Source organism: Quercus robur, chromosome 4 (assembly GCF_932294415.1).
Source record: "Quercus robur chromosome 4, dhQueRobu3.1, whole genome shotgun sequence".
Lineage (NCBI taxonomy): Eukaryota > Viridiplantae > Streptophyta > Magnoliopsida > Fagales > Fagaceae > Quercus > Quercus robur.
This window is the reverse complement of record NC_065537.1, coordinates 44,812,475-44,884,563: the sequence shown is the minus strand read 5'-3', so window position 1 is coordinate 44,884,563 and position 72,089 is coordinate 44,812,475. Positions and strand designations below refer to the sequence as shown.

The window sequence follows — 72,089 nt, the reverse complement described above, 5'->3', positions numbered from 1 at the left end:
ATAGGGCTTTCGGTAATGCTGATTGGCAAGTAGCTTTTCCAAAGGGCCATTGTTTAACTCTTGCTAGGTTACATTCTAACCACCACCCAATCATGGTGTCCACGGATGGATGGGAGCCACATAGACCATTGAAACAATTTCTCTATCAACCAATGTGGCAAACCCATCCACTTTTCCATCAGGCAGTAGTAAATTGCTGGTCCAATCATGAAACACATGTTCAATACTCAGCCCACTTTACAGCTGACTTTTATAAAAAAATACTTCATCTTCAGGCCGGCTTAACGGACTGGGACACCCAGATTTTTGGTCAAATGGGCCAAAATAAGAGGCGTATTAGGGCCCGCTTGTTGGGGACCTAAAGGGCTTTAAATAGAAGCCCCAATCCTTTTTTACTGCACCTTGAGCAACACTTGATTAACCAATACAATAATATTTTATATCAAGAATTTTTGTTGTGGCAAATGAAATCTCGCGTTTTATGGCTTTCCTATGGGAATGCCATTACTCGCTTTTTCCATATTCAAGCAAGAATTAGATGGGCGAGGCAATATATTGCTACTTCAAAAAATTATGATGATGAATGGATACAAGGATCACAATTACATGAATTTGTTGTTAATCATTTTAAGTGCCTCTTCCAATATGGCCTTAATGGTGAAGAGGTTCCACCTCCGAATACTAGCTACTCATCCTCTGAATTTCCTCTTTAGGATTTTCATGATACTTTGAGTCGTTTTCCTGACGATTCGGAAATTTTGTCCACTCTTCGATCAATGCACCCATTAAAATCCCTGGGTCCGAATGGGTTTCATGCACAATCTTTTCAAAACAATTGGCAAGTTGTTGGGAGGCGGGGGGAGGTAATGAAATTTATTCAATCCATTTTCATTACATCTTGTATCCCAATGGATATAAATCGTGTGAAACTTGTCTTAATTCCCAAAGTGCCTAATCTTGAATCGGTTTCTCCCTAATCTTGAATCGGTTTCTCATTTTAGTCCTATCAGTGTGTGTAATACCCTTTATAAACTCTCACCAAAATCATAGTTAATAGACTTAAACCTTTCCTTCATGCTATGGTTCATCCAACACAATCTGGTTTTGTCCCAGGTTGTGCTGGTTTTGTCCCAGGTCGTAGGGCGACCGATAATTATATTATCACTCAAGAGCTTATTCATTACATTAATCAACGGAAAGGAAAAACAAATCTAATGACTGCCAAAATTGATTTAGATAAAACTTTCCACAAATTAGAGTGGTCATTTATTAAGTACACACTGCTTTTTTATCAATTTCCTACACCTATTATTGACTTGATAATGGTCTGCATATCATCTGCTTCAGTCTCTATAATTTGGAATGGTACTGTTAGTCAATCTTTTACGTGTTCTAGAGGCATCCGGCAAGGTTATCCTTTATCGCCTTGTATTTTTATTCTTTGTCTAAATCACCTCTCCTTATCATTAGACCTAGCTCTTCACACTAAACAATTGAAACCAATTCGGGTGGGTAGGAGATCCATTGGTTTCAATCATATTCTATTTGCTGATGACATCTTCCTTTGTACACGTGTAACTGTTAATGAATGCACTGTTCTTTTTAATATATTTTCCAAATTTTGTCAACTTTCGGGTCAAATGTGTAGTACATCCAAATCAAGCTTTTCTTCTCTAGCAAGTACGATCACATATAACATCCCAGGTTGAGATGCCTATTGTTTATATATATAATAAAAATGGGTAATATGCTAATGTTACGGAGGATTCCTCATTAGAAAATGACACAGACGTTGACCATCCTGTGAGAATTTCTTTCTTATCCTATTACATACACAACTTTTATTTACCCCCTTCACCACATTCCAATCGCCTCTAAATTGTTCAAGGAAAGATGAGCACCAGCAATTTGCCATCATCTAGTGGAACTACGGATGATATTAGTGGTTTCACCTATGGAATCATATTCTCTATTGGTACTTTCCTTCTGATTCTACTCATCACTTTCGCTTGCACCCAGATTTGTTTCCCACACAACCAGTCACCTCATCCAACCCCAAACACTTCTTTAAGAACCAGTGATCTGAATTCCATAACAATTCTTGAACAAGGTCTCGATGAAGCCACTCTCAACAGCTATCCAAAGCTCGTGTACTCACAAATAAAGGGTACCTCACCAGCTCCTTGTTGCTCCATATGCTTGGTGGATTATAAAGAAACTGATATGCTTCGATTGTTACCTCACTGTTCTCATCTCTTTCATCAGAATTGCATCGACCCCTGGATAAGGTTACATCCAACATGTCCAGTTTGTAGAAAAGCACCAGTTCTAGCCCCACATACAATTATTGCAGGGGTGGACCCTTTGGCAACAACGACAAGGATACAGGATAATTAGAAAATGAAATAAAGTTTTTGTAAATATTCTAAGCCACTGTATGGGAATTTATTGGATGTGTTAACTTTTTTTGGAATGTATTTTCTTGCCTCTTGTAAATGAATCTCTTCCATTTGAATACTAAAGTAGTTGTGCTGTTGAAAAGATTGGTAGGAAACAAAGTAATTCCACTTTCAATGGATAATCACAACGTATTAGATAAATGTCTATAGCTTGGCTTCTCTTGCCATTAAGATGCCTATCCATCCCAGCAGTTTTCCAATGATCTTCCTGTTTGTATTTCTGTACTTTTATCTTTATAAATGTTGACATCAGTATAAAAATAAATAAATAAATGTGTGCTGATAATGAACAGAAACAATATTGTCTTAATCAACAGGTGAATGGCAGGTGAGAAAATAAATTAAATACTGACCATAGATATCTATGTTCCGTTTTATAAGAATTCACTAATTCAGACAAACTAGTTCCACTTTCAAGGCCTCACAACTCGGGAAACCAATTTCAAGGTAACAAATTTATTTGATTTTAGTTTTTGATCTTAGATTCTTGAAAGGCATAAACACTTCAAGAAAGTCAATATAGACAAAAAAATTTCACAAATGTTGATGTGACAAATTGTTAGTGGTAGGTAAAAAATGACGTCAATGATGTACTCAGATGAGAATCAGTAAAAGCTTGCCATCTCAATTGTTTTGAAATTTTTTATGTATACAATATTGCTCATATATTGTTATAGATTGTAAAAAAAAAAAAGAAAAAAAGAAGAAGAATTGGTCAACAACGTTTCTTGGATATCACTATATTTTCTTATGAAACATTGCTTCCACAAACATTGTCGTCTTTCTCGTGAAGAGGTTAATGATATACTGAACAAGTTGTATTGGGCATTTAGGAAACATTCTTCAAATCATTTTAGTGGTCCCTGGAGGACTGGAAAACCAATAGTTCCAACTTCCATGCCTAAAATTTCCACACACAAATGTGCTTTAATTGAATGGGAAAAATGGGCATTTGTCCCTAATTTACAAGTTATGCAGTAAAATGTCACTGTTTTGAAACTATTTAACAAAATGCTCCTGTTTTTTATATTCGATTTTAACAAAATTGAGTTATATGTAAAACTTGATATCCTCAAAATCGATTCTATCCTCAAAAAAATTTAAGTGGCAAAATATGCATAGAACTCGACATTTTACTGTATAACTTGTAAAACAGAGGCATTTTGCTAAATAGTTTAAAAAACAGGGGCATTTTATTAAAAAACCAGGACATTTTGCTAAGTAGTTTCAAAACAAGGGAATTATGCCGCATAATTTGTAAATGATGGACAAATGCCTATTTTCCCCTCAATTGAATAATAAAAAGCCATAAGACAAGAACCATGATTAAAAGCAATTCTTCAAAACAATATAAAAGCATTATAGTCTTTCCATTTGAGAAGCCATTTCCATGTTGGAATGTGGAAGAGAAGACTTTATTCTATTCACTTCATCAAAATTTTTTCTGCAAAATGGCTTACAAGTCAAGCATGAGTTGCCCATCCATGAGAAGGTATTTGATATCAAATGATACCATATCAGTAGTATCAAAATCCAATAAGTATGAGACTTGTCAACAAAAAATAATTAGCTCACTAACAAATGAAAGACAAATATTTGATCGAGCTATATAAAGCTAAGGAGGAAGAATCAGTGGATGATGCCACTTTCACCAACACTTCTTTCTGGATACAAATCCATGGCCTTCCTCTCTAGCGTATGAACCAAGCAAACGTAGAAGCCATCGGGACCACGCTTGGTACACTTGAACAAGTTCATGTTTCCTCTACTGGTGAGTGTCGAGGTCGATATATTCGAGTATGAGTCAACATCGACATCTCTAAGCCTCTCTGTCGAGGACGTTTCGTGAATATTAAGGGACTAAGACCCATAATGGATCTCATTCCAGTACGAAAGATTGCCCATCTATTGCTACGAATGCGGCTTGTTGAATCACTATAAGCGAGACTGCTAGCTTTTGACTGACAACTCAGGTACTTCAAGTACAGACAACCAACAATATGGGCCTTGGCTACGTGCCACCATGACAAACATCTAGCAACCTCAACTTGTGACAAACAAAACCCCACCATCCACTATACCTCCTCGTACTCCCCACCCACCACCCTATCCACAACACACCCCACCCTGTCCACCGCCATAAAATGCCCCTCCCTGTCTACCGCCACAAAATGCCCCACCTTCCCCACCACCGATACAACCCACTTTCTCAATCAATACACCCATGCCACCTCCTCACAAGGCAACTCCAACGCTGGAAATGGAAACCCCACAATACTCGGTAACTCATAATGAGGCCTCGAATTCAACAAATATCCTTTCAAACTTGGATCTTTTCAACGCTCACATTTCAGCGATTGACCGAGAATTGAATACCCCACCTATACGGAATTCAAGCGACACATCCCCACACTCACTCCCATCAATTACACCAAATCAAACCATACCTGAACACATGCATAAGTCCCAAAACCATTCTTTTAACCACTCCAACATGACAGACCCCATGATAACTACAGAAAATTTACTCTCCTCCACTTCAACACCAATAAATAAGCCCAAGCAAAAAACTTGGAAAAGACTTGTCCCACTACCTAATACACTACCCTCACAACTTGTCTCGCCACCTAATGCACTACACTCACAAACCTATGACGTACATGCAAAAGACCTCAAACATAAAAACTTTGAAACAACAACTCTGGATATCAACTCTCTTGACAAGAAACTATGCTTAGATGTGGAGACAAAAGCTCTCAGAATACTTTTTGCAAAAAACTTAGGATCGACAGTGCTTGCTACGCAACATCGTCGGACACAATGAATATCCTCAATTGGAACTGTCGGGGGCTTAGGAACCCCCAGACAATTAATGCTCTTAAACGAGCATGGGACAAAGAAGCTCCCATCTGTGTCTTCCTCATGGAGACAAAACTCACCACCGATTAGTTGAATGCTAAGAAATAGGGTTAGGCTTATAATCAGGGTATTGCAATCTCCTTCGAAGGCTTAAGTGGCAGTCTTGCACTTCTTTGGAAACCTGATGGATAGGTATATGTCAAAAAATTTTCTCGTTGGTTTATTGATGCCCATGTTGTATATGAAACTACAGGATTGACATGGAGGCTCACTGGCTTTTATGGACAACCTGATACAAGCAAACGGGAAGAAACTTAGACCTTACTTGAATCCCTTGGCCGATCCAACACCCTCCCTTGGCTATGTGTAAGGGACTACAATGAAATAGTCAAATGCTCAGAAAAACTAGGTGGCGCTTTAAGGCCAGCCAGACAAATGGATCACTTCCGTACAATCATCCACCACTGCCGCTTCCTCGACCTTAGTTATATTGGGTCTCATTTAACCTAGTCAAGAAATCATCCTACAGAAGGTCGCACTCACATCAAGTTAGACTGAGCACTAGCTACTGCTGCTTGGTGTTCTCTCTTCCCTGGCACTACTGTTCATCACATTCCAATGTCCACTTCGAATCACTCTCTACTCTCTATCCACTTTCGTCTGCCCACCGCCAGACCATGTCCTCCGAGCCGGCTGTTCCGCTTTGAAGCAATGTGCCTACGTGACCCTCGCTGTTCTGAGGTTGTCCAAGAAGCATGGCAAGATGGCCTCTTCAAACTTGACGGTGCTCAAATCACAAACTGCCTTGACAGTTGCCGTGATAGATTGACAACTTGGAACAAGCTAGAATTCGGCCATGTGGGAAGACAGAATTCTAGACTTGAAAAGAAGATATAGTCTCTTGAGTTGGATGTTAGTTAGAATTCAACGAAGATTCCAGAAGTTCACTCCACTCTTAACTGCTGGTTGGACATTGAAAACACAATGTGGCACCAACGGTCAAGAACTCAATGGATCACTGATGGTGACTGTAACACCAACTTCTTTCACCAAAAAGCCTCAAACCGAAGGGACCTAAACTTTATTAAGGGCATATGTGATTCCAACAGGGTTTGGCAAGAAGACAACCAGGTTATGGAAGGCATTATCCTAGACTACTTCTCCAACATTTTCACTACAAATGGGCCCACTGATTTCTCAACTACTATTGATGTCGTCCAACCAATGGTCACTATTGAAATGATTAGCTCCTTAACCCAGGTTTTTCAAGCAGTTGCCGTGATAGATTGACAACTTGGAACAAGCTAGAATTCGGCCATGTGGGAAGACAGAATTCTAGACTTGAAAAGAAGATATAGTCTCTTGAGTTGGATGTTAGTTAGAATTCAACGAAGATTCCAGAAGTTCACTCCACTCTTAACTGCTAGTTGGACATTGAAAACACAATGTGGCACCAACGGTCAAGAACTCAATGGATCACTAATGGTGACTGTAACACCAACTTCTTTCACCAAAAAGCCTCAAACCGAAGGGACCTAAACTTTATTAAGGGCATATGTGATTCCAACAGGGTTTGGCAAGAAGACAACCAGGTTATGGAAGGCATTATCCTAGACTACTTCTCCAACATTTTCACTACAAATGGGCCCACTGATTTCTCAACTACTATTGATGTCGTCCAACCAATGGTCACTATTGAAATGATTAGCTCCTTAACCCAGGTTTTTCAAGCAGTTGCCGTGATAGATTGACAACTTGGAACAAGCTAGAATTCGGCCATGTGGGAAGACAGAATTCTAGACTTGAAAAGAAGATATAGTCTCTTGAGTTGGATGTTAGTTAGAATTCAACGAAGATTCCAGAAGTTCACTCCACTCTTAACTGCTAGTTGGACATTGAAAACACAATGTGGCACCAACGGTCAAGAACTCAATGGATCACTAATGGTGACTGTAACACCAACTTCTTTCACCAAAAAGCCTCAAACCGAAGGGACCTAAACTTTATTAAGGGCATATGTGATTCCAACAGGGTTTGGCAAGAAGACAACCAGGTTATGGAAGGCATTATCCTAGACTACTTCTCCAACATTTTCACTACAAATGGGCCCACTGATTTCTCAACTACTATTGATGTCGTCCAACCAATGGTCACTATTGAAATGATTAGCTCCTTAACCCAGGTTTTTCAAGCAGATGAGGTTCACAAAGCTTTGAAACACATGCATTCAAAGAAATCCCTAAGCCCCGATGGCATGCCCCCTCTTTTCTATCAGCATTTTTGGTCTTTATTTGGTGAGTATGTTACGACTGTTGTTCTAGACTTCTTAAATGTTGGCACCATCCCTCTTAACTTTAATGAGACACACATCACCCTCATCCTAAAGATAAAAAAATCCCACCAAGATAACTCAATACCAACCCATCAGTTTAAGCAACGTCATTTCTAGACTTGCCTCCAAAGTCCTTGCAAACCGACTAAAACGCTTCCTTCCTCAAATCATCGGGGAAAACCAAAGCACTTTTATGTCTAACCGTCTCATCATTGACAATGTCCTAGTTGCCGTTGAAACAATGCAACACCTAAACTAAAAGAGAAATGGTCGGGTTAGGGAAATGACCTTAAAGCTTGATTTGAGTAAGGCTTTTGATAGGGTAGAGTGGGGTTTCTTGGAAAATATTGTGCATAAAATGGGCTTCAATAGTAGATGGGTTAACCTTATGATGTAGTGTGTTACATCGGTTACCTACTCTATAAAGATTAACGGCAAACCACCCCTACTTGGGGATTGAGGCAAGGGGACCCTATATCCCCTTTCTTGTTTTTGTTTTGTATAGAGCGACTTTTAGCTCTACTTCGCAAAGCCACAAGCACTGGTGCTCTTCGAGGCATTGCTGCTTGCCCACAAGGACCATGTATCTCACACCTCTTCTTCGCCGATGATAATATCATCTTCTGCCAAGCAACCTTAGAAGAATGCAGCCACCTTGCACATATCTTGGAAACCTATGAACTTGCTTCAGGACATCAACTAAATATGGAGAAAACTTCTCTCTTTTTTAGTCGAAACACACCACATGCACTACAAGAAAACATCAAACCTATGTTTGGGGCAGAGGTAATCAAGTAACATGAGACTTATCTAGGCCTCCCATCTCTTGTTGGCAGCCCTACGATGAACACTTTCCATGCACTAAAGGAAAAGCTTGACAAGAAACTATCAAGTTGGAAGGAAAAAATGCTCTCTCAAGCGGGGAAGGAAATTCTTATTAAAGTAGTGGCACAGGCTATACCCTTTTACACCATTAGTGTCTTCAAACTCCTTGACACACTTTATGATGACTTAACTGGCATGGTTCGTTGGTTTTGGTAGGGACAATCAAATGGAAAGAACAAGATAGCATGGCTTAGTTGGAACAAAATATGCACTCCAAAACAAGATGGTGGACTTGGCTTTCTTGATCTACCAGCCTTTAACTTAGCACTTTTGGCAAAACAAGGCTGGCAATTGCAAACAAACAAGCACTACCTAGTGCATCACGTCCTCAAAGCATGCTATTTTCCAACCAGTGACTTCCTCCATGCTGAACTAGGACCAAAGCCATCGTATGCATGGTGTAGCATTATGGCAGCTCAAAATATTATCAAGGTAGGTTGTCGATGGTAGGTCGAAGATGCAGCATCCATCAACATTGGAAGGATAGGTGGGTACCTCAACCGTCCACCTTTATGATCACCTCTCCACCGTGCAGCATCCTACTTGAAAGCTCCATTGTCAGCACTCTTATAGATAACACTGTGGGTGAATGGAAACATAACTTGATGAATGCAGCCTTCCTCCCCCATGATGCCAATAAAATTCTAAGCATCCCCATCAACAAAAATCGGAACCGAGATCGACAGGTCTGGGCTTACACGCCTAAAGGAACCTTCACTGTGAATAGTGCCTACAAGCTCGCCCTTTCTCTGAATTTGCAAAGCACCACCGGGTCCCCTCCACTACTCGTGATCTAAGCCCGTTCTAGAAAAAGATTTGGAGTTTGCATGCTCCAAATAAAATCATGTCCTTTACTTGGCAAGCATGCCGTAATATCCTTCGTGGGAGAATCTCTGTCGTAGAAAGGTTCTTGATGAGCCCCTCTGTGAAGCTTGTGGGTTAGCAATGAAGACTAAGACCCACTTGTTCTGGGACTGCACAAAAGCTGTCGAACTATGGGCTATCTCGGGCATCCCTATTGACATGTGTGGAATCCGTTTCCATGATTTTGCGGATTGGCTTTGGTACCTCATCTACATGCAACACGTTGGAAATGATATTCTTGAACTCATTATCACCATCACTTGGTGCATGTGGTTTAATAGAAACAAAGTACGTGTAGAACAACCAAGAAAAACGAGTAATGAAATTTTCCATAAAGCTCGTGGCTTGCTTTGTGAATTCCAGCTTACGCATTATCGCCCACTGCAACATAGGGATGCCATGGACCCATGCTGGGTTCCACCATTTCCACCATGGTTCAAGGTCAATGTGGACGCTGTTCTCTTTGACTAGCTCAACTCTATAGGAGTAGGGGTCTTAATTTGGGACCACGAAGGATCAGTGGTTGCTGCCATGAGCAAACACTTTCCCTTACCACTAGGTCCATTAGAAGCAGAGGGGAAAGCAATGGATGAAGCTGTCACCTTTACATGGGATATTGGAGTCAGAGATGTTGTCTTTGAGATTGACTCACGGATAGTTTTCGACGCCTTTAGTAGAACGATCACTCCCCTAATAGCCAAAGCAAACCTTATTGATGGTATTCACCACAAGCTGCACTCCTTCAGGGCCATTTGTTTTCTCCACGTACTAAGACACAGCAACAAACCAGCTTATACTCTGGCAAGACATGCCAAAGGAATTAACAATTTTGTAAGTTGGATTAAGGAAAATCCATCCATTATTGAGTCCCTTGTGATTCAGGATTCTATGTATTTATCTTCATCTTAATAAAGTTATCATATTTCTCATCAAAGAAAAAAAAAAGAAAAAAGACATGTGTTAGTGGGTAATTATTTTTATACACGTCTCTTATTTATTGGATTTTGAAATGAATGACATGATATCATTAGATACAAAATATTTTTTCCATGATTACAATCCTTTGTCTTCACTCGACACTTATTATTATTATTATTTATTTTTTACATTGAAATAGATGTGAGGCTCTAAGGAAAATGACTTTATGTTGGACAAGGACAATAACCCTTACCCTTGATCAACAAGTTCCCTTTTTATAGAGTAGTTATGGGATCTTTTTTTTTTTTTTTTTTTTTAAGTTTTATATTATTTTTATTATTAGTTTTTTGATAATGGGATCCAATGTATTGGTGTTGGTATGATTTCACCCTATCTATAAATTATGCACTACCTCCTATCTAGCCTTTTGTTTTTTTGCTGAATTACCTCCTATCTAGCCTTTACAATTTATTAGGACCTTTAGTTATAGAATTATATATTGATTATGAACTTTAAGCAAATTTGAGGACAGTTTCCAATTCTAAATTTTATAGACAAATATAAAATCGTATGGGAAAAAGAAAAAAAAAATGAAAGAGCGCAAGAGAGGTGAACAAAAGAAATGACTATCAAAGGGAGAAAGAGCCAAAGGTCACTGACATTTCAATAAAACTATGAAAGCTTCTATTGCTTGAAAATTACAGATATGCTACAAAGTTGGTCACTGCCATTTCCAAAATAAAATTTATACTACCTCTCATTCTCAAGGCTAATTTGAACTAGTCAATTTGTAAGCCAACTTTGGGTTGGGAATCGATTAGATTCAAACATGATTAGGTGGATAGTTGAGGCTTGTGCAGTTTCCTGTTTCGACTCCTAAGCATGGTTTTATGTGCAATGCTAAACATGATTGAGTACTTGTGACAAGCTAATCAAACTAGGTTAATGTGGGTGATATGTTGTGCTTATTTTCAAGGAATGTGCCAGAAAGTAGACATCATTTGATTTCAAATCTTCCTCCACTAGAAGGATATGGAGGCTTGTGCTTAGATATTGTTTAGTGAATTGGCAGTTGATAAAGTGGGAGGATTTTATGCATTGAGGATCTGTAAACTCTGTGGACATTCATCTAAATCCAAGCCGTGGGGGCTGTTTGGTCAGCATCAATATACCAAATTTGGTTGCAGAATAAGGCACAATATAAGAGCAAGGGTGCAGAATAGAATTCTCTGTGGTTTGTGGAGAACTAATTTTTTGTGTATACTTTTATCAATAGAAGTATTTTAGTTTAGTTGCAGCCACAGGCTACTGATTTGTGATATGTTTGTAATTTGCTTTTCTGTGAAAATTTTCATAAGGTGATAATCCAATTGTGAAATTAAGCAATAAATTCATAAATGAAAATCTGTGTTCAACTTAAAGAGAGAGAGAGAGAGAGAGAGAGAGAGAGAGAGAGAAAAGAAAAAAAAAAGAAAAAGAAAAAAGGTAAAAAAATCATATTGCCTGTTGTGAAATTTTTAAGAAGTAAAAAATTCAAGACATCATGTTAAGCTTTTGGGTTAAACTCATGAACATGATATCACGAGTTTGGTGTGATTGACCTAAACTCCAAAAGCCAAGGTTGTTTTGCTCTGTTTCAATTGTGGCTTGGTTGGGCATAATTTTGTATGTTTCAGTTGGGTTCTATTTTCATTGGCCTTGACTGTGGGAAGGGTTTTAAGAGAACTTCCTTCAGATCAGGTTTAAATTCTACTCAGATCTCTCCATCTATTATTTTAATTTTCGGATTAGATGCTTTAAGCCTTTCACAATATATAATCAATAACAACAACAAAGCCTTCTAAAATTTTGGGGTTAACAATGAATCCTCATCAAACTAATTGGGGTTGACCACATGTATTCTTAGGGGATAGACAACTTGTATGTGTAAAGGTTCTATTCATAATAAGGTAACTAAGGTTTATGCTAACTATCAAGCTACTGCAACCCCCTTTTATCTAGGCTCGAGACCAGGAGTGAGTAAAATATGACATTAAGCAGTAAGAACTGACACAGGCAAGTATTAGATGCTTTACCAATAAAAGGTAAAAATAAAATAAAGAAAAATTATGAGTTGATGACATCACATTTAACGCATCAATGTCAACATGCAAGCACTAGTTGCCTATATAATTTAGAAGTTAATTAAAGATATAATATTGACCTCTGTTGCAATAAAGTGTGGCTTAAAGAAAACAGCGTTTGGAGACCTGATAAAGGCATGTTCACTTCCAAATCAGTATGGAAGAACAAGAACTAAAGAAAAGCTTGCCTTCAGTCCCATGGCATTTTTAATTTTGGGGGACACAAATATAACCAGCACATTCATTCATTCTAGGATAGCACTAAAATCAAGGTTGCAGACACTAAGATTTAAGAATGCATAAGAATATCATGAATTATTCCAAGTGCTGACTACTCCAGAATTCTAATCAGTAAACAACATCTATCATTTATGGCTGTAGTGTTGGTCTGATATTTTAGCTGTGTCCAAGTTCAGAGAACTCTTGGCTATTGGGACCAGGAATTGAGTTTGGTGGTACAAACTACAAACAAATCGAGGGAAAAAAATTGTCAATGAATGAAAACTGAAAAAGAGCTGTGTTGTTGTGACAATATATTGAAAATTGTCAATGAAGCACTTGAAAGCATAAAGGCTGCCCTTACAAGTAGTGAGATTGAGCACAAAGCAGAAACCAAGAAGAAAGTAGTTCCTCACAAAGCTGCTAGCCAAGATTGGGAGGACCCGACACTAGCAGATTGGCCAAAAAGTATGAATTATTTCACCCTTCTCTTATTCACTATGTGTGGGTACTTAATTTATATGATACTAAGGCTAGATCTGTTGATCTATAATGGGTGCAGGCTAATATTCATAATTTTCTAACCAATTTTTTTTCACAATTTTTTATAAAACTCAATTCCTTCAGTATACCAGGTCTTACTCATGTTATCCTTTTATAACATTTACTCTGATTCTCTTATGATGATACTATGATAGTAACTTGGGAATTTAATAGTAAATTTTTTTGTCTTGATGCTAAGCAAAAAAATGAAGTTACTATGTCTGATTTTTATTTTATATAAATTGATAGAGTTTATGTTTGATTGAACTTGGATCAGTTGAAGGTTTTTTCACTAATTCAGTTTGATGTGTATGTGCTATACTTAATTTTCTTTACTGAATTTAATGTGAAAAAAAATGTTTTCTTGCATGGTCTTAACATTGAGTTGACTTAATTTATATTCAATTTTTTTTCCATTTTAAATTATTCAATCAAGCTCACAAATAACAATTTAGACCCTGATATTAAATTCATTTACAAATGAACATGAATTTTCTACGACCGTCAACTATGAAGACTTATTAGGAAAAAGAAAAAGTTCAACTATTTAGTTAGAACTCATTTTTATCATTGATTGTGTAATACTCCATTTTTAGCATTACATAAATGGCATTGCATATCATGTGTCACGACAGCTATTTCTAAACATTTTGTATCAATTTTATATAAGTACCAACTTAGGAGTGTCTCAGTTACATATTTTGAATGGAAAAGTTGTCGGCGTCTCTACAACACAATTAATTCAGCTTGGAAGGATCTCTCTCTTCAACTAGAAGACAAGTTTGAAAGGTAGTGGCATGAAAGAAAAGGAGTGGCTCCACCAGCTGTTAGGAATAGGAACAGGAACAGTCTGACAATATGAAATGAGTACATACTATAAAGTTCAACTAAATTGGCTGATGAACTTGGATATAGTGTCAAAAAAGATTATTAGATCCTCTTTCTTTTTTTTCTTTTTTTTTCGGTGCTAGGACAATAAGTAAGCTATTTTATAATTCAAACTTGGTTAGAAAAGTAACTTAAGATCTTAAAAAAGCTATTGAAAATTCAAATTGTCATAATATTCCAAGTTTCATTGTGTTTCTTCAATGTTTTATTAGAATACAAAAGGATATCAATCAAAAACTAGCACTGAAATTTTGTCATAGTGTTTGGGTTTTTATTCCCATCAAATTACATTTCAAGGTTTGTTATGACTTGAGCCACATTTTTTAAGGAAGTCAAACACTTTAGTGTTTGTGTCCTTAGTATGTTTAATTCTTTAGTTGATTTATTTATTCTTTCCCTTGATGTGCTATATCATAATAAGTTGTTGGTTGTTGCATCTTCATCATGATCACAAAGTGAAGATAGAGATTAGCCTCATCAATAGATCATATAACTATTAATTTGTAATATATGTTTTTGCTATATAGTTTTATTTATACATATACTATATCCTCCTCCTCTCAAGTTCTCATATAATAATGAGCTGGATCCCTGTACATAGAGTCCACCCTTATGTGAAATGAGAGAGATATACTACAATGACAGTTAGATATGACCAGACCAAAATGGCTTCAATTGACCATTGATTGGATTGAATTATAACATGTGGAAAACCTTACAGGAAAAAGTAAACACCTGCAAAGTTCATAGCTGCCTGATAAAAGCATGGCTGATTGGAGTCCATGCATATAAGACCTGATTGGATTGACTTTTAACACCCATCAAGTAAAAATCTTGGTACTGTCTTTTAGTTTATGCAGTAGTTCATGGTTTTCACTTTTAGTTTTGGCTATAGAAAATATATTTTATACTATTGGTTTAAAGAAGTGGACAATTATCATTTTGTCATATGCATCAAAGTTTGATTTCTATTTTTTATTATGTAATTTAATGTTTAATATCAAGATTAATATTTCATATTTAGGATAAGAAACTATAAGACTGAAATCCTAATGTACAATCAAAGAGGAAGAGAAAAAAAATAATTTACATCTTTATACATAATAGCTTTCCTGTGTATCGCACGGGTTAGCGACTAATTATTATTATAACCAAAACCTCTGAAACTCTCACAATTTTCTACATCAACATAATACTTAAATAAAATTATTTTTGTTTAGTCCAAAATTAACAAGGAGTGAAGCTCTATCTCTCTAACAAATTCAACTCAAATTCAAACTCATCATTTTTATAAAATTATCATTTTATTTAAATAAAATTATTTTTGTTTAGTCCAAACTTAACAAGGAGTGAATCTCTATCCCTCTAAGAAGTCCAATTTAAAATCAAACTCATCATTTTTTGAAATAAAATTATTTTTGTTTAGTCCAAACTTAACAAGAAGTTAACAAGTCCAACTTAAACTAAAACTCATCATTTTTTTAAAACAAAATTATTTTTGTTTAATCCAAACTTAATAAGGAGTGAAACTCTATCTCTCTAACAAATCTAACTTAGGGTGTGTTTGGATACCACTTATTTTACTAAAACTGAAAACTTATTGCTGAATGTATGTAGATAAATGTAAAAGTTAGTTAAAATAGTACCGTGAGGCTCATGAATAGTACCAAAACGTACAGTGAAACCCATGAATAGTAGCAAAAATAAGCTAAATAGTAAAATAATTTTAATTTTCCATCTCAACCCAAACACACACTTAAAATCAAACTCAAACTCAAATGTTGATAATTTATCTTCAAATTTGCGAGTTTAATTATGAACACTATAAAAGCAATGCAAACCCCAAAATATATTTTTTTAAAGCCGAGTAGAGGTATGGGCTCTTTTTATGTTATTTTCTTCTCCTTTATTTTGTTATAAAGAAAAATATTTTATGATTTTTCATGTATTTTTTTAAAAGTAATTTTTGTACATGAACCACTAAACTCTCTTTAACTGTTTTTTACAAGATAAAAAAAATTGCAAAAATTGAAATTATTCTTTTGAGTGTAACTCATCTTTCTTTTATATTTCTCTATTGTAGTCATATATATTTTGTTTAGTTTCAATAATTTTTAAGTAATGGATCATCTGATTCTTTAATATTTTTTAATCTTTCAAAAGTTTTAATATTTGAATTTTTGAGTTATTTTTTGTAGTATCTAAAATTGTCTGACAATTTTTTTGTAAGTTATTGCATGTTTAAATAATGACTTCTTCAGCCCCTATTTTTCCTATAGAATCGGCTGTCTGGTCAGTGGTGGGGCTAGGAATTTATATTTAGGGGGGCCATGTATATATATATTTTTTTGTGTGTGTATGAAATGAAAAATAGTAATGTACAATACTTCATAACTGAATATGTATAAACCAAAGTATATTTAATTAAAATTAAACAATCATGAGATTTAAACCAAATTTTCACTTATTAAATAAAATGACTAAGATTTTAAAAAAATACTAATAGTCCAAAGATTGCTAAATAAAAGACAAACAATTATTTAAATGTCAATACATAAAAAAAAGAAATAATAAACAATAACTAAATACATACATGAGTATATATTGTTTATAATATATTGATTATTATAATAATAAATAATATATTACAAGAAATTTAAAAAAGAAAGCAATGAAAAGAAAAAAAAAAAAACTAAACAAAGAAAATACAAATATTTGGAGCACACAACACAAACACAAGCACAAGCACATAAGCTTCACAAAATCGAGTCACAAATTGAGGGGCCCGCAGCAATAGGTTACTGACAATGATAATAAGAAAGGGACAAAATTAGTCACTCTTTATTGTCTAAATTCAACACATGGTACGTTTACCAAAGAAAAATTGAACACATAATACATACATTACACTATTGCAATTCTAGAAAGTGCAAAACCTTTACTTTTAGGGTCCGTTTGGATGGAGGAGTGAAAAATTAGTGGGAGGATGGAAGAGTGAGAGGATATAAAATATTTAGTTTTCCCTTATGTGTGTTTGGTTGAAGGGATGGAAAAGTGGGAGGGTGGAAGACTCTTTTGTTTGGTTGAAAAGAAAAGTGAGAGGATAGAAAATGTAATTTATATAAATTGACTATTATACCCTTGTTACATAATAGGTAAGAAATAGATTTATTTGTACTCATTAAATAATATAAAATTTACCAACAATTATATTTTTCAATGAGAAGTGTTACGTTCACAACATTTTTTGCAATACTTTCACAACAAAATTTATGTGAAAAGTTGTTACTAGTTCTAATTTGAACCCATCATTGAAATTATTTTTTTACTCACCAATATTAACTAATAACAATCTGTTACTTAAAATTTATTATAAAAATATTGTGAAAATATTATGGTAACATTTTTCAAGAATTTTTTATTCTTTATATTATTTCTCCTTTCTCAACCTTGTAACTCATCCATACGTTTTTCTTCTTTTTTTTTTTTTTTCTTTTTTCTTTCTTGTTTTTCTCCTCCACATATTGTCCTTATCTCTATCCCCCCCTTCTTATATTTGCTTTGTCTCCCTCATTCAAGTTCGAGAACGTTGCAGGCTTCATTCTCTAGGCGCAACTCTCATTCTTTAGCTCTCTCTCTCTCTCTCTCTCTCTCTCTCTCTCTCTCTTTATTTTTATTTTTTATTTTTTTTAACTTGATTCTAGAGGGCATTTGTGTAAAAATGCCATAAGTCTACTTTTCTCCCCACAATTTTCCTCCTGATTTGGGAGGATGAGATTTGTGGGCTCAAGAGAGAAAATTTTCTCTCGGGTTTTCCATCCTTAGTGTTTTCATTCTTTTGCCAAACAATGAAAAATACTATTTTCCACCTATTTTTCCTCCCTATGTTTTCCATCCTCCCTAAAATCACCCCAACCAAACACAGTGTTAAACAAAGAGACAAAGGTTTTACTTTTAAAAAGAGGGATGAAAAGCAAAGATATATTAAAAAAAAAAAAAAAAGATAAAAAAAGAAAGATGAAGAGGGCAAAGACAGTGCAGTGGCAAGAAGGACTGAAGAAGGCTGAAGGTAAAGAGAAAGAACTGAAAGAAGAAAAAAAAGAAGAATGCAATGCCCAAGTCCTTAACGGAGACAGAGAGAGCGAGAGAGAGAGATAGAGAGTTACCTGTGTAAGTCTGTAAGAAAGAATTTTATTTTATTTTTATTTTTATTTTTTGCTGTTCTGCAAGACTGCCGCAACTATGTGGCCGTGTGGAAGAGAAAGTTTTAGACATTTCAATTTTTTTTTGCCATGTACAAGTAAGCCTTAAATGCATTGGGATGAAAATTAGAATTTTTTTTTCTTTTTTATTTGTTGAGGTAGTTATTAAAATACCCATGTTCATTTTAAAAATGCTAAATGTATAATTATTGTAATTTGTTGACATGTATTTATGGTTCGTATTTTATAAAAATGAAAATTGTATTTATTTTTAGAATTTATATAGGTATATTATTTGGGATGGGCCAAAATGACAAGATTATTTAAGAATTTTCAAATTATTTAAGATATTTTTTTAAAAAAATTTATAAAAGTGGCTCTGCCACTGGTCTAGTCTTGTTTCTGAGACAGCGATGAAAGTAACACTTTCCTCTATGCTTTGCACAATTCCTTATATACTAAATTAATACAGTAAAGTTGAACAACTTGCTATCGACTTCAATTATTTACTTTACTTTTATTCTTTCTCTCTCTCTTCCTTTATGGTCCCAAAATGTTTGTACACTGCAAAAAAGGCAAGACAAGTTTTGGGCGAACTTTTGTAAGTGTTCCTTTAATGAATCTTTCAAATTATTTAAGATATTTTTTAAAAATTTTTTATAAAAGTGGCTCCGCCACTGGTCTGGTCTTGTTTCTGAGACAGCGATGAAAGTAACACTTTCCTCTATGCTTTGCACAATTCCTTATATACTAAATTAATACAGTAAAGTTGAACAACTTGCTATCGACTTCAATTATTTACCTTACTTTTATTCTTTCTCTCTCTCTTCCTTTTAGACATGGCAAAACGGGTCAGACCCGTTTGACCCGACCCGTTTGACCTGCAACCCGTTTGACCCGTAACCCGATTGACCCGTTTAAAAATGACCCGTTTTGACCCGTGACCCGTTTTGACCCGCGACCCGATTGACCCGCGACCCGATTAACCCGACCCGAACCCGAACCCGAACCCGACCCGCACGTTTTGCCACGTTTACCAATGTTGAGTAGATTTAGATTGAGGTGTAATTTTTATAAAATATTTAGTTATTCTTTTTTACTTAATATGTTATGTACTCCATTATAGTTTGTTATTTTTTACTTGCCACCTTTATTTTCTCTTCCTACTTTAAATAGATTAAAGATTATACCAAGATTAGTTTCTAGAAAGCTGGAATAGGAGTTGCACCAAATTTGGGTATCAATTCAAGTGTTTAGTGGTAATTGGTAACAATATCACTAGTGAGAATCTAATCACAATTAAGGAACTCATAAACAATTGACAGATTGCATCTATTTCCAAAAAAAAAAAAAAAAAATTGTTTGAAAAATACGGGTCAACTCGACCCGACTCACGACCCGACTCAACCCGCGACCCGTTTGACCCGCAACCCGATTGACCCGTTTTAAAAATGACCCGTTTTGACCCGTGACCCGTTTAACCCGCAAACCCGATTGACCCGACCCGAACCCGACCCGACCCGCCCGTTTTGCCACGTCTACTTCCTTTATGGTCCCAAAATGTTTGTACACTGCAAAAAAGGCAAGACAAGTTTTGGGCGAGCTTTTGTAAGTGTTCCTTTAATGAATCTTCAGTTTGGTTAAGGAAAAAAGATTTAAGGATAATATTGAAAAGTGAAAATATAAAGATATGGTTAGATTTAATGAATTATTCTACTTTAATCTAACTTAAGTGTATATATATAGTATAAGTTTCGCTTATTAAATTTATGGTTAGATTCATGCATTATTAATGTCACATGAGAGAGTGTGACATTATTCTACTACTTGTTAGTATAGTAAATTTTTGTCAAGAGTCTTATAATTAAGGGAGTCAATTTCGTACCGGAATATATAAGCGTGAATTATTCTACTTTAATCTATTCTAAGTGTATATATAGTATAAGTTTCGCTTATTAAATTTATGGTTAGACCTATGCATATTAATGTCACATGAGAGAGTGTGACATTATTCTACTACTCGTCATTATAGTAAAATTTTGTCAAGAGTCTTATAATTAAGGGAGTCAATTTCGTACTAAAAACTGTATCGATATGGCCAGTGAAATGATATATTTTGATATCGATCAATGCCGGTATACTGTTTCGAAATTACCGTTAATTCTATAATAATAATAATAATAAAAGTATATCATATTAAAAAAAAAAGTTAATACCATTTAACTAATGTACAGAATATATAGTTTATAGTTTACAAAAAAAAATATATATATATATATATAGTTTATTATAATATATTTATTTTTTGATATCCAGTTTATTATAATATATATATATATATATATATACACTATTGTACTTGTTTTGTTTTGTTTTATTTTTTTTGAGTTAAAGATTAGTACTAATACACAGTTAAAGGGAATAAAAAATACACCATTTATAGGCCACGTGAGTGACATGACCATCCTGGATGGGTAAAAAGTGAACTTGAAGACTTGCCTTTTTCACTTCCCATAACTGACCACAAGATTCACAGCCGGATAAAATCATAAAACAAAGAAAAATAAAAGTGGGGGAGAAAGAACTTGCTAGAAGCAAAAGAAGGAGAAGAAGTTCATGAGGTAGCACAAGAGAAATGAGAAGAAGCAGCAGCTTGATTGATCTGCAACAACAGGTGAAATTTTTTTTTCAAAAGATTCATAAAAGCCTCAACTGCTTCTTCTTCTATTTTTATTCTTCTTTAAAGACCTTCAATTTCTTAGAAATCTACAATGGAGATTTTTATTAAAATTGACGTTACTTTTTCTTAAAATTTAAGCATTTTCAAGTGAGACTGCTCCAGTAACGTGGGAACACAGGATATTATAAACAGTGACGCATTAGAGCATCTACGTCAGTTGAATCAAATTTTCCATATATTTTGCACAAAAAAAAAAATTAACTTTTTCTATTTTGCAAATCCATTTTTACAAAATACTCACTTCAATTTCTTTATTCTACACGTTTATTTAATAAAATATTCATTCTTTTACATTTTTTATTATTTTCTCACTCATTGCCTCTCTCTCTCTCTCTCTCAGACCCAACCAGCGTCATCATCACTATCCCGATCGGTGAACAGACCCAACCATCATCATTATCATCACTCACCCTGATCGGCGAACAGACCCATTCAAGCCGAAACCCACTCAATCCGAACACCCAGCCACCATCATCACCCACCCCGATCGGCGAACAGACCCATTGAAGTTGTCGAGACCCAAAACCCCGTCGCCTTGTCACTTCAGGGCCATGGAGACGTGGGTTCTGACGAAGCCAGAAGCGCCGGTGATGAGGACGGTGAGGCCGGAGTCGGAGCGACGGTGAGCCGAGCGAGTGACGTGGCGCTCCCAGTCGGAGCCGCCATAGGAGCCGAGAGATCGGCGAGGGTTGGAGCCAGAAGGAGAAGGAGAAGAGAGAAGGAAAAAGAAGCAGAGACCAGAGAGAGAAAAAAAAAGACAAAAACGGAGAGCAACTAGAGACAAGAGAGAGAAAAAAATTAATAAAATAATAATAAATGTAAGTGTTACCGTAATCTTACGTGTGTGTATATGATAATGATGTATTTACCCACATTTTTACATGTGAAGGATTTTTTACATTTTTGCAAAACTTTTCATCCACTTATGTGTGGATACTCTTATAGTCAATTTATAGTCGTCTCCTGACTGGAAAAATGGGATTGGTTGTAGTACGTGAAAAGTGATTTAAGGCATGTTACACGTTTAAAGTTTTTACTCGTTGACTGACTGCATAGATTGACTTGATGGTGCTCCAATGATTTATACAGTGCAGTCCCATAATAATTAGCTAATATCATACTTGTTAGCTCTTACTCTTACGGTCTTCACTTATCTCTCGGCTTTTACATTCTGGGTTTTCAATTTCATTGAAAAGAATTCCAGATTTGAACTCGTACTTCTTAAAAGGTAAATAAAGTGCGTCCAAATCACAGGTCTGTCTATTCATGTTGGACATCTAATTTGGTGAAGGAAATGGATTCCAAGCGACTTAAATTTTCCAGGTTTGTTTGCTTAAGCCTGAATTTTAGCAGTCCCTTCTTCTGTTGCTTTTATTTCGTGTACACAATTTTGTCAGCATGTCTTTGTTGCTTTCTTTGAGTGTATGTGCGTGTCAGAAATACTATCATGCAATAGTTTTTTTTTAGTGGTTTTATTGGTATTTGAAAAGTCAGATTGTGTGAAACTATCATAAAATATCCTAATGGAGGAATCTAATTTGATACCATCATTGTAAGACATTCTAGTTTAGGAATTAAAAAAAAAAAAAAAAAAAAAAGAATTGGTAAATTGGTAGTGTTTCAAAAAGCTGAGTTACTGAATAATAGTCAGTCGTTCTCTGATATTCAGTTTTAGTGCAGAATTCCATAGTTAGGGACCATTCAGATGTGTCAGTTTATGGAAGAAACTTATTAGCAGACTAAATTGCAATCAGTTATTTGATATTGTGCTACTTACACTCTCTTTATGCTACTTTAATCTATATACAGGTTTAAGGATCAGAGTTCAGAACCATCTTGGAGTTCTGGGCGGAATTATGACTTTGAACAAGGACTATGTCTAAGAAACTTTAGAACAACAGTTGGCAGAGTTTTGGAGAGTCTTGGGGAAGGATTTGAGAGGGGTTCCGAGAGGATTAAAAGCTTCAAAAAACTGAAAAGCATTCCTTATGTAGGTGATCAGCCAAAAAAAGAGGCAGGTCCTCCTCCTAAGACAATTATTGATCCTCAGGGTCAATTTCTTCAAACTTGGAACAAAGTATTTGTGCTCTTATGTGTGATATCTGTGGCCTTGGACCCTTTGTTCTTTTACATCCCAATGATCAGTGAGGACAAGAACGGCGAATACAAATGCCTTGGTGCAGACAAAAGACTAGCTATAATTGCTTGTGTTCTTCGATCACTCTTTGATGCCTTTTATGTAATTCATATAATCTTTCAGTTCCGTACTGGATTTATTGCCCCTTCTTCTCAAGTCTTTGGAAGGGGTGAGACGATTACTGATCCGGTGGCTATAGCAAAAAGATACTTATCCACATACTTCCTCATTGACATTCTGTCAATTCTTCCATTGCCACAGGTATGCAGGACATTCAATCAATTTGAAGCATCACAAAATCTTATTTAGTGCATTTTGATGTAGCTTTTTACTGAAAGCTTATTGGTTGAAAAATAGTTAAAAGGATAGTTACATACTTGCACCTTAAAAAAGAAAAAGGTGAGGCTTGCAAATAAACTATAAAGCAACAGGAGAAAGCTCACCAATAAGACACAAGTCTTTGTGTGTTCATAACAACATTCAGTTCTGTAGTCATAGGTTTAATAGTAATTGAATTGCTTCCCTAATTGTAACTTAGCAATTAGTGTATTAGTTCGTTTGGCTTCCATTTTTGCTGCTGTTAAACCAGTTAAGGAAATAATGGAAACGAGTCTCTCAAGGGAATTTTACCATATGATGAGTACCACAAGTCTTAAGGTTATATATCAGAGGCCCCAACATATATTTGACTATTATTTTTAATTTTAATTATCTGATAATTTGATGGTTGAGAAAGAAGGGATTTGAATAGTGGACGTCTTCAATGGAAATACCAAGAAGTGTTTGTTGAGCTCTTAGCAATATTTGACAATTATTAGTTCAAAATGGTACTTTGGACACACATGGACACATAACGCATCTATCAAATTATATGTAGAAGTAAACAATGTCTCATGCTAAAATTGTGTTACATTGCTTGATTTAACAGAATTGGGTGTGCAAGGGAAAGTTTTACAATTATGGATGTGTCCTGCTTTTCAGGTGGTATCTCTTGTTTTCATTGCCAAAAGCAAAAGCCGAATTGTGAAGCGAAGGTTGAAGTTCGTAATATTCTCACAATATGTGCCTAGAATTACTCGGCTCTATCCACTATACATGGAAGTAAAAAGAACCTCAGGGATACTGACTCAGACAGCATGGGCTGGAGCTGCTTATAATCTTTTTCTCTATATGCTAGCCAGTCACGTAAGTTGATTTTGGCGGTGGATTTTAATTTCTTAACATTAATTACTTGCAAGATTTTATGATCACAAATAAATTTGACAAATTAAGCAGGTTGTTGGAGCTTTTTGGTACTTGTTTGCCATTGAACGAGTGGGTGCATGCTGGCATACGTACTGTAATAATACTGCCGCTTGTGAAGATTATCTTTACTGTGATGATAGTGAAAATCTACCGGACTTCAACTTTACAAGTCTATATCAGAATTGCAGTTATAAAAAACCTGAGGATATTGAAAATCTAACGGACTTCAACTTTGGAATGTTTACTGATGCTCTCAAGTCCGGAATGGTACTAAAGGCAACAAGATTTAGAGTGAAATTGTCTTACTGCTTTTGGTGGGGTTTTCGTAATCTTAGGTAAGTAAAATATATAGAATCCTCCAAATATATATATATAATTTAATTATTATAATACCAATTGAAATTCTTTTAATTTCTTTTTCTTTTCTTTTCTTTTTTTTTCATGAAAATGTGTCTACTCCCTTAACTTAGTTGCATCGCCTCAAATATTATTTCAAATGTCATCTGCATAGGTTTTAACTTCCAAGAGTGAATATTTTCTTATTAAAATTTGGTTACCTAATTAAGTTCCTATATATAAATCAAGGCTTATCAACTTATAACAAGATCAAACACATTGCGAGTTACAGCTTAGGAGCTAAAGGCATTTTTATATTGAATCATTTTGTTTTTCCTCAGCTCTGCTGGCCAAAACCTTCAAACAAGCACGTTTATTGGGGAGATAGTATTTGCCGTTGGAATATCCACCTTTGGGTTGGTTTTATTTTCGTTACTTATTGGCAATATGCAGGTAACTCTCTGATTCTTATCAGTTCTCTTTCTAACCTAATATTTTAGCACTATGATATCATTATGTAAATAGATGTTTGAGTCAGTCTGACTTTTTGTTTTTTCTTTTTTGATACAACATAGAAATTTTAGTTTCATGCCAGCATAAAATAAATAAATATATATATATATATATAAATTGAAACGTAGCATTTATTGTTATTACACTCCTGTTAAGTTACATCACCAGTCACATCATCCACCTATTTCCAACTATTTCTCTTTTATTTTTGACTCTTCTTCTTATTAATTTTGTATCTTGCTGTTACACTTTCTCCAACTTTTTCCTAACCCTTTTACCTTTTCATTTCTCCACTACTCTCAACCTTAATGTTACCCTTTTTCTATCACTTCATCTTCCTTTTATTTTTGGCTCTTTTTATCCTCATCCTATTACTATAAATTTGTTATTCTCTCTCTCCCATTCTACACATATTTTCCCACACAAAAAAATGTTATTATTCTCTCTCTCATTTTTTTGTGGATATTTTATTTTTTGTATCTCTACTTTATTTAGATTGATAAATTTATGTATTCTTTAGAACTCTATTTTGAGTTATGCAATTTGATTTTTTGTTTTTAAGTTATAATTTTTTTTTTTTTTTCTTTGATTGTTAAATGTTATCTTACTACATACAAAGATAGTGTATAAAAATATAATGTTATTCTATTATATAGCATGACTTTGATAATTTGGTGTTTGAGTCATGACTATATCTTTAATTTTAACTCTTCTCTTCTCATCTTATTCTCTATCTCTCTCTCGGAAAATGTGATTATTCTCTCTCTCTCTCTCTCTTGCTTATTATTTATTTTCTCTTGCAATCTACTTTAGGTTGATGAATATTCAATTATTAATCATTGTATTTTTATATAGCACTATTTTGGGTAAATATGATTTGGTGGTATGTTTTTTGAGTTTTCCATCACAAGTCTTCTCTCTCCCTATTATAGCTTTTGTTTGATTTTTGCTTAACATAATATTTAGTTATTTTGGAAGTGAGAATTTGAATTTATATCAAACTACAATTTTGGCTATATATTTGAATGTGCCTATCAATTATTTGAGTAATATAAAGTGTTTTTTTTTACAAGCTTTTATTATCATGATAATCTCTTTTACGAGAATATGAAATTTAAATAATATATTTGAAACTTATACAATTTTTTTTTTGAGAATCGAAACTTATACAATTTAGTTGTACATAAAAAAAAAAAGGAAAATATAATGCACCATAACATAACATAGAAAAATGTGGACCATCTAAAAAATGAATATTATATTCAAAAAAAAAATCAAATTAATAAAATGATGATGATATATTTTTTGAAATAGATAAAACAAAAATAATCTTAGAAATTGTTTAATTTTTGGAAAAAAAATTATTATTGTATAACTACAAAATAATTATCTATTATCACGTGTCGTTTGGGTTTACTAGTAATAATAAATAATAATAATAATAATAATAATAATAAGGGTAAAATACTATTTTGGTACCTAAATTTTACTAAAAGTTTGTTTTTCGTCCATAAACTTAAAAAGCTCTTTTTTCATTCTTAAACTTTATAAAGAGTTTTTTGAATAGTATAGAGACAAAAATAAGGATGAAAAATGAAAAATGAACCTTTTCAATAGTTTAGGGATGAAAAAAAAAAAAAAAACTTTTAGTAAAGTTTAAGAACATAAATAAAACATTTTCAATAATTTAGAGACGAAATATAAACTTTTCAATAGTTTAGGGATAAAAAATGAACTTCTTAAAGTTTAGGGATGAAAAACAAATTTTTAGTAAAGTTTAAGGATCAAAATAGTATTTACCTAAAAATAATAAAGTTCACATTAGTGTTAAATGCTTGTTTAACTCAGTTTACAACTAAACTTAAAATCCTACACACAACCGTCTGACATTCAAAAACGAGTCTTTCTATTCTCCAGTAGTTCAGGTCTTCCATTATGAAAGAGCAAATTCAGGGGGCTTTGGCCCCGAGTTATTATGCCTTGAGCCTGCTTGGTCTCGGTTAGGACCTCTTTGAAATCCCCCTCTCCTTTGCTTGGTATTGGACTTCTCCGACTACTGCTATTTGGGCATGGACTGTGTTGTAGACCTGTAATGAATGGCATGGACTGTCTCCCCCCCCCCCCCCCCCCCCCCCAACACACACACACACACACACACACAGCGAGTCAGTATTAATTGCTAATACTCTAATTTGTTGTTGTAGAGCTGTGAAAGTCATCTTTACCATTGCTATCTCCTTCTCCTTCCTTTTAGCAAAAGCCATATACCCGTGATATCTAGAAAACATGCATATTTATTCATCCAATATATATGCATAATTATTCTATTAGTTTCTCTGTGGTGTATTTATTCTTAAATATCTGCTGTTCTATTTTAGCTTCAATAGAAACATGATGTTGGTCAGTTCTCACTTATTCTATCCGGTCTTATGACTTAAGAGTAGAAACCTTTCCACAAATAGTCCTAAGATTTGATTAACTAAAAGTGAAATATTATGAATGTTACAGAGATATCTGCAGTCCACAACAATGAGAGTAGAAGAAATGAGAGTGAAAAGGACTGATGCAGAACAGTGGATGTCCCACCGCATGCTCCCTGAGGAATTAAGGGCACGAGTTAGACGATACCAACAGTATAAATGGCAACTAACTAGAGGTGTCGAAGAAGAGAATTTACTTCAAAGCCTTCCTAAGGAACTCAAAAGGGACATAACACGCCATCTTTGCTTAAATCTTCTCAAGAGTGTGAGAATTTTTCTTTGATTTTTTTTTTTTCCCATACATCTTTATGTCCAACTTCTAGCTATTGTGTTCATCAAGTAAATTTTATCTTTTAGGTGCCGATGTTTGAAAAAATGGATAGTCAACTGTTTGATGCACTTTGTGATCGTCTCAAACCAGTGCTTCACACAGAGAAGAGCTGCATTATTCTTGAGGGGGATCCAGTGGATGAGATGCTCTTTATCATGCGAGGAACCCTGACCACTATGACTGGAAAAACAGGTAATGCTGGTGATCTGAAGGCCGGTGACTTCTGTGGAGAAGAGCTTTTTGCGTGGGCTTTGAATCCCCGCTCCTCTACCAGTCTTCCCATTTCAACAAGAACACTAATAGCTCAAACAGAGGTTGAAGCCTTTGCTCTAAGGGCTGCTGATTTGAAGACTGTGGCCTCTCAGTTTCGGCGTCTTCATAGCAGGCAGTTCCAGCATATTTTCAGGCAAGTCTTTAAGCTAAGCTTATCGACATTTTGGATGATTATTGTCAGCATTCTCCAAACAAAGTGAGGCTATACAAACAAAAAAATTGTTCAGAAATTGTACAAAAAGATGTGGTCATCAATTCTTCATTTAATTTTACATTGAAATACCACGGATATCCCATCAAAATCTACAATGCCCCTGTTGCATTGGATTTCTAAACAAAAAATTAAAAAAAAAAAAAAAATGATAGCTTTTCCTTCGTCTGTGATAGTCTTTCATTGTTAGAATTGCATATTCATAGTGACTTTGAAGAAAAATTACATTAGAACTCTGATTACCTTTATTTTTCCAAGTGGAATGATCCTCATGTGTAATTGTGATTGATGACTTTCAGGTTCTACTCCTTACAATGGAAGACATGGGCATCCCGTCGCATCCAAGCAGTTTGGCGCAGGTACTATGAGAGAAAGCTTTATAAGTCTTTGCATGAAGCAGAAGACAGATTGCAAGATGCTGTGATAGACGAAGCAGGGACCTCAAAGTTTGAACACAATGATGAATGCAAAGCACCAAAAAGGTTGCTACTACTGCCACAGAAGCCTGATGAACCTAATTACAATGGTGACGATTAATAGAGTGGTGTTCCAAGTGATTATTATGTAATTTTTCTTTTTAACAAATAAGGTTCACATGCAAGAGGTTTCTGTGTATAGCATGTGTAACATGTGCTAAGCAAACTTCAGACTTCATAATTTAGAACTACTGTTTCACTGTGTGTCATTGAGAAGCTTCAAACACATACATGAGGAATGTCTAGTGATATGCTTTTCTCAATTAATTCCCTCTTCAACCAAAGAACACCTTAGAGTAAAGCATGTAACAGGGATGACAATTTCATGCCACCATATGCCTCCGTTTCAAAACAACATTATTGGGGGGGGGGGGGTCTAAGCCAGTTAATTTGCACAAGATATCACCATTTCAAGTCCATGTAGGTAATCCTTTTTTTTTTTTTTTTGTGTGTGTGTGTGTCCTTTTTCCCCCTTTCGGAATATGTTTGTCAAGGAACTTTTGAAGACAAAAAGATACTAAACAAGAAAGAAAGAAAATAGTTGTATCCATAGATATAATTAGTGGGTTTATTTTACAAAGAATCCTAAAGAAAATCAACATGCGATTGCGATACAAATGGTCCCTAAAGAATGCTCAATTAACTGTTTCTCTTTAACCAGTCCAGCTAATAACCTTCCATCATATAAATTTATCTAAAACTAAGAAGAAAAAAAATTGAAACTAGTATCAAGTATGCACATTAACAGTTAATTGTGGACGTGATGCAAGACCATCTGCAGCAGTACTCTTTGTAACAAAATGTCAAGTAACTTTTTACTATAAGCTACTCGCATAGTGACAGTGAAGGAGCAAGTGATCCACTGATTCCTCACTGTTCTTACACAAACAGCACCAATTAACAATACAAACAATCCTCTTCTTCAAATTATCCAATTTAAGGATCTTTCTTTAGCCACAGTCCTAGTAGGGGCTTTTGCCTTCCAAATACTTCTCGAAGGGAAAGAATCCTCACCGCCAAAAGTGAGGATTTTATAATAACATTTAAACAGGAAAACAACCACTCTTTCATAAGAATCCAAACCAACTTATCTTCCACACGAGGATTAACACTATGAGAATATAAAAAGACTTCCCAACTCCCAATCATGTAGTGGCTTTGAAAAAACCACATCCCATAAAATGAACTCATAATTCCAATGCATAAAATCCACAACATAAGCCTCTTTGCATAACGCAATTTGAAACAAACCTAGAAACGCTTCTTTTAGGAACCAGGGGGGCCTCTCCACACCAAACATCAAACCAAAACCGGGTGCAACAACCATTCTCTGCCACTGGTTAGTTCCTGGGGTCTTTTGTAACAGTTAGCAAAATTGACAACTTTTTTGGTACAAAGTTAGTTAGGAGGCTGTTAGTTAATAGTTACTAATCAACCAATTAATTAGCTTGGCTTGCACAATGTACAATCATTTTTTTTTTTTCCGATAAAAATTCACTGAGATATATATCATATTATATAATTAGAATCATAATGCAGGTTGAATTCAGATCCGAGGATTAGAGAGAGATTTTGAGGTTGAGAGAGTTGGTTCAAAGATGTAGAAGACCACCGTAGTGGTGGAGCTGGTGATCGGAGTGATGAGTCCAAGGTACTGGGCCATGGAGGCTCGGGTGTGAGAGAGACTGAAGGCTCTGGAAGTTCAAGATACAGGTAAACGGTAGGCTAGGGAAAGATTTTTGAAGCGAGTCAGCCAGACCCGTTTCGCTGGGTCCCAAACGGTTCCCTAAGGAAGATTTGGGCCAGATGAGGGCCCTAGGCCCAATCTGAGGATGATATGGGTTTAGACCTCTGAATCTAACCCATTCCGAAACTCACTCCAGGCTTAGTATCTCAATTCACTAGTTCAAGTCCATCAGCTTTTAGAGCCTAGCCCAGATCGGAAACATAAACTGCCTAGGACACCTTTAAAATTAACCCATCTCACTTTTTAATAAGTTTTAGCCCAGATATTAATAAAAAGGTCCATGGCCTGTTTTTTCATAATAATTCGAATGCCATCATATTTCCCATGTTCGCATTATGTCATGGAACTTTGTCATATTTGCATATTGGTCTATAAGAGCATCCACAGCAGATGTGGCAAAAATTATGCCATTTTGCCACACCAAAGACTCACTTTATTATTTTACCACATCATTTACAACATCTCATTTATCAGATGTTTTATCATTCAATTCTATACATTAAAATAATATTTCCTACACATTAAAATAATATTTACAACTCATCAATCACAATCAACAACCACCATACTGCTGCCAACAACCAATAGCCACCATCACACAACCACCACATCCTCCACAACCCAAAACACAATTCAAAACAAACCCATAACCCACCAACACCAAATCGGAAGCCCCAGGCCCCACAACCCATAGAACCATAATTAAATCGTACTTGGGTCCTCTCTCCATGATAAAGCTCTCTGTGGTGAGTCTGAGAGGGACGGGTTGGTTGGAGTTTGAATTCTGAGAGAGGACGAGAGATATGGGGTTGAGGGCACGAAAGAAAGTTTGGAGTGTGGGATTTTCTGGATGGGTTTGTCGCAGAGAGCCGTTAATCTCTGCCATTGTTGAAAAATTTTAAGGTTTTGGATGTGTTTCTTGCTCTGTTTTGGTTTGGAGGCAGAGAGAGATCTTTGATTGATCAATACCCAGCCACAACCACAACCCCACGCCGCCACTGCACCACCACGACCTAGAACCCACTCCCACAAATCAAAACCCCACACCCATACCACCGAACCCCATTACAAATCACCCCAACAATCAATGACACCAACCCAGGCATGATCGCTGCCTTGGCCCAATCGGTCCACCCGATCGTCTGCTTGATCGTGTTGAAAGTCAGATTCGCGCCAACGATGAGCTGGTAAGCGATTCGGTTCCCGAGCCCGATCTTGATGAACCCGCGGGTGAAGAAGAAAGCGAGCACGATGAGCCACGGGATCAGATCTCCGAAGGCAGAGAACGCGGCGGCGAACATCAGCGTCTTGGTAAGCACGGAGGTGCCGAGGCCGAGCAGGGCGATGGCGCCGAGAAAAACAGGGAGTGGGAGACAGAGAGACAAAGTGGGGTTTGAGAGGAGAGGATTGGGGTTTGAGGGTGAGACTGATGGAGAGATGAGAGAGAAAGTGGAATAAAAAATAATAAAAACTTATGCCACAGCTGTCTGTATAGTGGCAAATTTGTGAGGGTATTGTTCACATGTGGCAAAAATAATAAGATTTGGAACATCTGATAAATGGGGTTTTTTGTATTTGGTGTGCCAAATGTGCCAAATATTTGGCATTTGGCACATTTGTTACGGCTGCTACGGATGCTCTAACTTAGTTATATTAGCATTTCGTTCAACGAACTTGTCATATATGTATTTTCATCAAAAACTTCACAAAATCATATTTTGACTCAAAACATTTTAGCGCAATTTAGTACATTCTGTACATTCAACATATCTGCAGAATTTAAATTTTTTGCAAATCCAGACAATCCGTACATGTAACGTACACAATTTTCGATTGAATTTATGTAATTCTGGATATTCAAATTTTCTACAAATCCAAACAATTTGTACCTAATGTACACAATTTCTCGTTGAATTTATGAAAATATGGATATTCAAATTTTCTGCAAATCCATATAACCGTATAGCTAATGTACACAATTTTTCACGGAATTTACACAACTCTGTACATTCAACGTATCTACAAAATTCAAATTTTTTAGCAAATCCAATCAATCCGTATATCTAATGTTCACAATTTCCCATTGAATTTATGCAATTCTAGATATTCAAAATTTCTTCAAATCCAAACAATACATACATCTAAGGTACACAACTTTTCTGTTCATTCAATGTATCCGCAGAATTTAAATTTTTTACAAATCCCCAAAATTTCCCGTTAAATTCACACAATTATAGATATTCAAATTTTCTGCAAATCCAGAAATTTTTTTTTTTTGAATGTAAACGATAGAATTTTGTTCAAAGTTATTAGTATAAGTATTACATAACCATCCACCAGAGTACACTAGTGGGGGATATGTGGGCCAATGCATGCAGCTGCATGTCCCCTGACTAAAACAAGCACCATGGTCATGAGCAGACCACAACAAATACAATTTAGGCTTAAAGTATTTATCTAAACTCCAGGACATTTTCGTAGGCATTGTTTCTCCATTGTACACAGACATTGACAGAGTCACTGGTAGTTTTGTAACAGTGTCCCCGCACTTCTCAGTATCTTGCAAGGTTGAACTTGTTTTTTTATCAAAAAGACACCTGTTTCTAGCATTCCATGTGGACCAGGAAACCATAGCCCATACCTCCAGGCTCCAGTTCCTTTGTTGAGAGCATAGCAATTAATTCTCGCACCAGAATGTAGATGTCTTTTGCCTCTGAGCTACGCTTCTATAGTTTGCCTGCCACAAATCTAGACAATTAAAACATCTAATGTACACAATTTCCCATTAAATTTAGGCAATTTTGAACATTTAACGTATCCGTAGAATTCAAATTTTCTGCTAATCCGAAAAATTTGTACATCAAATGTACACAATCTCTGGTTGAATTTACGTAATTATGGATATTCAAATTTTTTGCAAATCCAGAAAATCCATACATCTAATGTACACAATTTCTAGTTGAATTTACGCAATTATGGATATTCATATTTTTAGTAAATCCATACAACCCGTACATCAAATGTATACAATTTCCTGTTGAATTTACGTAATTCTGTACATTCAATGTATCTAAAGAATTCAAATTTTCTGCAAATCAAGTCCATATATACATCTAATGTACACAATTTCCTGTTGAATTTATGCAATTCTGAATATTCAAATTTTTAGCAAATCCAGACAATCTGTACATCTAATGTACACAATTTTCCGTTGAATTTACGTGATTCTGTTCATTCAACGTATTCACAAAATTTAGATTTTCTGCTAATCCAGAAAATCCGTACGTCTAATGTACACAATTTCCTATTGAATTTATGCAATTCTGGATATTGAAAATTTCTGCAAATCCAGACAACCTGACATCTAATGCACAAAATTTCCTGTTGAATTTGCAGAATTCTGGTTATTCAAATTTTCTAAGAATCCTTACATCTAGTGTACACAATTTCCGTTGAATTTACGCATTTCTAGAGATTCAAATTTTCTGCAAATCCAGACAATCCATACATCTATTGTACACAATTTCCCATTGAATTTATGTAATTTTGGATATTCAAATTTTCGGCAAATACAGATAAACCGTACATCTAATGTACACAAATTCCCATTGAATTTTCGCAATTCTCTACATTCAATGTATTTACAGAATTTAAATTTTCTGCAAATCTAGAGAGTCCATACACGATTCTATACAAAATTTCCCATTAAATTTACACAATTCTGTTCATTCAATGTATTTGCAAAATTTAAATTTTCTCCAAATCCAGACAATCTGTACATCTATTGTACACAATTTCCCATTGAATTTATGCAATTCTGGATATTCAATTTTTTTGCGAATCCAGACAATACGTACATCTAGTGTACACAACTTTTCATAGAATTTACACAACTCTAGATATTCAAATTTTCTGCAAATCTAACAATCCGTACATCTATTGTATACAATTTCTCAATGAATTTATGAAATTCTGCATATTCAAATTTTCTGCAAATCCAGACAATTCGTATATCTAATGTACAAAATTTCTCATTGAATTTACGCAATTATGGATATTCAAAATTTCTACCAATCCATATAATCCGTACATCTAATATACACAATTTTTCATTGAAATTAAACAATTTTGTACATTCAACATATCCACAAAATTCAATTTTTCTGCACATCTGTCAATTTGTATATCTAATGTGCCCAATTTTCCGTTGAACTTACACAATTTAGATATTCAAATGTTCTGCAAATCCAAAAAAATTGTACATCTAATGTATACAATTTCTAGTTGAATTTATGCAATTAAGTTTATTCAACATACCCATAAAATTCTAATTTTCCGCAAATCCAGACAATCCGTACAACTAATGTACACAATTTGAATTTATTTAATTTTGCATATTCAAATTTTCAACAAATCCAGACAATTGGTACATCTGATGTACACAAATTCCCGTTAAATTTTCGCAATTTTGTACATTCAACGTATTCGCAAAATTCAAATTTTCTACAAATCCAAACAATCCCTACATTTGATGTGCACAATTTCCGGTTGAATTTACATATTTTTGGATATTCAAATTTTTTGCAAATTTAAACATTCCGTACATTTAATATACACAATTTCCCGTTGAATTTACGCAATTATGGATACTAAAATTTTTTACAAATCCACACAAACCCAAAATCTAAGGTACACAATTTCCAGTTGAATTAACGCAATTCTATACATTCAACGTATCCACAGAATTCAAATTTTCTACAAATCCAGACAATCTGTACATCTAATGTACACAATTTCTAGTTGAATTTTTGCAATTCTGGATATCCAACGTATCCACGAAATTTAAATTTTTTGCAATCCAGACAATCCGTACATCTGATGTACACAATTTACAGATTTTTGGATATTCAAATTTTTTGCAAATCCAGTCAATCCGTACATCTAATGTACACAATTTCTCGTTGAATTTACACAATTATAGATATTCAATTTTTTTTACAAATCTAGACAATTCGTACATCTAATGTACAGAATTTCCCATTGAATTTATGCAATTATGTTCATTCAACGTATCCGCAAAATTCTAATTTTCTACAAATCAAGGCAATTCGTACATCTAATATACACAATTTCCTGTTGAATTTACAAAATTCTGAATATTCAAATTTTCGACAAATCCAGACAATCCATACATCTGATGTACATAATTTTCTGTTGAATTTGCACAATTCTGTACATTCAACGTATCCACAGAATTTAAATTTTCTGCAAATCCAGACACTCCGTTCATCTAATGTACACAATTCCCGGTTGAATTTACATATTTGTAGAAATTCAAATTTTCTGCAAATCCAGACAATCTGTACATCTAGTGCACAAAGTTTCCTGTTGAATTTATGCAATTATACATATTCAATGTATTCGCAAAATTCAAATTTTACGTAAATCCAGTCAATCGGTACATCAATTGTACATAATTTCCTGTTGAATTTATGTAATTTTGGATATTCAAATTTTCTACAAATATTGACAATCCCTACATCTGATGCACACAATTTCCTATTTAATTTATGCAATTCTATACATTTAACATATTTGTAGAATTCAAATATCATGCAAATCCAGACAATCCATACATCTAATGTACACAATTTCCAGTTGAATTTATGCAATTTTGGATAATCAAATTTTCTTCAAATCCAAAAAATCCATACGTCTATTGTATTCCTGTTGAATTTTTGCAATAATGCACATTCAATGTACACAATTTCCCATTGAATTTACGCAATTATAGATATTCAAATCTTCCACAAATCCATACAATCTATACATCTAATGTACACAATTTTTCGTTGAATTTACGTAATTCTGTAAGTTCAACATATTTGCCGAATTCATATTTTCTACAAATCTAGTTAATTTGTACATCTAATGTACACAATTTCCTATAAAATTTACGCAACTCTGGATATTCAAAATTTCTGCGAATCCTGACAATTTGTACATCTAGCATACACAATTTCTTGTTGAATTTACGCAATTTTGGATATTAATATTTTCTGCAAATCTAGTCAATCTGTATATCTATTGTACATAAATTCTTGTTGAATTTTCACAATTCTGGATATTCAAATTTTCTGCGAATCCTAACAATCCATACATCTAGAGTTCACAATTTTTCGTTGAATTTACGCAATTCTGGATATTCAAATTTTCAGCAAATCCAGACAATCCGTATATCTAATGTACACAATTTCTTATTGAATTTATGCAATTAAAAATATTCAAATTTTCTGCAAATCTATACAATCCGTACATCTAATGTACACAATTTCCCGTTGAAATTACGCAATTTTGTACATTCAACGTATCCGTAAAATGAAAATTTTCTACAAATCTTGTCAATTCGTACATCTAATATACACAATTTCTTGTTTAATTTACGCAACCCTGGATATTCAAATTTTTGGCATATCTAGACAATCTATACATCTAATTTACACAATTTTTCGTTGAATTTATGCAATTATGTTCTTTCAACGTATCCACAGAATTCTAATTTTTTGCAAATCCAGACAAGTACATCTAATATACAAAATTTCCTGTTGAATTTACAAAATTCTGGATGTTCAATTTTCTGGCAAATCTAGACAATTTGTACATTTGATGTACACAATTTTCCATTGAATTGGCGTAATTCTATACATTCAACGTATTTGCAGAATTTAAATATATGCAAATCCAAACAATCCGTACATTTAATGTACACAATTTTTAGTTGAATTTATGCAATTCTGAATATTCAAATTTTCTGTAATTCCTGACAATCTGTACATCTATTGTATTCCCATTGAATTTTCTCAATTATGTACATTCAACGTATCTGCAAAATTTAAATTTTTCTACAAATTCAGACAATCTGTACATCTAATGTACACAATTTCCAGTTGAATTTACGTAATTCTAGATATTCAAATTTTCTGCAAATCTAGACATTCTAAACATCTAATGTACGCAATTTCCTATTGAATTTGCACAATTATGGATACTCAAATTTTCTGCAAATCCACACAAACCCTATATCTAATGTATACATTTTCCTGTTGAATTTATGCAATTCTATATATTCCACGTATCCGTAGAATTCAAATTTCCTGCCAATCCAGACAATCTGTACATCTAATGTATACAATTTCTGGTTGAATTTTCATAATTATGGATATTCAAATTTTCTGCAATTCCTGAAAATCCGTACAAATAATGTATGGTTTAGGGTTTAGTGAAAATAGATTTGTTATCCCTAAATTTAAATATTTAACCTTACCCTTTAACATAGATTGTTTCTAATTACTTTCAAAGATATCTGTTTAGTTTACCTGATCAAATTTAAATATTTAACCTTACCCTTTAACATAAATATTTTTTGTCGTTTTCCCTCAAATTTCTTCAAGGGTTTTTGACTTCTAAGGTCAGTAAGACCTTTTTGCCCTTCCTTTTTCAGTTTCTTTTCATTTTTCATGCATTTAAGGGAGAATTTTTGGACTTCATAAAAAATTTGGGGTTTTTGATGTTCTAGTTATTTTCTTTCAAAATTAATCAATGGGTTTTTGTTGTTGGATGATAGTAAACTATTCTTTAAGGTTTAATTTGATCAATTTGATGAATTGGGAAAAACTGGATTTTCTAGGGCTTGAAACTACCCTAATTAGGGATTTTGTTAAATTGAGCATAATTTGATGAAATTGGCTTGTTAGATTGATTAATTTGATCATTATAATATGTTCTCTATCTTGTGTAATGATCAATTGGTCAGTTTATTGAAATTTGTGAAAGTAGGTTTTCAAAATTTGGGGTTTTTGGATATAAACTCCATGCTCAAGCCAATTTTGTGATTTTACAATGAAATTGAACTTTTTCTCATTGCATTAGAGCATGCATCATGTGTTAATTCTGTTCATGCATCATATAAATTGTTATTTTCTATATTGTTTTTGCTCTAACTGTGTCTGATGTAGTCTGCTCTTGGGTTTTTCTTTGTTTTGTCTTTTGTCTTTTGTCTTTATTCTATCTATCCTTTCTAATCTTTAGAATCATGGTTAGGAAGACTAGAGCCAATAGGACATCCATCTCTTCTTCTTCTCCTACCTTTTATAGTGAGCGGTTTCTAAGTGAGAAAAACCAAGAGAGGTTTGAGAAGCTGAACATTCTTAGGAATGTGTGGGCTGAGCGGAAAGTAGTTTTAGATGAGCTAGACCTGGAGATTAGGAGAAACTTTGAGCTTAGGGGCTGGTTGCCTTTGTTGGATGTTGATCATCCTCCACCAGCTACCTTGATCAGAGAGTTCTACTCGAACCTCCTTGTCCACTCCAATGATTCCAACACTTAGTATGTGAAGAGTTGGATACGGGGTGAAGAGTACATCATTACTCCTACGGTAATGGCCTCTACTTTTAGGGTGCTTAAGGTCCAGCATCCCATCTATCCTTACAATGAGTCTCCTCCCCTAGATGACATCATGTCATATCTTACTGGATCTTTTATCTAGTGGGGTTCTGATCCTTGGATCACCTCTCATGAGTTGACCGAGATTCATTATCTCTTTTTTTGGATTTCTTGCCATTCGATCTAGCCCATCTCTTATTTGCATACTATTCCTTTAGAGAGATGTGCATTTTTGTATGCTCTTGTCACAGACGCTTCTATAAGTTTTCCTCATCTTTTCATTTGTTCTTTGGTTGTGGTTCATAGGAGTAGTTCTTCTGCTCATGCTTTTTTCTTCCCTGTTTTTATTCATAGGATTTTGCTACAATTAGGATTAGAGTCTTGCTTCTGAGCCTATGCATATTATAGCTCCTATAGGTGCCACTTTCCTTCGGCAGAGAGCTGCTCAAAGGCGAGCTACCTCTAAACGCCCTAGAGTAAATTCTTCCTCTTTGGGTATTGCACCTCCTCCTCCTCCTCCTCCTACAAGTGATCTGGTTGCTAATGCCTATGTGGATCCAATTGCTGTTGCTACTCCTCCACCTTCTACTTTGGATGATTCGGACATTCGTCGTATGTTGGAGATTGTCATGATTGTTCAGGCGACTCATGGTCAGCTTTTGGTGGACGTGCTTGCTGAACTTTAGTCCTTGAGAGTAGATTTGGCGAGTATTCGATGGTCACCTCCACCACCTCCTTTTGATGATGAGTGATTGCCCTTTGGCAATTCGTCACAAAAAAGGGGGAGTACATATGGATAGGAGATTTTGTTGATAAGGGGAGTTTTTGTTGTTTTTGGAGTTGTGAAGCTTTAGATTGTATCTAGGTGCTTCATCTTGTATTTATATTTGTTTTGGCTCATGATGTATTTTGATTTATTTGAGTTGTCTATGATAGGGGGAGATACTATGATGTATTTATATTTGTTTCTTGTTTCATATTGTGCTACATTGATTATTGATTTATATTTATGAGGTTATTCATGATATATGTCTTGTAGTTTATGTTTATGTGAAATCAAGAAGTTATTTTGTTTTATTTGTATTTTCCACACATGCGTTTATGTGTTTGTTAAGTGTTACAAGAATATACAGGTTGATTCAGTTGTACTGCTGTCTACACTTGCAACTGATAGATAGTAATTAGGTTGAATTTGTTTTTGTTGGGCAATGTTATTGTAATGAGCTGTTTTTGTAAACTTTGAGCATTTTGTTTAGTTTGTGTTTTGTCACGGATTGCCAAAGGGGGAGTTTGTTAGGTTCTAAGACTTTAGGTTTAAATGTATTAGAACTTCATTTTGTAATGTTGGCAAACTATGATAAAAACGTTTAGTCTTGTTTTAAACTTACTCAAAATATGTTTATGTGTAAAGTTGGAATCGAGTGTATTGTAGGATTTACTGTGTAAATCTACCTGGCCGATCGATTGAGAATTAGACTTAATCGATCGAAGTTTGTACAGATTGTTTTTCTGCAGAAATTTCCAACACAACCCAAGCCCATTTGATGTGTAGGGTTTTATTTTTTGCCTTAAGTATAAAAGGAAAAACCCTAGCCATATTTTGTTGTTTATGCTATGTATGTGAATTTCTTGTGAGATCTAGAGATGTTTTCCTTCACATATACTTAGGGTTATCAAGAATCAAGATTATGTCAAGAGCTTGATGATCAGTTCGGTTGCTAAATAAAGAGCTTAAAGATACACAAGTGGGAGTACTTGTGCTTGCTATGAATCCAAGAGAGAAGTAGTCTGTGGACTCGGAGCTATCACGTGGTCGTGGTAGTAAGTTTCCTACTCGAGGTAGCAATAGGATGTTAGTGGTCTAAGTCGCTATTGTGTAAACTTCAATTCTCTATAGTGGATTTGTTTTACCTTAAGGATAGTTAGGTTAAATCCTCTCCAAGTTTTTTACCGGTTTGGTTTTCCTAGGTTATTATATCATTGTGTTATTTATTTTCCGCACTTTACAATGATATGATATATTTGTGTTAACCTAGATTTGAATAATTTGACTAAGTAATCACTTGACTAATTGACTAGGTTAATCTGATTGTATTTTAAGGGATCTAAAAACGTACATTTGTTATTAGTCATTGTTGTGATGAAGCAACTGAAGAACCCCAAGAATCAATTGAAGAAGGAGAAGCACTTCCAGTACTCGTTGGTAATACTTCTCTATTTATAATCATTCAATATGTTTTTGTCATTGATGGGCTTTAGTTTAAAACCCTTTTCCCTTAAAAACTCTCCTCTTCTAGGGTGTCTCCCTTTAATTTCTTATTGGATGAGATTTTGGCTTCCATACGTGATGAGTACAGTTTTAAAGTTTGGGCTTCTCTTGATATCAACTATGCTTGGATGAGTACAGTTTTAAAGTTTTCTTGATAATTAAAACTTTTGAAACGTAACAAGAATCTTCACATTGCTTTCAATATAAGATAGTTTGCTAGTGATGAACCTATGAGTAGTGTTTTACCATATATTATAACCCTATTCTAAATTGTTGTCACCTGTAGAATTGACTGTTATTACCACCTAACACAGATACAAATCCATGGACTACTTCTGTATTTGAACTGCTGTATGTAAACTTCCCGCTCATGCTTCTAAGTAACCACTTGAAAATTTTGTTCCATCTACTTGAGAATTCTAAATCCAGTTACTTTTGGTTCATTGGATCTTTAGTTTCTTCAATCTTGATCTATAGATGATGTGTTGAGAGAGCTTGGTACAAATAACCTAGATCAAAAACACGACTCTCCAAAAGTCTTTAATCACATTCACTAGGCCTTTTTTTTTTAGGTTGGCTTTAGTGGCACGAAACCCTAGTAACTTAGATGGTTGATTGGGCTTGAAATTAGAAGAAAGGCAAAAATGCAAAACTGACCCTCTAACTTTTAGTTTTTGTCATTTCAGTCCTCTAATTTTGAGTTTTGTCATTTCAGTCTTTTAAGTTTCAATTTTTGTCAATGTAGTATTTTGTTAGGTCTCAGTTACTACTTCCGTTAAGTTTGGCCCTTTTTTTTTTTTGAAAATAATTTTTGTAATTAAAAGAAAATAAAAAAAAAGCTTGGGAAAAAAAAAAAAACATGGAACTGGAAGGTCCCCTTCCGTTTTCATCCTCAGCCTCCTCGTTCTCTGCTCTCTCTCTCAAGATCGGTCTCTCTCTCTCAAATCCACCATCATGTATGCATTATGTTTTAAAGCAGACAACCACAAAACCTCAATATTTCAACAAACCAACCCATAACGCACAAACAAACCCCAAAGCAAACACCGCACCAAAGAGAGCCGCAATCCCATCGATGGTCACGATCTGGCACAGCACCACCAAGCCCATCAACCCATGCTCGCAGAAGGTAACCTAATACAGCTCCATTTGAGTTACCCACCTTCTTTAGCTTGTGAAGAAGCCCCTGATCACTTTCTAACACCGAATCGGCCACTAGGGTTTCGTAGAACAGAGCCATATCTACACAGAAACAAAAACAAAAACCAAAAAAAAGTAATGTGAGGTGGAATTGGAGGAATGACTCGGAGAGAATCGTTGAGGAATCGGCGGTGAGTTACCGTCGGATTTGACGGCGGTGAAGACCTCATCTTTGAGGCGGACCTTTTCGATGTCCTGGACATCCGGGTGCCTCAGGAGGAAGAGCTTGTGAGCGAGCACTAGGTGCGGTTGCTAAGTTCCATCCTCGCTATCCATGGCGGCTGTCGACTCGGTGGACAAGTGGCTTACTGGCTTCAGAATCTGTTTAGGGCTTTTTGGTTGAGGAGTGAGGATATTATTTTGCCGTGGGTTTAATTAGTATTTTTGGTGTGCTACAGAGAGAGAGAGAGAGAGAGAGAGAGAGAGAGCAGAGAACGAGGAGGCTGAGGATGAAGACTGAAGGGGACCTTCCAGTTCCATGTTTTTTTTTTTTTTTTCCCAAGCTTTTTTTTTTATTTTCTTTTAATTGCAAAAATTATTTTCAAAAAAAAAAAAAAAGGGCCAAACTTAACGGAAGTAGTAATTGAGACCTAACAGAATACTACATTGACAAAAATTGAAACTTAAAAGACTGAAATGACAAAACTCAAAGTTAGAGGACTGAAATGACAAAAACTAAAAGTTAAAGGGTTAGTTTTGCATTTTTGCCTAGAATAAATTACGCTTTTCGTTTACAACATACAATATGACTTGATCATGAAAAGAAATCTTTCTTCTCAAACTAATCATCTTCCATAAAATTTAAATATAATTTATATAACATATTCACTAGTTTAATTGCCTTTATTTTTGAGAAAAAAAAAATTAATATGTACATAATGTTCGTATTAAATCAATTTAATGAAATATAAGCTTTTCAAATAGTGAAATGACCTTCCGAACATCTTTAAAACATAATTTCCTTACCTTAGTGCCCGAGCCGAAAAAACAAGAGCCTAAAACATCACAAAACTGGGTACTCGCAACAAATTTCTCCCCATTCAAGGATGGCTTTCCAGCGCCTAAACTTCACATACTCCGAAAATCCTCAATGTCTACCACCTACTCTACTCCCAAGTCCCAACCATGACCTTTTTTATATCTCCTTCCATAAATTCAAACAAAAATGACAAAATGTACTCAAAGCACTAAATGCACTAAGGTACGTCAACATGAGTAGATAGCTCAGTGTTTCGAATTTCCTAGCCATGGGGTTTTTCGGACCTACTCAATTTTGAACAAGAAATCCTCCATTTAATTGAGAATTTAATTTTTCATACCTGTACTTCCACTCCTTGATAACATAATTTTAAATCACAAAAATATTTCGAACATTGGGCTAACAAAATACCAATGCCTAGGACACCTACCTACTGGATCAGTTAAACCTCCCAATCTTCCAATGCATACTATTTGAGTATTTTCAAAGGAAGCACCAATTGGAAATTAAATGACTTAAATTTTCCCTACAATCCACTTCATTCATGCATGTATATTTGAGAATACTTAATTTACTAGAATATCTGTTTGGGACAAGCTGAAAATTTTAGCTTATTTACAATTTTAGCTTATTTTTGCTACTATTCATGAGTTACACTGCACTTTTTGGTACTATTCATGGATCTTACTGTATTATTCAGCTAACTTTTATCTTTATCTACAATACTTTCAGTAAAAAATTTTCCGATTCAGCTAAATAAACTGTTCTCAAATGAATTCTATTAATATGTACAAAATTCCAATCTTGGTAACATGGATTCTATTAAACTCACAAAATAAACAATACCCGTAATTTTTTTATACAAAACCAGGTTTTACTAGCTTACCCTCACCCAGGGTCGGCTCAAGGTATTGTGGGGCTTAAGGCAACAACTTCAAGTGAGGTCTATTCTTATATTTTGAATATTAATAGAATATTTATTTAACTTTTTTTTTCATTTGAAATCTATTTTTTTAGAAAAAAAAATTACAAATTAAAACGAACCCATCGCATTATTCAATGACTATACAACTAAAATAAACACTATTCATTGAATGAAGTAACCAAATACTAAAAAATTATGATCGAAAATTTTAATAAAGTTATATATTTGATATTTCTAAATAGAATTTGAATATAAATTTATTTACTAGTGTAAGATTAATGAGTTCTTTTAATATTTATGTGTGAGAGATTAAATGATTGACCCATTCAATGAAAATATTTTCTTTAAATAGTTTTTCTTTGATAAAAAACAACTACTTTTTTTTATTTTTTGGTGAATATTTAGGGCTTAATTAATACTTCTATTCGTATAGGAATATCCCTATTGGTAAAAATTTAGGGGATTTTTTTCATTGGGGGCCTTAGGCGGTTGCCTATTTAGCTCACCCATTGAGCTGGCACTGCCCTCACCTCTAATATATATGTAATAAGAGAGTTATTGGTATATGTCACTGTAGCCCCCGCCTAGATAGGTTTTGCACCACTTTACTTCTTAAAAGTTAAAATGTTTGATTATCAAAGTCGTTCAGCCCATGGAAACAATCATAATCTCCAACACGAAATTGTAACTGAGCATCATTTTTGAATCTTATCTCAGAGATCTCATTGATCCAATATCTGAATTATCTTCTCTGCTTCCTTTTCTTCCTTTTTCAGTAAGCAGCTATACAACTCTATTAGCTTTGCTTCCTCTACCCACGATTAATCAAGATTAAAAGTTGCCAATCTTGTAAGCATATGTTAAAAATGCGAGACATAAATTTGATATCATGTTAAAATTAAAAATTATTACAAAGAAGTCAAGAGAAAATAAGAAAAAAAAAAAAGAACACAAGGAATTAATGCAATTTAATTAGTTTTGTAGTTTGAGTGTTGCCAAAACTTGAATAATCTAATTCGTACTTGGCCGGAAGGAAACCCATGGGAGCAAGCAACCCATGTAAGTAATAAACCTTAACCCCCATTAAGATTTATTGCATAGCGGTACGATTTTTTAATTAAAAAAAGATGAGTAAATGGGTTACAGAGAACAAAGCAAAAGAATTATGACTTATGGTCATCCTCATAATAAGTAGACTTTTCTTTCTAAACAACTAGTTACAAGTGAATTAGTTCTATTTAAAAATCATATAGTGATTCATTATCTTTAAATCGTAACTGGTTATTATCCTTAGGATAGGGTCTATGGAGTATTTAATACATTCCCTACATGTAAACGACCTTTTGAGTCCATGTCTTTAGTTCGAGACACTTCCTTTTTTTTAGCTTAGAAGCCCTTAGGGAATCCTTTAGTCAATTAAGAATTAAATGAGTGAGATATAGATGACCAATTATATTTAGAAACTCATGATTGGTGGCAACTCTTAAAAAATTAAAAAATAAATAGAAATTACCTCACATCACCCTAAGTGTCATATGTTGCACTCACATCATAGACACACGTGTTGTCAAGAACTCCGTAGAAGATTTGGGGATCAAGCAATGAAAAACTCGGTGTCGATCAAACATTTGCAAAATATTCAAAATATGAAGCTTGCATTTCTATTACCCATTATCTACACTACTTATTAGGCTTTATCTGATTCCTTTATTTAACATTTTTTTTAAAATCAGTTAGTTATATCTCAAATATTGATCTTCTTTTTTTGTTGTGATCGTACTATGCAAAATTGGGTGACTTACACTTTAAATGGTTTTTGATTCGATTGTGATAATTTTCGAGAAGGTATTTGTTGGAGGCTATGCTATTGGAGTTTGTAGATCCTAAATATGCTAGACCCAAATTTCTTGTTGGGACTGTATGTTCTTGGGTGGATCATAAAATTGTGTTTTAACTATTTTGGCATTTTGGGGTATAGTCATGTATTTTGAATGTATATATACCTTTAGAGGTTAAGGATTTCTGTAGTTTGTTTTCTTTGTAAATGTTTTCTAAAACCCTAACTTACAGTGTGGAGATTTGGCATGTTAATATATTTATATGGAAATATGGTTCGCTGAATATATTTGAATGATTTGTAGATGTTGTACAGCCTAATTTGGGATAACACAAAAAGAACTATATATATATATATATATACACATTAGGTGACAAATTATACTTAAAAATTTTGATGAATGATGACGACTCTACTCACACTTCTAAAATAAAAAAGCTTGCTCTTAAATCTGGTACTATCATTACAAATATTAGATATAGTATATCCAATATTTTTCTCAAAAAAAAAAAAAAAGTTATATCCAATATAATAATATAGTAAGCAGTTCTAAATGAACATAAATTATTATTATATCCAAGCCTATGGATTTTGTTTATTATGAGTAGTTTTTTAATTTTATATAAACTCGATCCAACTAGTTAAGGCTCACTTACCTTATGTCAAACCCACCTCTATATTTTAGTTTTCGAGGTATGATAAGCATATTGGATTCTCATTGGAGTGGTATGTGAGAGAAACATAGGACTATACTAATAAATGTTGAATATTAACATTTTTTTGGGGGCAAATTACAACTTACCCACTTATGGTTTGACTGAAATTTAAGTTGCCTACTTGTGATTTGAAATTTGATACTTTACCCACTTGAAGTTAGCATAGTTAGAGTTCTATAACCCACTTCTATTAAAAATGTAGTTAAATATGTATTTTTGCTTCATTTTTATATCTCTCTCCTCCAAAAATACAAAAATCATAAAAATACAAGATGAAATAAGATCAAAAAGAATTCAGCATAACATTTGCATCATGAGATTTCAAACTACAGGTAGATAACTTAAATTTCGGAGTCAAACCTCAGGTGGGTAAAATGTCAAATTTCAAACTACAAGTAGAAAACTTAAATTTTGATCAAACCATGAGTGAGTAAGTTGTAATTTACTCTTTTTTGGTGAGTCTTAAAATTATTGTAATTTGTGGATTTTCTTTTAAAAGAATGTGAATATGATATTAAAGAGTGTAGTCACTATTGTATTGAATATGAAAAGCTTTCCTTGTTATAAATACATGTTCATACTCAACATTATTTTTCACAAGTTAACCATTGACTTCCCAAAGTCTAAGTGTCCAAGGAAAAGCAAAAAGTATTAATAGAGTTGTTGGAGAGAAGATTGAAGCACTGAATAAACTGCACGCCAGCCACCTTGTGAAGGGTGTAACGTGTCCCAAAAGAATGATCGCTCAGGGTTCTTACAAATAGTGTATTTTCTTGCTCCAGTCTTGTCCACGCTCCCACATGAGTAGTCTTTGCTCACACCAACGCAGCATGGCTTCAAAGGATGCTTGAACTTCAAATTTCCTGCATAGGGAAAGTAATGTAGTTTCGTATTTTCTGTTGGAAAATTAATCTTCCTTATCTATTCAATTTTTCTGGATTGTTCCTTTTAAAGATTTTCTTTTCCTTTATTTGAGTTTTAGACCCTAATTGTCTTAGATTTAACAAATATTAACCAAATAATTAATTAGCTAGATTAATTATGTAATAGATCTAAATCAATTAAACATCAAACAAGCACAGGTCACATTAATACTAAGAATGATAACCCAAGAAAACTTCTGAAACTGTAGTTTCAAAGTAAAAAAATCTAAGAATGATTTAACTTAAATAATCCTCAAGACAACATTTCACTAATAGAATCGAAGTTTATACAATAGACTTAACCTTAAATTTACTGCTACCTTATTTAGTACTTACTAGTGTGACCACATATAGTTCTGAATCCACAAACTCTTCTACTATAACACTTTTGCACAGAAACCTTCTAGTTTATGACTCTGAGATCTCCACTCAAACATTTAGATCAACAACACAAACTCTTCCGTTTGTGACTTTGAGATCTCTACTCAAAGATTTAGACCAACAATTGTAGTTGACTGAATGCAATACTTTGCTTTATAACTAGATCTGTTGTTTGTACAAAGTCTCCAACTGTAGCTCCAAAAGGGTATGGAAAATCTCCAAATCTGTGTACAGAACACTCCTCTCTTGAATATGTAAAAACATGCTCTAGGCTTTTCATTTAAATATCCTTAAGTTCCATCAAAATCCTAGATCCAATGACTGAGAAAGAAAGTGAGATTTCAGATCTGCACGAATCTTGATCGATCAAGATAAGTGAAACTTATCTGCACTGCAATTTTTATGATTTCTTGAGTCTTCATCTGTGTAGAACTTCATTTGTCTTGTTTCAAAATATTTCTACACTAAACCACTAGACAAACTAAGTTCTAAAGGTTAAAATTTATTCATGGTTACAAACCTAAAAATATAGACTTTACAACCTTCATTTATTTTCTTTATTTTTTTAGTTTATTTGCTTAAATACAGACATAATTTAATCAACTCTTAGTAAAAAGAAAACAATAAAAAGTCAAATATGTTGATGCCAAACGGAATTCTCTTTTTTTTTTTGGTTGGAGAGAGAGTGAATGAGAGATAAAGTACAACTTGTTCGACTTTTTTTGTGGTTGAAATGTTTCTTTTTCTTACTGGTGAGGGCGTAGATAAACAATAGCGAAAAGTTTAAAAAAAAAATACCCCCTTTGATTTATCCATAAAACATGAAACCTTTTTAAAATGTAACACTCAATTATACTCCAGCATTTACTTTATGTGTAAATCATTTCAACATCCTTTAAAATAAAAGGTGTGTTGCTCATGTGATATCACATGTTCATAGTTAAAAAGTTACATTTCTACTTAAAACAATACCGTACGAAGACTTAAATATCACATATGTTTAAGCATTACATAATTGAAACTATTTAGACATAAAACAATTAATACCAAATGACATAGGGGTAAGTGTTATACTTAAAACCTTTAGCGGGGAAATCCAAATTTTTAGGTAAAACCACGGGGGGTTGTGTATATTTTACCCTAGACATTAGCAATGAATACTGATTTGATTATATAAAATTTAAATAATAATGCTCATGTTGATATCTCTATTAATTGTGCTTACGGTGGAAAACAGAAAAGAAAATTACCTGCACGGTCTTGACTCTTAAATGCAGATCTGAATGCGCTATTGAGATCCAAGATTGTAAACACAGATTTCCTGCTCTCTCCGTTCAACTTTTGCACTGTTTGTTGAAGCATTTGGTTGTGGAAATTTGAGATCAAGTTCCAAGTTTCACTACAATTTTGATACGAAGAAGAGGCAGCTGGATGAGGCAAACACCCCATGGGCTCAATTGCTGTGACTGCTATTTTTGGTACTCCCAAGCTGCGAATACGCTCTAGATTTATGGCTAGCTGGTTAATGATTGATGAAGTGAAGGCTCGTAGATCCTAATATGAATGTGAAACACTATTCAAAAGACTAGTAATGAGGCTCATTTTCTACTAACTTTACTCTATTCTCCTTCGCTCCCTCTTAATCCAAACCGTCGGTAAAAGTTAAGAAACGGACGGTAAGAGTTAAGAAGGAAAATAAAAATATAAGAGAGTTCTCTTCCACTTATTTGAGAATAAGCTTAAAGGCCCACTGACTTTAAATGAATATATATATATATATATATTTTTATTTGAGATAATATTTACTTTCTCATGTACATTAAAAATATCAGTTAAATGACCAAGGAAGACGGCCTAACCATATTTCTATTTTATAGACCCAAAAATTGAACCATATTCATAGCTTATAGGGACTGGTAAATTAGTTTAACCTACCAAAAGCCCACATGCATAATTAGCTTAACCACTCACCTTTAGGTCAACATGTTTTGCGACAAAAGCACCGTAGTCATTGCCCGCAAGTGATACAAGAGCAACGGAAGAGTTAAGGTTGCATTTTGAGTACACTTCTTGTTCAACCTGCTGTTGAAAAAAATTGATTTGGGTCGTCATGTTAGGTCCATTGTCCAACGTGTCGAACACACCAGTCCCCCCACATGCAAAGTTCATCCCGAATTGCAGTTTTGATTTCTTCACCAATTTTCTCCTTTCGTATGCTATTGGAGAACTTATCCCTGAAAATGAAGCTGTACATTATGCAATACAATTAGCAAAAAAAAAAAAAAAGGGACTATAGGGGCAATTCTTCTTGTTTTATTTACGTAACTTAAAATGTTTTTTTAATTAATATATAAAACTACGATATAAATACTTGTAGTCCCATTTTAAATCAATTTTATTATAGTTCTAATTTCACATCTCCAAACAAAAGCGACACACAGGGCCGGCTGAACCTATAGGCGAGCTAGGCGGTCGCCTAAGGCCCCCACATGTAAGAGGGCCCCCAAATAGCAATAATATTGTATATAATATTGTGTTCTCATCTGAAAAAAAAAAAAAAAAAATATATATATATATATAGTATATAATATTGTGTTCTCATCTGATGAAAAAAAAAAAAAAAAACATAGTATATAATATTGTGTTCTCATCTGAAGAAGGAAAAAAAAAAAAAAAAAAAAAAACCGTTTCTCACATTTAAGTTGCAGCAGCAGAAGAAAAGAGGCCCGTTTCTCATTTGAGGAGAAAAAAAAAAAAAAAAAAAAAAAAAAAAAGGGCCGTTTCTCACTGAAGTGACATGATATCTTTAGTTTGCAGAAGAAAAGATCACAAAACTCCCGTTTCTCATCTTGAAAAAAAAAAAATTGCCCGTTACTTACATTGAAGTGACATGAAATCCTAATATCCTATCATCAAATCTTTAACTTGCAGAAGAAAAGATTATAAAAAGCAATAATCTTTGGTTTGTAAAAGAAAATATTACAAAAGGCAGAAAGAAGAAAAAAATCCCCCACTCTTTGACTCTCTCCAATCTCCATCTTAATTCAAAAAAACAAAAAACACTCTCTTTTTTTGTTGACTTACTCATCAGTTGGTGTTGGCAATAGACTTGATGTGTTCACACTTCACAGATCTTCATTTCAGGTTCATTTTTTGTTTTCTCCTCCGTTGCCTCTTTCATCTTCTTCATAGTTTGCTGGGTTTTTTTTTTGGTTGAAGAGGAGTTTGCTCAGCTCTGTTATTGCTCATTACTGCTGAGTAAAGAGCACAAACAGCTGCGGCAACAGAACAAAAAGTGAAAAGAGAAATAGATTTCTCTAGAAGCTTGATCCGGGCCCTTAAAAATGTCTCTAGAAGCATCAATTCATCCGGACCATTGATTTCACTTTACAAAAAGTGAAAAAAAGCTGGCTGTGCTGTGGCTTCTAGAGAAAGCTACACAGTTACACGTTTTGCCTTTTGTTTTTTGATTTTTGATTTTTGATTTTTTTTTTTTTTTTTTTTAAAGAAATCAGAGAAAGCCTTACACGTTTCTCCTTTTGCTTTTTGCTTTTTGATTTTTGATTTTTTTTTTTTTTTTTTTTTTAAGAAATCAGAGAAAGCCTTACACTTTTTGATTTTTGATTTTTTTTTTTTTTTTTTTTTAAGAAATCAGATTTTTTTAGTGTGATGCCATGATGAACTTTTAGTATCAGTGAATGTGTGAATCAAGTTGAGTTCTACATATTTTGTTAGTGAAGAGTATTGATAACAAAATTATAAATTTAGAATAATTTATTTTGTATTAATATTAATTTTAATTTTTTTGTGCAGGTTTAAAGTGTAAAGTGAGCATATTAAGTAAAGCTACAATTGTGCTTTTTATAAACCAGGTTCTATTGTTTTATACGTTAAATTTATATTATTCTAGTTAAATTGTAATTTTTATTATTATTATAGATTGTATTTCATTTATTTGTAAATATTTTTTAATTACAAATGTCTACTAGAAAATATCCATCCGGATATGAAAAACTAAAAAAGAAAAGACAAAGAGAAGAACTAATTGAATCTCAAAAAGGAGCTATGGACAAATTTATTACTAGTAAAAAACAAAATCTTGTAGAAAATTTGAGTGAAAGTTTCATAAATGAAGAAGAAATTCATCAAAAAGAGTTAGAAAATAATGAAAATATACAACAAAATGATAATAATGAAGATGGTCATGATAATGTTCAAACATGTAATGTCACCATTCTTGATAATGAAGCTCAAAATAATTTAGAGAGTGAAAATATTAATGATCAACCTAATTATATTCCTACAAATATTTTTGATCCAAGTCAATGGAAAACTATTGATATAAAATTAAGAGATTTGTTAGTAGAAAATGGTCCAATAAGAGTTGATGATCTAAACTTTCCTATAGATAAGAACTCTAGACATTTTTCTACTACGCATTATATTCGAAAATTACCAAATGGAGAGAAACATGATAGAAAATGGTTAGTGTATTCGAAAGACCTAGATAAAGTATTTTGTTTTTGTTGCAAGTTGTTTAATTCAAAATTTAATACAAATCAACTAGCTAATGGAGGAACTAAGGATTGGAAAAATATTAGTTCTATTCTTAAAAATCACGAAACAACTAATGAGCATATTACTAATATGAATACTTGGATTGATTTAGAACTTAGATTATTGAAGAATAAAACAATTGATAAAAATGTCCAAGAACAAATTAAGAAAGAGAAAGATCATTGGAAAAAAGTGTTATTAAGAATAATAGCGGTGGTAAAAAATCTTGGTAAAAATAATTTGGCATTCCGAGGAAAAAACGAAAAGATCTATCAAGAAAATAACGGAAATTTTTTAAGTATAATTGAAATGATTGCAGAATTTGATCCAATAATGCAAGAACATGTTCAACGTATTCAAAATGGTGCAATCCATAATCATTATCTTGGACATAATATACAAAATGAAGTGATACAATTATTAGCAAATGAAATTAAAAGTAAAATTATAAAAAAGATTAAAGAAGCAAAATACTTTTCAATTATACTTGATTGTACCCCCGATGTAAGTCATCAAGAACAAATGACTCTCATACTAAGATGTGTGGATATTTCAACAAGTCTGATAAAAATAGACGAACATTTTGTGGAATTTTTAAAGGTAGATGATACTTCTGGAAAAGGTCTTTTCAATGAAATTATAAATGCAATAAAAAATCTTGAACTTGATATTAATGATGTACGTGGACAAGGATATGATAATGGGTCTAATATGAAAGGGAAAAAACAAGGGGTACAAAAAAGAATTCTTGATATAAATCCTAAAGCATTTTACACACCATGTGGTTGTCATAATCTCAACCTTGTCCTGTGTGATATGGCTAATTCTTGTCCTAAAGCTATTTCTTTTTTTGGAGTAGTACAACGAATATACACATTATTTTCTTCTTCCACAAAACGATGGAACATTTTACAAGATAATGTGACAGGTTTAACTCTTAAGCCATTGTCACAAACACGTTGGGAAAGTCGAATTGAAAGTGTGAAAGCAATAAAATTTCAAGTTCTAGAAATAAGAGATGCTTTGTTACAATTGGCAAAAACAAGTGAAGATCCCAAAACAAAAAGTGAAGCTGATTGTTTAGCAACATATGAGATTGAAAGTTTTGAGTTTTTGCTATCTGTGACTATTTGGTATGATATATTATTTGCTGTTAACTCTGTTAGTAAAAATTTACAATCGAAAGACATGCATATTGATATTGCTATAGATCAATTAAAAGGTCTCATGTCTTTTTTAAAAAAATATAGAGAAGATGGATTTACATCTGCTATGAATTCATCTAAAGAAATTGCAAGCAAAATGGAAATAGAGCCTATATTTCGTGAAAAACGTATCATTCGTAGGAAGAAACAATTTGATGAGAATGTCAATGATGAGACAACACAATCCGCTGAAGAATATTTTAGAATTAATTATTTTTTATATATAGTAGATCAAGCTATTTTTTCAATTGAAAGTAGGTTTGAACAATTTCAAATATATGAAAATATTTTTGGTTTTTTATTTAATTTTGAAAAACTAAAATCACTAGATGATGATAGTTTGAAAAAAAATTGTCTTAATCTTGAATCTTTTCTTACACATGAAACTTATTCTGATATTGATGGCTTAGATTTATATTCAGAGCTAAAAGTTTTAAAAGAAGTTTTGCAAATAAATGATAACTCTCCAATTAATGTACTAAATTATATAAAAAGGCTAGAATCTTTTCCAAATACATGTATTGCTTTCAGAATATTACTAACTATACCTATTACAGTTGCTTCCGCAGAAAGAAGTTTTTCAAAATTAAAATTAATAAAATCATATTTAAGATCAACTATGTCACAGGAAAGATTAAGTGGATTAGCTATATTATCAATTGAAAAGGAAATGTTAGCGGAACTTGAATGCAAAAATTTAATTAGTAATTTTGCCTCTCAAAAAGCAAGAAAAATAAATTTTAATTGAAAAAATATATATTAATTTATAATAAAAGGCCCCATTTAAAACTTTTGCCTAGGGCCCCCAAATACGTTGAGCCGGCCCTGGCGACACAACTAAATGTTTTGCTATGCTTTTTTCTTTTTTCTTTTTTTTATAACAAGTTTTGTTTTGCTTTGTTTCACTGTTGTTATTATTATTATTATTATTATTATTATTATTATAAGCAAGAAAAGGAGATTTAAACCTAAGGTCTTCCAATGAAAAAACCAAACTGCCCGTACATGATAAGGTTCTTGACAAAAAAATCACTAATATACATTGGTAAAGATGGTAAATACGCAAATACAGATTCATACTTCATAAGAAACATTCACTAAATTAAAATGAAAGATTCTTTTAATCTTGAGTTGAGTCTGCTATGGACACAATTTTTATATATATTCACCTCATTTGAGTCCCACCATAACACAATATTGCAAAAGCAGGGATAACTTTTGCCTTGGCTAATGCTATTGTTTAATCTTTCACTTGATAGCTAGGAGATTTTAAAGGAATGTACATCTTGACGAAATAAAATTAGTGTGATATAGTTATGCAATATATTCAAATTAGTATTCTATTCATAATACTTTTAATTAATTTGAAATCACCAATTTGACTATTTCTTCAACATTCTTGTTCATGTTAATTGCCTTAGCTGGTATTTTCAGCCAAAGAAAGTATTTTACTATAAATCAATAATATGCTGTAAGTGAATTATTAAATTCCATAGCTGGGAAGATTTCCAGCGAAAAAGCATTTCAACGTCTTTGTACTTTCCTTGATAAGGAAAAAGAGAACGCAGAATTCAAATTTCAGGATTAAAAACTGTGCAGGTATATGAGAGAGAGAGAGAGCACCTATGTAATCAGTGAGGACACGACCATCTGAGAACCGACCGGTAGGTTTACCCGGAAAAGTAATCCCATACGGTTCCTTCCATGAACAACTAGCTGGATTTCTGCTATTTCCAGTATCAACGTACGAATCCCCGAAAACAAAAAGCTTTGTGGAGCCAAATTGATGTCTATTTGATCCTTTGGCTGCAGGAGTTTCTGCAACAAAAGGCAATATAAAACAGTGAACACTAGCAACAAAATAAAGGAATAGGAATTAGAGAAGATATATAAAATAAGCTCTTTAAACCTGTGAATATAATAGAAAATAATAGGAAGAGGAAGTTTGATTTCTTGTCCATTTGAAAGATATTGGAGGAGGCGGACGTTTTGGAGAAGGAAGATATTGTGTCTTTATAGCAACGATTTTTCTTGCCATACATGGAAGTCCATTAGCTAAGCTCAACAAATGACACTAATCACTTAATTCTTCGAGGTTTTTAAATTTATTTTATAAAAATCATATATTATGATTAAATAATTATTTAAGTAATTCATGACGTTATAAACTCCACGATTGTGATACTTCTCATTAAGGTCAATATCTTTTTAACTTCTCATTAACATCAATATCTGCCAAGTTAATTAACTATTCACCCATTAGTTGCTCAATTCACGAGCATTGAAATGCTTTCCGTACTCAATTCAATAGCCAAGAGTTATTGTCAAATGTTTTGAATACATAAATGGTAAAAAGTGGAGAATTCTTAGGTACTTTGAGAGCACGAAGAAATAATGCTATTTCCTCTCGCATTCATAATGGATTCCATTATGTATTTAATCAATGGACTCCACCAAAAATGTGAAAAGAGAAAACATTATTCTCTGTACCATATGAGTACTTAAAAATTACTCGTAGAAAGTTTAATATGATTAAATTTAAACATGGGATTAGACATATATATCTACATACGATGTAAGAATTTTGAGGGGTGTACAATTCTTTTATTAATAGATTTTATACTCTAACAACCGTATTACTCCCTCTTCAAGCTTTTGTGTTAAATTATATTGAGATATATTACTATATTTTTATATACTTTATTCTGGGTAAAGAAATTACTATTAAGAGTTTTTTATCCTACTATTACAAGTGATGTAGACTTTTTAGGACTTAGGATATTTAGAAGGTTGCTAGACTTATTATATCTTGGAAGTACACAATGTTGTTAGTCTAATACACTGGAAATTCAAGAAATTGATGATAAATTGTTTATTATGTAATGAGATGTTTTTGAAGCTAGGTAACATTTCAACTTGTTCTCTAATCTTAGGTCATTCTACAGTACCCACCTTTTTTTTTGGTGGGTACGGTACCCACTCATAAATCTAACCATTGATTTCATTTGTTTTGATCCTGGCCGTTTATGTGATTTTAATGAATTACCGGTTACCAGTCAAGCAGGTAACATATAAAATCAATCACAGGAAAGAAAGAAAAAAGAGACTTTTCTTTTTTCTCTCTCGCCGTCTCGTGTTCTGTCTCTGTACTTCTCTGCTGCGTTCTTTTAATTCTGCTCCTTCTCATCCTTCTTGGCCGATCTTCACCTCGTCTTCATACAAATCTCAGGTAACTATTCTTCATACATTTTCCCTGAATTTATCGGTGAGATTTGGGTTTTTGAATGATGGGTTTAATGATTTATTTCAAGTGAAAGTGAGAATAGGGTAGGCCTTTTCTTCATCCCTTCTCCCTTTTCCCTGAATTTATCGTCAAGATTTGGGCCTATTTGGTTGGTGGTTTTTTTTTTAAGGAATTTTGGAACACAAGCATTAGTAATGTTGTGAAATCTGAATTGAAATTTCGTAATAGGCAGATTAGAATTGCAAATCAAGCCACTTGCTTCGATTTTTCCCCAATGGAAACCCATGTGAAAATTTCCCATTGAAGAAAAACAAAGAAGAGAGGTTAGAAATCAACATGAACAGAGACAGTTCTCTTAAAGCAACTTCAAAATTTTCTGAGCAAAGTCAACTTCCTGTTATAAATGGTAAAGGTAATGGTCAATTGATGTATAAAAAGAAAGGGTCGAAGAAGACACAACATGATTCAAGTGTTAAAAATGGGAAGCCATCAAGTGTGTTTAAGAGGAGAGTATTTTGCTTCTCAAAATCCTTTCCTGAGAATAGGGTAAGTTGTTAAAATTCATACTTCAATTTTGCAGTACAAGAACCATGGCCTTGGTATAATTATCACTATTTAGAAGTTCACTAATGTGCCTCTGGTTATGAATGTGTATGTTAAATTGTAAATGTCGAAGAAATGTACACTGGGTATTTTTAATAAATCTTGAAAATAGTATCTATGTCATTTGCAAAAAGAAAATTTGTGCACTAAATAGGACTTGGAATGTGAAACATGAACTTGTAGTCTTGTGAACCTGCCTGAAAGCTGAAACTAAAGGTCTTTGGTTGCTATGTTAAGAATTCTATATTTAATGGTAGAGAACATATTGCTTTTATATTAAACAATTTGGGTTTGGATTAGGCTTCTGAGTTCTTTCCATTAACTTGAATTATATGTGAGGTTTGGTGAACTGAGTCAATTTAGCTTTGTTAAGAAATTGTTTGATGAAATGTCTGTGTGAGTTGTGTATTTTAATGCATGAGTTTTTTGTCTGAGATTTTGAGCAACTAAAATATTATTGTGAAATTTTATGTCTATTGCATTTTCTAGTACTATTATCTAGTTAGGGATTGAGGTCCTGATGAAGGTTGATGGGCAAAATGGCTTAAACATTGCAGTTTGGTTTTTCCGGAACCATCATTTTATTCTGCTGGGCAATCAAGTTGCTAGCTAGTTTTATTTTGTGTGAGTAGTTATGGATATGTGCTTTTAGAGCAGTCCATCTAGCCTTGGTCCTACTTGCCTATAGTAATTGAATTTGTTTCCCAATCTCTCTGAAGTATTGGAAGACAGTTGGCTTTTTTACCTCTAGTAAATGGATCCAATAAGAGACTATTTTTATAGCTTATAGATATATAGATTTATCTTTATTTTTTATTTCTGTTTTCGTTTGTGGGCCGCAAACATAGGATCCCCTGCCTAGCATTGAACACCCCCCCCCCCCCCCCCCAAAAAAATCCTCTCTTATCATATTCGTTGGATATTTGGAATTTGGTTCCATTATGTTTGATGTTATTTGGCGAGAGTGAGATAGGCTAATGTTTGAGGATATGGAGAGTACAAGGAACTAGCTTCTAGCTTATTTTGTTGGGGACTCACAAATAGAGAGTCAATTCTAATGCTATTGAGTCTATCTTTTTGTACATAATCTTTTGTATTTTTTGTAATTCCTCAGGCTACTTCTTGCCTTTCTTTGCATGACGTAGTCTCTTTTTAATAAATTTTTATTACATATCAAAAATAATTGAGAAGCATGCATTTTTGTTTTTGGTTAGTGGTTTGCTATTGGTTTGAAACACCCCTGTATGAGAAGAAAGAAACAAATAACTCTTAATTCATTCAAAAGAACAAAAAAATAGGATAGTTAGTCATGATTTCATTTGGCAAAATTGCTGCAATAAGGCTCACTGCCACTTAAAAAAGTTAGTGAATTGCTAAATGTTGAAACTACATGTTCATAAAATCTTGACATTGATCTAACACGTCTCCTAACTTTCAGGGTATAGACCCATAATAGCTGCCATTAAAGACAATATGGATTCAAATGGTTTGTAAAATGAAGAGGAATGAATTGTTAAAATGTGTCGATTAAAAGCATGCGAGATGAATGGACCTTTGCTCATTTTGCACATTTTCTTTTTGAATTAATCTTTAGGAATTGTGATGTTTTTCTTATGATGTTCATGTTCTTTTTTATCGCAGCATTTGCACCCATGAATGGAGGAACTGCTTCTGAGTTACCTGATACAAACTCCTGGAAGCAACCATTTGATGCTCAGAGATACTTTTCACATAGTGAAAGTGACTAACAGGACTGTGTATACCTTTTTTTTTTTTTTTTTTTTGAGAATTGGACTGTGTATACCTAAATAAAGAAAAGGAGCAAGTTGAGACAATTTTCCCTCAGTTTTTCTCTCAATCTATTACTATTGGTGTCAATGCTTTAGCCAAGACAGCAGCTGGAGCCTGCCCCCTTACCGTAGCTGAATAGCCATAGCTTTTCTTCTTTTCTTTGTTGGATGTATGCGGAATTATATTTTTTTGGGGTAGCCAGGGGGGGGGGGTGGAATCTAATTGAAAACAAAATGTTCTCAGTGAAAAAGAGAGAAGTATTATGACATTTAAACTTTTGTTTTGTTGAGAAGAAAAATGAGAATGTAGTAAATGTAATAATGTGTAAATTTATTTTTTTTCCTCTTTTACATAAAATTAATTTTTTAAATAGTATATAAGAAGTAATATTTCTTCAATTATTACATAAGAAGTAATATTTATTAAAAATAATGTTGTGAAAAAAAAAGGGTATTTTGGTCATTTTTTAGGTTTCATCGTTATTTTGGTCCTTTTTAAAGTTTCAAGGTCATTCAATCAATTTTTTATTTGTTCTAATGGTATTTCAGTTATTTTTTAGGTTTTATGGTAATTTTGGTAATTTTTTTTAAGTGTTAGGGTGATTCGGTCATTTTTAGGTTTTAGAGGTATTATGGTAATCGGTGAGGGAAAAAAAAAAAAAAAAAAAACTATCGAATGTGCAAAAGTGCACTTACATTTGAAGTTGGTAATGCCCATTGTGACAATGGAACTGTTGAATGTGAGAAAAAAACAAGGGTATAACGAAATGTGGCAAAAGTATAGTCAAGAATTAATAATTTAAGAACTGCCTATTCTAATCTAAATTTATAAATTTAAGAAACCTAGGTCTACATAGAATAAAATTTGGGTAGCACCAAAAGTTAGACCATTCATACAAGTGAACTACAATATCTTACCATAGAAATAATTGTCAATTTATTCTTGTAGGGGCGGTTTTTGGGGCCCAGGCCCAGCAAGTAAGTGGTTCTGGCCCAAAAGACCCTAGACAATGAATTTGTAGAGAGCGGGTTACAGAACTAGGGCTGGACGAAGTGAACGTTAATTAGTTGTATGTCATGCAACAGTCTGAACATAAGAATATTTCATTTACGTCCACAGGATACCGGTCCGAGGAGACGTATGAGTGCACCTCTTGCTCTGATTAAAGACTACAGAATTCTTTAATCTCTCTCTCTTTTTTCCCTCTAAATTTTCCAATCCCCTTTTTCATGGGGATTTCCTTCTCTTATATAGCCTCCTTAGATTGATAAGAACCTTACACTTGTTAACTATCTGGACCCTTACTTGAGTGCCTGTCCCATCGGACATCCACCTTATCTTTCTGTGAGTTGCATTGGCCAATGTAACACTGTTTGCCTGTCTTCTCCACATTAATGCGGCTGGGAAAGTAGCTTCCTTGCATTTAATGCGGCAGTTGTGGCTGCCTCCTGGACGTCTTATCTTTTCTTCCTTCTTCCTGCTTTTTGGGACTTATCCTTATTACCAATATTTGTTTGGAATGACTCCTTATTATGGATAGGGTGCACGTTGGGCTTGTATTTGGCGCGTCCGAGGAGACACTCCTCCTCGGATGTCTCCTTTAAATAAGTTTGGACTTATTAGGGTTGGGCTAGCACTTGTTTTGGCGGCCCATTTCTCCCTTTGGTCGTAGTTGGACTTTGTATAGAGCCCAAGGCCCATTGTTTGACTTAAGAATTTTACCCTTACAATAGCCCCTCAAAATTCCGGTTCTTTCCCTCTTAGCCGAGGAGAAAAGGCGGGATTTTGACACTCACAGGGTCATTTATTGTGGGTTCCCGCTTCACCCGTGCGGAGGCATGTTCTCCACGTGCCTCATTACTACTAAAGGCATTTTGCAGTCCACAAGGCGCTAATTAGTGCGCTTAGCGGCTTTGTGTCCTTTCGATCCAACGGTGGGGCGCCAGATCAACAGCTGATATCCTCTCCATTTCTCTGGGCTGGAGTAAGTCTGTTCAGCTTCTCCCAGATATATAAGATTTTCAAAGGAACTTCCTCCCATTTTTTGGAAAAGCACTCGAGCACTCAGAGCACTCCAGCACCTTCCCTTTCAAAGCGTTCAAAACTCCGCAGACATTCCCTTGAAGATTCCCAGCGATTTCCTCACCCGTAAGTGCCCATTTCCTTTCTGTTGTCTTTCCCGGCGTTTTTCCTTAAGTAAATCGTCTTCGCGTCACCTAGGATTAGGGGGATGGGTAAGCTTGAGAAAATGGTAAATTCCCCGGCCGGTATGGAAGGCTTCAGGGCTAAGTACCGTATTCCGCCGGAAGTAGGTCTAGAGTATTGTTCTTTGGAGGAAGTCTTAATCAAGAGAAGGACGGGGCAGGTTGCCGTTCCAGTGATAGCCTTTGTGGAAGGAGGAATGACCATCCCTATAGGGAGGATAACTAGGGATTATTTGCGTGGTCATAGGTTGGCCCCTCACTAATGCGTTGTGAATATGTTCCGGATTCTGGGGTGCATAGACGTCTTGAACGATCAGATGAACCTCGGCCTTTCATGGCATGACATGGTTCATCTATATGAATGCCATAGCCTCGGCGACTCATATTACTTGAAGTCCAGGTCCGATGAGGTGAGGTTGGTATCCTGCCTTCCCAAGTCCAACAAAGGCTTGAAGGACGACCTTTTGATCGTCTTTGGACCATGGCACGACGGTATTCACTGCCCGGTCAGGGTAGGAAAACCAAGTGGGGCACCATAGAGTTAGATCCTTTGGAAGGGATCTTAGTTTTGATCTTTCTTTTTCTTCGTTTCAATTTTGATTTCGCTTGTTTGCCTCCTCGGACTAATGTAACCCTTTCTTTGGGCTTTGCAGACAAGGCGCATACGACTCCTCGGTTAAGTTTGGTCAACGTCCCAGCACTCAATTTCCTTCTAAGGTCTGAAATTTACATGAGTGCAGACGGGCAACTGCGGGCTGCAACTCTGATCTTGGACTACGAGCCCCTTTAACGTGCTCTAGTGGACGCCAGTCAAGCAATCAGGGCTGGCAGTCCGCGATTAGCACGAATTGACGTCTCCATACCAGGATTTCTCGCTTCGAGAGATTTTCCTCCTGTCCAGCTGCCTGCTCAGCATGCTCTTCCCGCAGCAGTTGTCCCAGGGGAAGAAGCTGGTTCCTCGCACTCGTTTTCGGAAGATCAGATAGACCAGTTCCATTTCGCCGAGGAGGGAGGGGTGTCGGCCAGGCCAGTAGAGCTCTCGGACTCTGATTCAGACTTAGACCGCACCTCGGCAGCCCCCAATCTTGGTTTGGTAATTGCACAAGTTGATACCAGCCAAGAGATCGAGGAAGAAGGAATGGATCTGAAACCAAGGTCTAGTCTTAAGGGCCTCCTTTCCAACAGAAACAAGGGGCAGTCCTCCAAAGATGCCCCGAAGGAACAGCCTACCTCTAAGGCTCCTCCTCGTCTTCTTCCCACATCGGATGCAGCACTACAGTCTATGCCCAATTTGAGGCGAAAAAGGTCCGTGGAAGAGTTGGAAGAGGGCGAGGTTGGCCGTGAAAAGGCCAAGCACCAGAAGAAGGGCAAAGAGACTAAAGAGCCCAAGGAGAAAGGGACCAGGTCCGTTGACAGCCGAGACGAGGCTGCTATTCGAAGGGAACAGCGGACATGGTCGCCACGGCTCGAATTGGATGGCGCCCCAATTTCCTGGGATGCGACCCTGTGGGAATCCCAACGAGGGCAGGCGTCATTCTTGGCTGAGGCCTTGCAGCAGCCTCTTCTTTTGCCTCGCGATATGGAGGGTCTCCGGGCTACTCGGCAACCAGACCTTTTCATGTCGCTGAAGAGGGACATGGCTATGGTAAGTGAAGGCTTCTCCAATCTAGTTTTCTTACTACTTATCTATTTATTCGTCATTCTCTTTTAATTAGGCCTTTACTTTTCTGGCGCAGGTCACTCAACAAATCTTTGTTGCTGAGGAATGGGCCAAGAAGGCTTGTGAGGACCTTCACAGTGAGGCTCAGTCCCGCTGTGCTACCGAGAAGACTGCTGGCGACCTCAGGCAGGAAAATGGTCGCCTGAACAGCGAAGTAAAGGAGGCAAAAAAGGGTCGAGCGAGCGCGGAGGCCGGCCTTAAAAACACCACTAAGCAGGCTGAGGATCTGCGCCAACAGCTCCGCTAGTTCGAGGAAAAACTCATGACAGAGAAGCAGGCAGTTTTAAATCTCAAGGCCGAGCTTGCGAAGGTCAAGGAGGAGGCCCGCCTGGCTAGGGAGGCGGCCGAGAAAGCAGTGGTGACCTCATATGATCGCGGAGTCAGGGATACTGAGATCAGGCTGACGGAGGAGGTGGCCGCTATATGCAGGGATTACATCACCATGTCTTGGGGTGTAGCCTTGGATCGGGCAGCAGTACCAGCGGACTCCGATCTCCGGAAGGTTGAGAATATCTTTTTTCCGGAGGATATTCTTGAGATTCCCGACGTGGTTGCCCCTGAAGAGCCTCTCCCAACGAAGGCCTTAGCCTCGGACTCCCCTATGCCTGAAGCTAAGGATGTGTAGCCGACCGTGAAGGACAAGTTGCCCGAGGGCAGTCTTTCAATCAGGGAGGTTGTTGCACAGGCTAAGGAGGCTGTTCCGGGACCCCAGGCAGCAGATGATCAACCCGGGCCTACTCAGGGTTCAGACTTAGGAAAGTAGTGTAGGATTTTATTTGTTTTACCCTTCATATTTCGTTCTGTTAATGTTTGTAAAAGGATCGCTTTTGGATTTTAATGAAAGGTGTCGTTTTCCTTTTAAATCTTGTTGTTTTACTTTCTCTTCTGTTTTTATCATGAATGGATGTCTATTCTGCCATTAACTGTTGAAAACCAAGCATGAGTGAATGAATATGTAGAAAATGATAGTCGATAATTAGACAAGACGGCTTCGAGGTTAATTTCCCCCAAGTCTGTGGTCCGAGGAGCCAGGCAGGACTTGGGTTCTGTTTAACACTTAGTGAAAATAACTGCGAGGTTAATTTCCCCCAAGTCTGAGGTCCAAGGAGCCAGGCAGGACTTGGGTTCTGTTTAACACTTAGTGAGAATAGCTTCGAGGTTAATTTCCCCTAAGTCTGTGGTCCGAGGAGCCAGACAGGACTTGAGTTCTGTTTAACACTTAGTGAGAATAGCTTCGAGGTTAATTTCCCCCAAGTCTGTGGTCCGAGGAGCCAGGCAGGACTTGGGTTCTGTTTAACACTTAGTGAGAATAGCTTCGAGGTTAATTTCCCCCAAGTCTGTGGTCCGAGGAGCCAGGCAGGACTTGAGTTCTGTTTAACACTTAGTGAGAATGGCTTCGAGGTTAATTTCCCTCAAGCCTGTGGTTTGAGAAGCCAGGTAGGACTTGGGTTCTGTTTAACACCTAGTGAAAATGACTGCGAGGTTAATTTCCCCCAAGTCTGAGGTCCGAGGAGCCAGGCAGGACTTGGGTTCTGTTTAACACTTAGTGAGAATAGCTTCAAGGTTAATTTCCCCCAAGTCTGTGGTCCGAGGAGCCAGGCAGGACTTGGGTTCTGTTTAACACTTAGTAAGAATAGCTTCGAGGTTAATTTCCCCCAAGTCTGTGGTCTGAGGAGCCAGGCAGGACTTGGGTTCTGTTTAACACTTAGTGAGAATGACTGCGAGGTTAATTTCCCCCAAGTCTGTGGTTCGAGGAGCCAGGCAGGACTTGGGTTCTGTTTAACACTTAGTGAGAATAGCTTCGAGGTTAATTTCCCCCAAGTCTGTGGTCCGAGGAGCCAGACAGGACTTGAGTTCTGTTTAACACTTAGTGAGAATAGCTTCGAGGTTAATTTCCCCCAAGTCTGTGGTCCGAGGAGCCAAGCAGGACTTGGGTTCTGTTTAACACTTAGCCAAGTAGTTGTACAGTAATGTGGCGTCAAGAATTATGTCTTTCATTAATAACAGTACCTTTTCAGGTTATTTACATTCCAAGGGCGTGACACTACATGTTCATCCAAATCTTCCAAAAAGTAGGCTCCTATGCCGGCTATGGAAGTGATACGGTATGGGCCTTCCCAGTTTGGCCCGAGTTTTCCCCATGCAGGGTTTCTCGCAGTGCCCAGGACCTTCCTCAATACTAGATCCCCGGGCGCCAATGGCCTTGACTTTACCTTGGCGTCGTAACCCTGCTTGAGCTTTTGCTGATAGTATGCTAGGTGGACCATTGCACTTTCCCTTCTTTCTTCGATGAGGTCCAAGCTTTTTCCCAAAAATTTGTTATTAGCAATGGGGCAGAAGGCAGTAGTCCTCTGTGTTGGGAAGTTTATCTCCAGTGGAATGACAGCCTCGGCTCCATAGGTCATTGAAAAGGGGGTTTCTCCCGTGGACCTACAAGGTGTGGTGTGGTATGTCCACAAGACATGGGCTAACTCTTCAACCCACCTTCCTTTCGCGTCGTCCAACCTCTTTTTCAGCCCATTCACTATGGTTTTATTGATGGCTTCCGCCTGTCCATTACCCTGTGGGTAAGCCGGGGTGGAGTATCGATTGATAATTCCCAGCTCATTACAGTATCTTCTGAAGGCTTTGCTGTCAAACTGGAGGCCGTTGTCCGAGATCAGGGTGTGTGGGGTCCCGAACCTAGTGATAATATTTTTCCAAACAAATTTCTTGACATCGACGTCCCTAATGTTTGCCAGTGCCTCAGCTTCGACCCACTTTGTGAAGTAATCGATGCTGACAAGAAGAAATTTCTTGTTCCCTGCCGCTTTGGGGAATGGTCCTAGTATGTCTAGGCCCTACTGTGCGAATGGCCAAGGGCTGGACAGCGGGTTAAGTTCTCCGCTTGGCTGGTATATATTTGGGGCGAACCTTTGGCATTGGTCGCACTTCTTCACATATTCCAGAGCCTCTTTATGCATGCTCGGCCACCAGTAACCCAGCGTTATGGCCCTATGGGATAGGGACCTACCCCCCGTATGACTTCCGCAAATTCCTTCGTGTAACTCCTCCAGGATGAGTTCAGTAGCCTCTGGGTGCACACACAGCAGGTATGGCCCTAAGAACGAACGTCTATAAAGTTTGGAGTCCTCGGAAAACCAGAATCGAGAAGCTTTCCTCCTGATTTTGTCGGCCTCAATCTTATCGCCTGGCAAGGTGTCGTGCTTTAAGAACAGCACCAGAGGATCCATCCAGCTAGGTCTTGTCCTGACGTTGTGTACTCGAATTCCGTTGGCCTTCTCTGTTGCTGGGCGGTAGAGATCTTCTACTAAAATAACCCGAGGAAGTGGCTGAGCCGAGGAGGTGGCCAGCGTTGCGAGAGAATCAGCATGGGTGTTCCGGCTCCTAGGTACATGCGTTAAACGGAAGTGATAGAAATGGGTCTGCAGGTGCTTAGCCTGAACCAGATACTCTTGCATTCTCTCATCCTTTGCCTCCAACTCCCCGTTTACTTGTCCCACGATGAGTCTCGAATTCTAGAACATGTTTACGAATTTTCCACCCAATTTCCGGATCATTGACATTCCCTCCAATAGCGCCTTATACTCGGCTTCGTTATTCGTGGCTGAGAATCCGAGCCTCAACGACTTTTCTATGGTTATCCCTTCGGGGGAGACCAGAACGAGTCCCACCCCTGAGCCCCTTTGGTTCGCTGCACCGTCGATGTGTGCTTTCCACCAATTGTGTTCATGCTGAGAGACTGTACTGATTAGTTTCTCATCAGCACTTAGTGATCCCGACACTTCCTTTCCTTCTAGTGTGGGCTCCGCAAATTCAGCTACTAGATCGGTGAGGACCTGACCTTTTACAGCGGTACGAGGCATGTATCTAATGTCGAAGGCGCCCAGAATCGTTCCCCATTTTGCAATTCTGCCTGTGTAGTCGGCGCTGCGAAGAACGGACTTCAACGGAAGTTGAGTTAGCACAACCACAGTATGTGCCTGAAAATAATGGGGGAGCTTTCGCGTGGCTTGTACGATGGCTAAGATAGCTTTTTCGAGGGGGAGATACCAGGTCTCTGCCTCCTGCAGTGATTTGCTCACGTAATAGATGGGTCGTTGCGTGCCGTTGTCTTCTCGGATTAGCATTAAGCTCACTGCATGAGAGGCTACTGCGATGTAGGCGAACAACACCTCGTCGGCATCGGGACTGGACATAATCGGTGGTCGGGAAAGGTATTCCTTGAGCTGTTGGAAAGCTAAAGCACACTCCTCAGTCCACTCGAAGCCCTTCCACTTGTGCAATAGGAGGAAGAAAGGCCTGCATCTGTCTGCTGAACGGGAGATGAAACGATTTAAAGCAGCTATCATGCCCGTGAGCTTCTGGACCTCTTTGGGATTCCGAGGAGGTTGCAGGCTATGAATGACTCTTATTTGGTCAGGGTTAACTTCTATACCTCTGTGGGTCACCATATAGCCTAAGAATTTTCCTGATCCCACCCCAAATGAACATTTGGATGCGTTCAGTCATAGCTTGTACTTTCTCAGAATTTGAAAGACGTCGCCGAGGTCTCTGATGTGGTTGGCCACCAATTTGCTTTTCACCACCATGTCATCTATATACACTTCAACGCTCTTACCCATCTGCTGTTCAAACATCCTAGTCATCATCCTTTAATAGGTCGACCCGGCATTCTTCAAGTCGAAGGGCATCACCTTATAATGATAGTTTCCGACTGGGGTGACAAAAGCAGCTTTTTCTTGGTCCTCAGCAGTCAGGGATATCTGATGGTAGCCCTGGAAGGCGTCCAAAAAACTCATTCGGAGGTGTCCGACAGTTGAATCTACCAATCGGTCTATCCGTGGCATGAGGAGAGGATCCTTTGGGTTGGCCTTGTTTAGGCCCGTGAAGTCTACGCAGACCCGCCATTTCCCGCTCTTCTTTTTTACCACGACTGTGTTGGCTAACCATTCGGGGTAGAATACTTCTTTGATAGCCCCTGCTTTCTTCAATTTTGCGACCTCTTCTCTCACAGCGTCTGCATATTCTTTTGACGGTCGCCGAGGAGGCTGCTTCTTAGGCATTATAGCCGGGTTAACATTAAGGTGATGGCAGATGAGGTCTGAGTCAACCTCGGGGGCCTCATAGGGATCCCAGGCGAATACGTCCACATTCCGTCGGAGAAAATCAATTAGTGTTGACTTCTCCTGGGGTGGTAATTCTGAGCCGATCTGAAAAAACCTCTCAGGGTCTGATCTGACGAGTACTTTCTCCAGATCCTCACAGCTCACCTCCATGGCTGGTCCTCCACCACCCGCAGTTGGGACTGGGGTCATTAATTGCTATAAGTCATTCTCGGCTGAGGTGGAAGGTTCACTATTTGGTCGCCGTGAGATTGCCGACACCATGCATTGCCTAGCCATTCCTTCATTCCTTATTATTTCTTTGACTTGACCTCCTGACGGATACTTCACTTTTTGGTGGAAGGTTGATGGCACAGCCCCTAGTGCATGAAGCCACGGTCGGGCCACAATAGCTGTGTAGGGGGAGTACGCATCTACCACAATGAAGTTCACCTCCACCACGTCTAAGTTTGTTTGCACAGGCAGCCTAATCATGCCTTTCGGGGTGACGGTTTTTCCTTCAAAGCTAACCAGAGGGGAATCGTATGGCGACAGGTCTCCTGGCTTCAAGTTCAACCCTTTATACAAGTCAGGGTACATTACTTCCACGGCGCTGCCTTGATCAACTAACACCTTTTTCACGTCATAACCTCCAATTCTGAGCGTGACGACTAGGGCATCATCGTGGGGTTGAAGGGTTCCTTGTTTGTCCTCCTCCGAGAACCCGATTAAAGGCGTGGCAATCACTTTGGCTCTCTTGGATTCCCTGTCGTCCGGCTCAGTCGGGAACCTGCCCACTGACATTACTCTGAAAAGGCTGGAATCGGTCCTTCCAGGTGCGGCAAGAATGACATTTATTGTGCCAATGGGTGGCCTCAATGTACTTTGTCTGGTTTCAATATTTGACTGTTCCTGCCATCCTTCAGGGCGATGCAACAGATGCCTCAACTTCCCTTCTCGGACAAGCAGGTCCAAATGGTTTTTCAGATTCCTGCAATCATCGGTGGTGTGACCTGGCTCTTGGTGGTACGCGTAATACAGATTCTGATTACGTTTCAAGGGGTCACTTGCCATCCTGTTCGGCCATTGAAAGAAAGGTTCGCACTTCACCTTCTCTAGGATCTTGTGTAATGGTTCTCGGAACACAGCATGGACTGCCTAAGCCCCAGTGGATCCAGACTGTTCCGCGTAGTCTCTTCTCGGCCTGTTACTGCTGTTAAAGCGGTCCGACCTGAAGTCCCTCCTCTCCTAGGAGACAACCTTCGTTTTACCCTTCCCCATCTGCTGGTCCTCCTCGACCTTTTTGTACTTGTCAATTCTGTCCATGAGTTGGCGCACGTTGGTGACTGGCTTCCCAGTGAGGGACTTTCTTAAGCCATGCTCTATCGGTAGGCCCCTTTTGAACGTACTAATGGCGACGTCATCGTAATTTCCTTCTATCTCATTATACACTTCCCAGTACCTGTCTGAGTAGGCCTTCAGTGTCTCCCCTTCCCGCATGGACAAGGATAGGAGGGAATCTAGGGGCCGAGGGACTCTACTGCTGGTAATGAAGCGGGAACCAAAAGCCTGTGTCAGCTGTTTAAAGGAATCTATGGAATTCGGCTTGAGGGCATCAAACCATCTCATCTCCATAGGTCCCAAGCTGGACGGAAACACCTTACACATTAACGCCTCATCCCTGGAATGGACGACCATCCTCTGATTAAATTGACTTACATGCTCTACTGGGTCAGTCCGACCATTGTATATGGCAAACGTTGGTTGATGGAACCACCGAGGAAGCTCTGCCCTCTCTATTCTACACGTGAAAGGCGATTGGGAGATGCGATCCAGGGCCTTGCTCATGGCATCGTTGGCCAGGCCTTGGTAAGATGGGCTTTTGTGGCCGCGTTTGCGAGGCCGCTCTTCCTCGTAGGAAAAAGTCTCACTTGGAGGGGTTCTTGATCTCCGCCTGTATTCATTATCCTCATCACTACTAGTGTCTGAGCCGGGTGAAGGACGTTTTCACTGCGCTCGGAGCAGCTTCTTCTTCAAATCATCAATCTCTTGCTGTAGAGCCTTTCGATCGTTTTGCTTATGGGATGCATGACCTTTCCCTTTCGAGCGGCTTCTACTCGTGTGAGAGGTGTTCACACTGCCCTCTCGTTGCTTATCTTGGTCTTTCTCTCGTTCGAGATTCAAAAAATTGTCCTACCGTTGGGAATCTGCACGTCCGGTTTGGCGCGGACCTGATCCTTCCATTTCTTACAGTTTCACTTGTCGAGACACAAATTCTCTCCACAGACGGCACCAATTGTAGGGGCGGTTTTTGGGGCCCAGGCCCAGCAAGTAAGTGGTTCTGGCCCAAAAGACCCTAGACAATGAATTTGTAGAGAGCGGGTTACAGAACTAGGGCTGGACGAAGTGAACGTTAATTAGTTGTATGCCATGCAACAGTCTGAACATAAGAATATTTCATTTATGTCCACAGGATACCGGTCCGAGGAGACGTATGAGTGCACCTCTTGCTCTGATTAAAGACTACAGAATTCTTTAATCTCTCTCTCTCTCTCTTTTTTCCCTCTAAATTTTCCGATCCCCTTTTTCATGGGGATTTCCTTCTCTTATATAGCCTCCTTAGATTGATAAGAACCTTACACTTGTTAACCATTTGGACCCTTACTTGAATGCCTGTCCCATCGGACATCCACCTTATCTTCTTGTGAGTTGCATTGGCCAATGTAACACTGTTTGCCTGTCTTCTTCACATTAATGCGACTGAGAAAGTAGCTTCCTTGCATTTAATGCGACAATTGTGGCTGCCCCCTGGACGTCTTATCTTTTCTTCCTCCTTCCTGCTTTTTGGGACTTATCCTTATTACCAATATTTGTTTGGAATGACTCCTTATTATGGATAGGGTGCACGTTGGGCTTGTATTTGGCGCGCCCAAGGAGACACTCCTCCTCGGACGTCTCCTTTAAATAAGTTTGGACTTATTAGGGTTAGGCTAGCACTTGTTTTGGCGGCCCATTTCTCCCTTTGGTCGTAGTTGGACTTTGTGTAGGGCCCAAGGCCCATTGTTTGACTTGGGAATTTTACCCTTACAATTCCATAATTTTGAATTTTCCCTTTCTACTCTAGTATAGTGGAAAATTGTTTCATTAGTGATAGAGTATGTATATATTGCACATTTATTTAAATTTTACTTGTGGATTACGCACGCG

The 72,089-nt window shown here is 36.0% G+C and overlaps 3 protein-coding genes and 1 long non-coding RNA gene across 6 annotated transcripts; 2 read left to right on the top strand and 2 right to left on the bottom strand.

The window, feature by feature from the left end:
- The first annotated feature begins 20,838 nt into the window (after positions 1–20,838).
- LOC126722152 (cyclic nucleotide-gated ion channel 1-like) lies at positions 20,839–29,243 on the top strand. The gene is made up of 9 exons (XM_050425305.1): positions 20,839–20,966; positions 22,287–22,355; positions 22,842–23,430; positions 24,151–24,354; positions 24,445–24,749; positions 25,092–25,203; positions 27,772–28,008; positions 28,101–28,480; positions 28,858–29,243. Exons 2-9 carry the CDS (start codon positions 22,327–22,329, stop codon positions 29,093–29,095), a joined length of 2,094 nt encoding a protein of 697 aa, XP_050281262.1. The 5' UTR covers positions 20,839–20,966; positions 22,287–22,326; the 3' UTR covers positions 29,096–29,243.
- Positions 29,244–47,658: 18,415 nt separating this feature from the next.
- Positions 47,659–56,275, bottom strand: LOC126722148 (GDSL esterase/lipase At5g03610-like). Of its 2 annotated transcripts, none has more exons than XM_050425299.1 (5): positions 56,125–56,275; positions 55,839–56,033; positions 50,425–50,699; positions 49,704–50,007; positions 47,659–48,012 (listed from the first exon to the last, which is right to left on the bottom strand). In XM_050425299.1, exons 1-5 carry the CDS (start codon positions 56,255–56,257, stop codon positions 47,801–47,803), a joined length of 1,119 nt encoding a protein of 372 aa, XP_050281256.1. In that variant the 5' UTR covers positions 56,258–56,275; the 3' UTR covers positions 47,659–47,800. The 2 variants fall into 2 exon arrangements, with proteins under 2 accessions (XP_050281256.1, XP_050281258.1); XM_050425301.1 differs by having other exon boundaries at positions 50,425–50,687.
- A 1,064-nt stretch (positions 56,276–57,339) lies between these two features.
- Positions 57,340–59,940, top strand: LOC126722147 (uncharacterized). Of its 2 annotated transcripts, XR_007653970.1 has the most exons (3): positions 57,340–57,444; positions 57,688–58,005; positions 59,704–59,940. It is a non-coding gene; the product is annotated as an uncharacterized LOC126722147 (long non-coding RNA). The 2 variants fall into 2 exon arrangements; XR_007653969.1 differs by lacking the exon at positions 57,340–57,444 and having other exon boundaries at positions 57,480–58,005.
- A 9,161-nt stretch (positions 59,941–69,101) lies between these two features.
- LOC126721961 (uncharacterized) lies at positions 69,102–69,956 on the bottom strand. The gene has a single exon (XM_050425102.1). It carries the CDS (start codon positions 69,954–69,956, stop codon positions 69,102–69,104), a length of 855 nt encoding a protein of 284 aa, XP_050281059.1.
- Between the last annotated feature and the right edge of the window lie 2,133 nt (positions 69,957–72,089).

Excerpts from the sequence above, each read along its gene's own strand:
- LOC126722152 (XM_050425305.1), top strand. The coding sequence starts at position 22,327 with ATGGATTCCAAGCGACTTAAATTTTCCAG. Across the intron at positions 24,750-25,091 it reads TGGGGTTTTCGTAATCTTAG|CTCTGCTGGCCAAAACCTTC; the intron begins GTAAGTAAAATA and ends GTTTTTCCTCAG. Across the intron at positions 28,481-28,857 it reads CAGTTCCAGCATATTTTCAG|GTTCTACTCCTTACAATGGA; the intron begins GCAAGTCTTTAA and ends GATGACTTTCAG.
- LOC126722148 (XM_050425299.1), bottom strand. The coding sequence starts at position 56,257 with ATGTATGGCAAGAAAAATCGTTGCTATAAAGACACAATATCTTCCTTC. Across the intron at positions 56,034-56,124 it reads ATTTTCTATTATATTCACAG|AAACTCCTGCAGCCAAAGGA; the intron begins GTTTAAAGAGCT and ends CTTTTGTTGCAG. Across the intron at positions 50,700-55,838 it reads TGTCCTCACTGATTACATAG|CTTCATTTTCAGGGATAAGT; the intron begins GTGCTCTCTCTC and ends CATAATGTACAG.
- LOC126721961 (XM_050425102.1), bottom strand. The coding sequence starts at position 69,956 with ATGGCAAGTGACCCCTTGAAACGTAATCAGAATCTGTATTACGCGTAC.